Source organism: Microcaecilia unicolor, chromosome 2 (assembly GCF_901765095.1).
Source record: "Microcaecilia unicolor chromosome 2, aMicUni1.1, whole genome shotgun sequence".
In the NCBI taxonomy this organism is placed as follows: Eukaryota; Metazoa; Chordata; class Amphibia; order Gymnophiona; family Siphonopidae; genus Microcaecilia; species Microcaecilia unicolor.
This window is the reverse complement of record NC_044032.1, coordinates 289,143,192-289,208,091: the sequence shown is the minus strand read 5'-3', so window position 1 is coordinate 289,208,091 and position 64,900 is coordinate 289,143,192. Positions and strand designations below refer to the sequence as shown.

General features: G+C 44.3%; 1 protein-coding gene across 1 annotated transcript; it reads right to left on the bottom strand.

The window, feature by feature from the left end:
• Positions 1-31,129: 31,129 nt before the first annotated feature.
• Positions 31,130-62,859, bottom strand: PLP2 (proteolipid protein 2). The gene is made up of 5 exons (XM_030194255.1): positions 62,535-62,859; positions 34,170-34,325; positions 33,750-33,845; positions 32,311-32,401; positions 31,130-32,108 (listed from the first exon to the last, which is right to left on the bottom strand). Exons 1-5 carry the CDS (start codon positions 62,631-62,633, stop codon positions 32,089-32,091), a joined length of 462 nt encoding a protein of 153 aa, XP_030050115.1. The 5' UTR covers positions 62,634-62,859; the 3' UTR covers positions 31,130-32,088.
• Between the last annotated feature and the right edge of the window lie 2,041 nt (positions 62,860-64,900).

Sequence of the window (64,900 nt, the reverse complement as noted above, 5' to 3'; positions counted from 1 at the left end):
AGCTTCCCAGGGTTCTGTACTTTCACCAGCTCTTTTTAATATATTCCTCTCACCTTTACTCACAATAATTCAAGATAACGGATGCAAACCTTTTTGTTATGCAGATGACATTCAAGTCGTCTGCAGAATTTCCAGCCTGGCTTCAGTCTCTCAGCTTAATTCTTATTTGTCTCTGGTATCTCGATGGCTTAAGGCCAGTCTTCTCTTCTTGAACGAAGCGAAATGTGAATCTTTTCTTTTTCAGTATTTCCATGATTTGCACATTTCTCGCCCATCATTAGGTGATCTTTCTCTTCCCTTTAAAAGCACTGTCAAAATTCTGGGTCTTATTTTAACTCTGATCTTTCAAGCCTCAAATTGATGTAGTTCTTCGGTCTTCATTCTTTGCCCTTTCCTCTTTTTTTTAACCCTGTTTTTATTGTATGTATTTTATGTATATCGTTTATCATTTTTAGATTTTCCATCTTTATAAACTTTATGCCTGTTTGTTTAGGCCACAGTGCTATATCAAGTTTTATGAAAATAAATAAATATTCTTTGAGACATTTTATAAACTGAAGGACTGAATATATTATTTACATCATCAATGTTCTTGTCCCAGATTGTATGTAGGCATGACTTCAAGAAATCTTAAGACAAGAATAACCAAACATAATTTGAAAAAAAAAAAATAAAGAGCAATGAACTTTCAGTCCTACATTTTCAAAAGCTTGCAGTGTTTTGTGATAGATATGGAAAAGGGAAGGTGATCGTTTAAAAAGACTACAGCAAAGAGAGTCCTGTTGGATTAATAGACGCAACACTTTAAAGCCTTATGGACTCAATGATCATACTGAGTGGAATATATTTCTTTGATTTTGTTTTTCTGTTTGACTCTGTTTTTATTTTTAATCCAGGATATCATATGAGAGTAAAGGGGTTCTGTGGTAATTTTTATTGAGGAATCCCTGTGAGTGGCATTAGTAAAACATTGTTACATATTTAATGTGCATGCGCCGGCGTTTGTTAGAGCAGCACAATGACATAAAACAGTTTACAATGAACCTAATATAGTGAAGGGGTTCTGTGGTAATTTCTAAACACTGCTATATATTCAATGTGCATGCGCCGGTGTTTATTAGAGAGAGCAGCGCCATGACAGGTTGCAGTTCATTGAGAACTGAGTGCACTTTGTAATGAAAGTAAGACATGAATTATATAAAGATTTACCACAATTCAGTTAGGGATCCTTTTACCAAATGGCGATAAGAGGGGCCCTGCAGTGGTGTCGGCACATGGGTTTGCCAGACGCCAAGTCCCCCTTTTTACCACCACCAGTAAAAAACGTTTTCTCTTTTAAGGAAGAAAATGGCCATGTGATAAGTTAAACACTTGCTGCGTGACCATTTCCTGGGGGAGCCCTTACCACCTCCTGTTTAAGAGGCAGTAGGGGCTCCAGTGGTAGCCCAGCAGCAACTGGGCAGTACGCAGCATTGCCTGATTATCACCAGGCACACTCCCAGCACTAGAATAATAAAAAATATTTTTCTAGTGCAGGAATTGGCATGTGGCAGGAGTCTGAACTATCGCCAGGCTCCCTTAGGAACCCAGAGGTAGGGCTGAATCACCACACGCCAAGCTGGCACTACTCCTATGACCCTTTTGTAAAGGGGCCCTTTAGTGTATATTTTTTGTTGCAGATTCGAATAATTGTTGTCATTTAGCCCACACAGTAAGAGACTACATATGAAGCCAAGATTAATGGTGAAATGGGTCCCACTGGGTGTTGTGCTGACTCTAACATAAATTTTTCTGCAATGATGAAATATTGTTATTTCAATGATCGAAAATCAATAAGTAGTCGCAAAAATCTGTGTAAGGTAACCAACTAATAACTAGAACATCCAGAAAAGGTTCCTTATAAATTATAACTTAATATTTTTTGTGGACCATCAGAATAGCAGGTGAAACCAATATCACGAGTGTGAGGCAGAATACTCATACACCTCCCTGCTATAGCGGATCTATGGATATGAGAGCAACTCCTTTGAATTCTGACTGGTAGAAGCGGAAGCAGGAAAAAAAGATTTAGAAGTGTAACTTCTAGCCTAACGCATGTAAGAAAGTACTTGCCTACTTCAGTTTTATGTATAAGAGAAGAATTGAAAATTTATTGAGATATATTGAAAACGTTTGTTGAGAAAAAGTGGAATATTTGAAAATAAAGAGTTGAACTTTTTATGATAGTATAAAATGGACTGATGAGGATTTTAAATGAGGTGTATGAGTGTTCTGCCTCACACTCGTGATATTGGTTTCACCCGCTATTCTGATGGTCCTCAAAAAATATTAAGTTATAATTTATAAGGAATCTTTTTTGGATGTTCTAGTCAGTGGCGTACCCCGGGGGGGGGTGGGGGCCCCGGGTGCACGCCGCTGGGGAGGTGCCGCACACCTGTCGGCTCTTCATTTTCATGCTCCCTTTGCCCTGGAACAGGTTACTTCCTGTTTCGGGGCAGAGGGAGCATGAAAACGAAGAGCCAGCAGGCGCGCGGCACCCCCCCCCCCCCCAGCGGCGTGAACCCGAGGGGGTTCTTTCGCCGGGGGATTGGGGGGGTTCGCTGGTGGGGGGGCGTCGCGCTGTTCCGGGGGGCGCTGCACCCGGGGGGCGGGACGCATCGGCGATCCGCCCCGGATGTCAGCCCCCCTAGGAACGCCACTGATTCTAGTTATTTGAATGATAACAGCACTCTGCACTTTGCTTCATTTTTGAAATGTATTTAAAAATTAGTTCAAAATCAGGTTTTTTAGACCCATGATTGAGATTGGAATCGCAATAGACACAGCTAATGTTATTTATTTGTGTGGTCTCTGAGGTCTTTTTCCTCCGATTTAAATTTTAAAAATATAAAGATATTAATATGTATTATGGATGAGTTTCATGCTTGTATGGGCATATACCTATGAATTAATTAACACACATACGATTAATATACATGCTTTAAAAGTTTTTTGCAAAAATGTACACCTAAATGAATGGGTAAAACAAACCCAAAAAAATGCTTGAAAATTGGGAAAAATTCATGTTAAACAAAGACAAACAAAATCTTTTTGGCTATGCGCATCTCATTATGTACATCTCTTCATAACACAATAGCAAACCCACTCAGACCCCCAACACAACAATGCTGCTAAGAGCTCCTGGAAATCTACATGACCCCTACCACCACCCTGGTTCACCCATCCACCAACAATCAGCTCCATGCCACCTTAGGCTCTGTCCACACATGCAGGTAAAAATGTGAATCACTGCTACCAGGCACCAGTTTGACAGAGATAGGCAAGACAACAAGAGAACAGCAGCTTTCTTCCTGCCAGAAGGGAGGAAGAAGTGAGTCAAGGACGCCTAGACCCTGAGGAGATTTGAGTGAGGAGCGGCCTTGCTACAGATAGCCCAAACTTGGATTGTTAACTTCAGGGAGATGGGCAGAGATGAAAAAAGAAGCGAAAAGTAAGTATATATACACATCAACCTCCAGGCAAATATGGCAAAAATTATTAAAAAAAAAAAAAAAAAGTATAAATACTTCAGGATAAGAAAAGCACTGCCATCCATCAGGGACCAGTTATTACCTTCAGAATCAGGCCTGTGTGAAGATCCAACTGTCTGTACGGCAAGGACCCCCTCAACTGAATCATATGGCCGCACATTAGCAGATATTTTAGGACTGAAAAAGGAATTTATACTGATCCTATAGCAGCAGCAGCAGCATGGAGTGTAGGTGCCCAACCCCTGAATGAGACGGCATGTATCTTTCCTACCTTTGCAATGACTCTAACTAGAATCTTAAAAACTATTAAAAAATATATATATATATATATATATATATATATATAATAACTAGGGCTGCACATCAATTAAAAATGTTATTGCTCAATTAGGTCTCACAAAAGAGCAATCTAGGATATCTAATAATGAAAAATTGAAAATATAGCAATACAAGATATCCTCAGATAATCCTGAAATGTGTTTATTCATTAGGAGGAAAAACCTCAAATTCAAAGGGAAACACTCCTTCGTTAGATGACTAACGTAAGGGAGGACCCTTAAATCATCATAAGTGAAAAACCTCCTACTTTTAATAAACGGCAACTGCTCAGTATTTTCAAAAAAATATATTCATAAATATGAACTGTTTCTACTTTTTGTTAAACAACGGATCACTTATCTTTTTTATCTTTTGAAATTTGCAGTCATGAGAAATACCATCCACTGTCCGACTTTGGCCCAAGTTTCACATTCTGCCTCAGGGTCCGTGGTATCCACCCATGTGCAGCCACCCATGTGCAGCGACCCTCCTCTCTCCTTACCCCCCCTCTCCAGCCACCCATGTCCAGCGACCCTCCTCTCTCCCCTGCCCCCCTCTCCAGTCACCCATGTCCAGCAACCCTCCTCTCTCCCTGCCCCCCCTCCAGCCACCCAGGTTGTCAAAAGAATTCTTTGGTGCGGGCAGGACAGACCCCAGATTTTTGCCTGCCCGCTGCAGGCGCTGACCCTCCCCCGCTGCCGGATTGCTATTCAATATGGCCGCCGAGACTGCCCCTGGAAATCTCAGTGGCCATTTTGAACAGTGATCCGGCAGCGGGGGAGGGTCAGTGCCAGCAGCAGGCAGGCAAGAATCTGGGGATCTGTCCTGCCCACGCCGAAGAATTCTTTTGACAACCTGGGTGGCTGGAGGGGGGGCAGGGGGAGAGGAGGGTCGCTGGACATGGGTGACTGGAGAGGGGGGCAGGGGAGAGGGGAGGGTCGCTGGACATGGGTGGCTGGAGAGGGAGCAAGGAGAGAGGAGGATCGCTGGACATGGGTGGCTGGAGGGAGGGCAGGGGAGAAAGGAGGGTGGCTGGACATGGGTGGCTGGAGGGGGGCAGGGGACGACCCTGAAATTCAGAGGGAGAGAGGGAGGGGACGACCCTGAAACTTGGAGGGAGGGGATGACCCCGGAACTGGGAGGGAGGGACGAATGACCCCGGAACTGAGGAGGGAGGGAGGGGGGCCCCTGGCACACACTCTCATTCTCACACACACACACTCTCTCTCACAGACACACTTGCACCCAGTCTCACTCTCTCACACACACACTCGCACATTCACTCTCACACACACTCTCTCAAACATACATACTCCGCAGAAAACCTTGCTAGCGCCCGTTTCATTGGAGGGTCACTGGACATGGGTGGCTGGAGGGGGGCAGGGGAAAGAGGAGAGTCGCTGGACATGGGTGGCTGGAGGGGGGCAGGGAAGAGAGGAGGGTCGCTGGACATGGGTGGCAGGGGAGAGAGGAGGGTGGGTGGACATGGGTGGCAGGAGGGGGGCAGGGGAGAGAGGAGAGTCGGTGGACATGGGTGATTGGAGGGGGGCAGGGGAGAGTGGAGGGTCGCTGTACAGCGCTGCTTACATTTAGTGTAGCAGTAGGTGTTGCGGTTATGATCAGCTGACATGACGTGACGCATGCGCAGAACAGCAGGGCTTCGGAGCCTAGCAGACCAACTGTGAAGAAAGCCATGGACACAGGCAGCCAGACTCATAGAACGTTGGAGGTGAGAATTATTATATAGGATAAGATGTTGGGAATTGATAAGGAAGCATTTTTAACAAGTACACAATTTGGGGATTCAATATCATTTTTATATTGTCATGTCTACCCTACCACGTAAGATATAATGGAGACCATTTAGCACACATATCCTTCAGATGTTTTAAAATAAATGTAGAGTTACATACAAAAGTATCTTGAACAGTAGATTTAAAAGTTAAACCAAGGTATTTAATAACTTCCCTGCACCAGCAAAGAGGAATATTTGGGAAATTTAAACTTTGATATAAAAGGGGCATTTTAGATATGATGTCTAAATCCAATTATGGATGTTTTGCTGAAAACGTCCAAGAATCAAGTGGGGAACATAGCAATTTTTGAAGCAGAAAAACATCTATCTTTATTTCCTAGATGTTTGTAGATGTTTTGTGCTGACTGCATTTTTCTTTTCTGACCACTTTCGGGGAAAAAAAAAGTTCAAGGGAAAAGCGCACAAAAATAAGCCATTGGGACATATGGACGGCCAACATTCTTAGTAGACTGGCCACGCAGACATCCCAGCAGATCTGTGGGGCACCCTAGGGGGCATGCAGTAGACTTCACATAAAAGGTCCCAAGTACACATCTCACTGTCACCCCCTTATATTGTATGGGGAGCCCTCCAAAACTCACCAAAAACCTACTGTATCCAACTTTCCACCACAATTGTACCAGTTAGGGTTAGATATGGGCCTGGGTCCCCTTCCCTACAGGGCACTGCACCAACCACTAGGCTACTGCAGGGACCTGCTTCCTGCTCTAATAGGACTGGCCATAACATCTGAGGCTGTCATAGAGCCTGGATTGTACTGTTTCTTTTACATCTTTGGGGGGTGGGAGGGGGTCAGTGACCACTGGGGTAGTAAGGGGGGATCATGTCTTAATCTCTTCATTGGTCATTTGGGGCACCTTTTTGTGACTTAGTCATTGTTAAAACAGGTGTAGCCCAAACATCTAGATTTTAACCCTGGACTCTTTTGCTTTATTCCATTATGGCAGAAAAACGTCAAAGTTCTGGGAACACCAAATCCCACACATGACATGCTCTCTAGTGATTTTGACGCACTGTAGATGAACTGCATAGAAAAACGCCTTAAAAATTTGTTTTGAAAATACCAATTTGGATGTTTTGACAAAAAAAAATCCATCTGCCACTTTGTGCCACTTTTTGGATGTTTTTCTGTTTCAGAAATGAGCCCCTTAATGGTGAAAGTTCAGTCTTATTCCAGTTTATAGTATACAGAAGCATAGCCAGGTTGAGGGCAGAGGGGGAGGGGATGAGAGAGGACTGCTGCTGGTGCTGGCGCTTAATTTAGATGAGACAGATCGCATTAAAAATAGGCACCGGCACTGTCGGAAGTCCATTTGGGGAAGCAGCCACTCCACTGGTGACCCACCTAACTACGCTTCTGATAGTTTACCCTGAAAAAGATCAAATGAGTCAATGAAATTGAAAACTGCCAGTATAGATTGTTCCAGAGAAGATATATATAGTAGTATATAATTTGCATATGCAAATAATTTAATATTTAATATTTAATATTCCTCTATTAAGAGAGGTTCTAATGCCAAAATAAACGATAACGGGGAGCGTGGGCAACCTTGTGTAGTTCCTCTAGTGGTATTGAAGGGTATGGAAAGAGTAGAAATAACATGAACCCGAGTAGTAGGTTGGAACAGAAAATTTTGACCAGTTTTATTAAGTAATCCCCTAGTTGGAACCAATGCATAACAGAAAATAAGAATTTCCTTTCCAGGGAAACTATACAAGCTAATTCCCTTAGATGCTGAACCCTCTGCAAAACATGACAGAAAAGCCTAATATTCTCTAAAGACAATCTGTATCCAACAAATCCAGTTTATGAAGCATGAATGAGTTTGGTTATTACTTTTGAAAGAAGGTCTGCCAATATTTTAGCGTCATATTTTACAGTCATGGCTTAATAGCGAAAGCGAAATAGGTCTGTAATTCTTAATAAGCAGGGGATCTCGGCCATGTTTGGGAAGTACAGTGATTATTGCCTCAGTAAAAGACCCACTGCATCATTTATTTTCAACAAAGAAATTATATAACCTTAGTAATTTGGCAGAAATAGGTAAGCCGTCTCCACCAGGTGCTGTCCTAGTTTTTTTAATGAGGCACTGGCTTTATTAATCTCAGATAATGTAATTGGTTTATTTAAAGACATGCTATCAGTAGATGGTAAAGTAGGTTTCATAAGCTTATTAAGAAAAGTATTAATCTGTTCTTTAGTAGAAGCCTTTCTTGATTTATATAAACCAGCATAATACTGTGAAAAGAGAGAGGACATTTCAACTGGTTTTGTTAAAAGCAGTTCACCATTTTTAATAGCATGTATGTGATTATCTCTTTTTGATTTATTTTGCCAGATAGTTAGCAAGGGTTCTACCTGTCTTGTTCATTCCAGCATAATATAGTGCTTGTTCTGATAATAGAAATAAACCCACATAATTACTCAATAAATGATTCAGTTGGAATTTCAGTTTTTGGATATCTACCCATATATCATGAGAATGAGAGTTACTATGATATTGTAACTCAAGAGACTTTATAACAGATTCAAACTGAGAAATTTCCTTCTTTTTTTTGACAAACAGAAAATTTCAATATTTCCCCTCTTAAGGTAAGCCTTAAAGGAATCCCATATTATTACAAAATCCATACCATCCATCTCATTTATATTGAAAAATTCTTCAGTCTATGCTTTTAGATTGTTACAAAAGGATTCATCCTGTGAAAGAGTGGTATTAAATCTCCAAGATTTAGATTCCACAGATGTTGAATGGACATCAAAATATGCCAAAATACAAGGATGGTCAGACAGAATCAATTATTCAATCAGTGGTTCAAGTGTTGCTTTAAATTTAGAGAAAAATATATAATCCAGTCTTCAAAAAGAATTATGAGGTGCAGAGTGAATGTGAAATCCATATCCAAAGAACAACATACACCAAGAATCCAGAAGATTCCACTCTTGTAAAAGGTGTTTCAAAGTTATGGTGGCTTTTAATGGTCTAGCTGGTCACTTGGATTTGTTTTTTCCTCCACTTTGTGCTGTTTTCTGCTAGCTCTTGCAGAGCATTTTCTGTCTAAATGAATGTCCAGGGAAGATTCATGTCACTGCCCATAAAAATTTAGTCAACACTAGTTAATGCTATTTATAGTGATATCATATTAACAAAATTGTGGATCATCCAGATTTGGAGCATAGATATTAATAAAAGCACACTTTTTCATATTCATCTGAAGTAGAATTATCCATCTTCCATCATCAACAATAATATGGGAAAGAACAGAATATTGAAATTTTTTTGCCAGGAGGATATCTACTCTATTCTTTTTCTCCTTTGAAGGAGAGAAAAAGCAGTCTTTGACCCAATCTTTTTGAAGCTTTTTTTTGATTCACTAGATAAGTGTGTTTCCTGTAGCAAAACTATTTAAAATAAACCAGATTTTTTTTAAACGTTTGATGGGATGATTGATCCCTTTTATATTAAGTGAAAAGACTTTAAGTGCTGAAGATATACATCAGGATAGAGATTCAAGATGGCTGCTGTCTGTATCGGACGCTTCTGAGTTCCAGACCTGACAATGCTGAAAAGAAGGAGCCGCCTGCCCTCCTCTGCCCCTGCTCGGCAGAGTCTTTCCTCTAATCAACTTATTATTCGAAATTGCATTCAGAGAGCCCAGGTTCCTATGACATTGGGAGGAAGCTCGCTTGCTTCCCGTGGGGTGGATGGAGTGGAGACCTCCCGGAGAACTTAGGGCTGGAGCTATTGCTCAGCCCCGATGAAAGAGCACTCCCCCCCAAACCATCTGGAGCTAGTACACTCCTGCAGGGAACCCTTAGCCTGCTACGGAATGCAGCAGACAAAGAAGAAAAGGAGGAGATTGAATCTACAGGGGCTACTGGGCCCATAGAGGTTCGGGGCAGCCAGAGAGAGCAGAAAACATCAAAAACCTTGCTAGAACAGAGGGAGCTAAATGAAGGAACACAGGAGCAGTCTTCATTATCTATAGGAACAGAGGTACAACAATTTAATTTTCCTGTTTGTGAAAAAACAACTGAAGTGACGCTGGACTCTCTGTGGTCTTTGTGGATTTGTGGAAATCCCTAACCACAAATAAAACAACCAGTGCATCTTTTCTAGCAAAAAAGGTGCCGGTACTCAAATGCTAGGCCACCCTTCAAGGGTGGGATGATCACTGAGGGATCCACCCCACAATAGCCAGCCCCCCTGCAACCAGTCACAGAACCTATGACAAGGCAGAATTGGTGTGTAGAGCCTGAGCGCTTTCATTAAAACTTGGAGTCCTTGGGTCAATTTTAGCAGACAATGGAAAAGGTGCAGGTACTTAGTACCCCCACAAAAAAAGCCCTGAAAACAACTTTCTCAAGAAATGGTTAGATTAGACCAACAGGCAAAAGAAACAAATAATAGGGTGGAAGATTTAAAGAACCAGCATAAAGAATTTGAAAAGGAAATTAAGAGATTACATGAACATCAAGAGATAATGAGTAAAGATTTAACAGTACTTAGAAGGAGAGCAGAGTTCCTAGAAAATGTGACAAGAAGTAACAATATTAGGTTTCTAAATGTTCCTAAACAATTTAGAATATCACCAAGGGATATGCTTCGAAAATACATTAAAGAGATATTAGGGGTAACTGAAGTAGTAATACCCTCATTTACACAAATATACTATTTACCTTCAAAAAATCAAGTATCTCAGGATAGACCGGCTCTGGATGTCTCGGAGTTATTGGAAACTACAAATAATGAATAGCACCTTCCACATTGATAGCAATTGTTGCTCTAACACCAGGCAAGAACTGGCTAATGAGACTATTTTTTTAAAATAGAGAAAAAAAGTTTCCTTGGATTAAAAGTTCGACTCTTCCCAAATGTTACAAAAGAGACCCAAAAACGAAGACAGAGATTTCTTTTGATGAGACCAGGTGTACTTCAATTGGGAGGTACCCCTGAAGTACCCCTGTAAATGCATTATAAAATATCAGACAAATAAATTTGTCTTCTTTGAACCCTCACAGCTTTCTACCTTTCTGGCAGCGAAAGGGATTAATGAGAGGTGAAGATATATAGCTCTTGAAGAAATAAGAGGATACCAAGAAGAAGCTAAGATACAGCTAAATCCTTAAGATATTTTATCCTATTTATTACGTATATCCTAGCTGTACATCATGAATCTGTATTGAGGACTTTAGAATAAGTTGGTAACATTAATGATATATGTTAAATTTCTTTCTTCTATGTAAGATAATTGTAGCCAATTTCTTTCTGTGCAAGTATTTATTACTTGTTGTATAATTTAAAAATTATAATAAATAAATGAAGACATGCATCAGTGTTGTATAAGAGAAATGGAGAACCTCAATCCATCCCTTGTATCAGAAGCAGTACATTAATATCCGATGAGTGCACATATTTGTCTGTGAACATGTTAATAATGGTAACGAACATTACAAGTGAGAGACAAACAACTCTCATCAAAATACCGTCACAATGAGAAAATTGAGTGTCAGGGAGAAGGGATGAATATAAAAGTGTGTCCATCCAGGCACTTACAAACAAATCACAACAATCATAATACCAGCTGATTGGAAGCGCATATATAGGCATTGCAAAAATATAATAATATCAGGTAGTCGCAATTTGAAGTGCTTTCTAAGGGGTCTTTTTACCAAGCTGCGGGAAAAAGAGCCCTGTGGTAGCGGTGAGGGCCATTTTTCCCACACACCAGGGCCCTTCCCGCAGAGGCTAAAACTCACAGTAACAACTTTTTCAGGTAAATCATAAGCAGAAAGCCTGCGAGGGAATCCGTGGGACCGTTAGATCACGAAGGAGCAAAAGGGGTGCTCAGGGAGGACAAGGCCATAGCGGAGAAACTGAATGAATTCTTTGCTTCTATCTTTACGGAAGAAGATGTAAGAGATCTGCTTCTACCGGAAATGGTTTTTAAGGGTGATGAAGCGGAGGAATTGAAAGAAATATCAGTGAACCTTGAAGATGTACTGAGCCAAATTGACAAATTAAAGAGTAGTAAATCACCTGGACCGGATGGCATACATCCAAGAGTACTCAAAGAACTCAAGCAAGAAATTGCTGATCTGCTGTTAGTAATATGTAACCTGTTGTTAAAATCATCCATAGTACCTGAAGATTGGAGGGTGGCCAATGTGATGCCGATTTTTAAAATGGGTTCTAGGGGTGATCCTGGAAATTATAGACCAGTAAGCCAGACACTGGTGCCGGGCAAAATAGTGGAAACTATTATAAAGAATAAAATTGTAGAGCACGTAGACAAACATGGTTTAATAGGACAGAGTCAGCATGGGTTCAGCCGAGAGAAGTGTTGTCTCACCAACTTGCTTCATTTCTTTGAAGGTGTGAATAAACATGTGGATAAAGGTGAGCTGGTTGGTGAAGTGTATCTAGATTTTCAGAAAGCTTTTCAAAAAGTTCCTCATGAGAGACTCCTGAGAAAAATAAAGAGTCATGGGATAGGAGGCAAGGTTCTGGTATGGATTAGGAATTGGTTATTAGACAGAAAACAGATGGTAGGGTTAAATGGTCATTTCTCTCAATGGAGAAGAGTGAACAGTGGAGTTCTGAAGGGATCTGTGCTGGAAAAGGTACTATTTAACATATTTATAAATGATATGGAAATCGGAACGACGAGTGAGGTGATCAAATTTGCAGATGATACAAACTATTCAAGGTTGTTAAAATACATGTAGACTGTGAAATAATGCAGGAAGACCTTCGGAAATTGGAAGACTGGGCGTCCAAATGGCAGATGAAATTTAATGTGACAAATGCAAGGTGATGCATATTGGAAGATTAATCCAATCATAGTTACCTGATGCTAGGGTCCACCTTGGGGGTCAGCGCTCAAGAAAAAGATCTGGGTGTCATTATAGATAATACACTGAAATCTTCTACTCAGTGTGCGGTGGTGGCCAAAAAAGCAAACAGGATGCTAGGAATTATTAGGAAAGGGATGGTAAATAAGATCACAATACTATAATGCCTTTTATATCACTCCATGGTGTGTCCGCATCTTGATTATTACGTTCAGTTCTGGTCACCATATCTCAAAAAAGATATAGCGGAATTAGAAAAGGTTTAAAGAAGAGCGACTAAAATGATAAAGGGGATGAAACTCCTTTGTATGAGGAAAGGCTAAAGAGGTTAGGGCTCTTCAGCTTGGAAAAGAGTCAGATGAGGGGAAATACGGTTGGCAGGGGCGTAGCTACGGGTGGGCCTGGCTGGGCCCAGGCCCACCCAATTTCAGCCCAGGCCCGCCCAGCGCCAGCTCCCATTGCCAGCCACTTCTGCTTTTCCTGTTGAGCAGCAGGGCCGGCGCTACAAAAAGAAGAAGCACTAATGCTAAGGACAAAAAATGTTTAAAAAAAAAGCGCGGCACTGGCAGGCACTGTCTAGGCAGCCTTGAGGCATTGGCTGCTGGCTCGCAGGCTCCTCCCGTCTCTTACGTTACTGCCCCTGCATCGCTCCAGGGGCAGTGACGTAGGAGACAGGAGGAGCCTGCGAGCCAGCAGCCAATGCCTCAAGGCTGCCTAGACAGTGCCTGCTGGTGCCGCGCTTTTTTTTTTTTTTTTTACATTTTTCATCCTTAGCGTTAGCACTTCTTCTTTTTGTAGCGCCGGCCCTGCTGCTCAACAGGAAAAGTTGCAGTGGCCGGCAATGGGAGCTGGGGCTGGCGCTGGCATGCAGGGCGGGCCTCGAGGAAAAGAGAAAAGAGGGAAAACATGGAAGGATGGGGAGAAAGAGGGAAAACAGATGGAAGGATGGGGAGAAAAGGAGGAAAACAGATGGAAGGATGGCATAGAAAGGGAAAACAGATGGAAGGATGGCAGAGAATGAAGGAAAACATGGAAGGATGGGGAGAAAGAGGGAAAACAGATGGAAGGATGGGGAGAAAAGAGGGAAAACAGATGGAAGGATGGCAGAGAATGAGGGAAAACATGGAAGGATGGGGAGAAAAGAGGGAAAACAGATGGAAGGATGACAGAGAAAGAGGGAAAACAGTGGAAGGATGGGGAGAGAAAGAGGGAAAACGGATGATGGGAGAGAGACTCTGGATGGAAGGATGGGGAGAGAAAGAGGGGAGATGGATGAAAGGATGCAGAGAAAAAGGGGAGAGACTGGAAGGATGTGGAGAGAGAAAGGACACCGAACAGAAAAGGGTACAGAGATACAGAGACACTGGTTAGAAAGAGGGAGAGAGAGACATTAGATGGAAGGATCAAGAGAGAGGGTAGATGGATGGAAGGATGGGGAGAGAAAGAGGGAAGACGCTGGATGGAAGGGTAGGGAGAAAGAGGTGACACTGGACGGAAGTATGGCAGAAAGAAAGAGGGGAGACTACTGGAAGGAATGGGGAAAGAGAGGGGAGACTGGAAGGATGGGGAGAGAAAAGAGGAGAGCTTGCTGGATGGAAAAGGGGAGTAGTGAAAGACTGAAGAATAAGAGGAAGGGGCATGGGGAGAACAAGTACATAAGTACATAAGTAATGCCATACTGGGAAAAGACCAAGGGTCCATCGAGCCCAGCATCCTGTCCACGACAGCGGCTAATCCAGGCCAAGGGCACCTGGCAAGCTTCCCAAACGTACAAACATTCTATACATGTTATTCCTGGAATTGTGGATTTTTCCCCAAGTCCATTTAGTAGCGGTTTATGGACTTGTCCTTTAGGAACCGTCCAACCCCTTTTTAAAACTCTGCTAATCTAACCGCCTTCACCACTTTCCTCCGGCAACAAATTCCAGAGTTTAATTACACGTTGGATGAAGAAAAATTTTCTCCGATTTGTTTTAAATTTACTACACTGTAGTTTCATCGCATGCCCCCTAGTCCTAGTATTTTTGGAAAGCGTGAACAGACGCTTCACATCCACCTGTTCCACTCCACTCATTATTTTATATACCTCTATCATGTCTCCCCTCAGCTGTCTCTTCTCCAAGCTGTATAGCCCTAGCCTCCTTAGTCTTTCTTCATAGGGAAGTCGTCCCATCCCCGCTATCATTTTAGTCGCCCTTCGCTGCACCTTTTCCAATTCTACTATATCTTTCTTGAGATGCAGCGACCAGAATTGAACACAATACTCAAGGTGCGGTCGCACCATGGAGCGATACAACGGCATTATAACATCCTCACACCTGTTTTCCATACCTTTCCTAATAATACCCAACATTCTATTCGCTTTCTTAGCCGTAGCAGCACACTGAGCAGAAGGTTTCAGTGTGTTTTCGACGACGACACCCAGATCCCTTTCTTGGTCCGTAACTCCTAACGTGGAACCTTGCATGATGTAGCTATAATTCGGGTTCTTTTTTCCCACATGCATCACCTTGCACTTGCTCACATTAAACATCATCTGCCATTTAGCCGCCCAGTCTCCCAGTCTCGTAAGGTCCTCTTGTAATTTTTCACAATCCTGTCGCGATTAACGACTTTGAATAACTTTGTGTCATCAGCAAATTTAATTACCTCGCTAGTTACTCCCATCTCTAAATCATTTATAAATATATTAAAAAGCAGCGGCCCTAGCACGGAGCCCTGAGGAACCCCACTAACTACCCTTCTCCATTGTAAATACTGCCCATTTAACCCCACTCTCTGTTTCCTATCCTTCAACCAGTTTTTAATCCACAATAGGACATTTCCTCCTATCCCATGACCCTCCAATTTCCTCTGTAGCCTTTCATGAGGTACCTTGTCAAACGCCTTTGAAAATCCAGATACACAATATCAAACCGACTCCCCTTTGTCCACATGTTTGTTCACTCCTTCAAAGAACTGAAGTAAATTGGTCAGGGCAAGATTTCCCCACACAAAAGCCATGCTGACTTGGTCTCAGTAATCCATGTCCTCGGATGTGCTCTGTAATTTTGTTTTAATAATAGCCTCTACCATTTTACCCAGGCACCGACGTCAGACTCACCGGTCTATAATTTCCCGGATCTCCCCTGGAGCCTTTTTAAAAAATGGGCGTTACATTGGCCACCCTCCAATCTTCAGGTACCACGCTCGATTTTAAGGATAAGTTGCATATCACTAGCAGTAGCTCCGCAAGCTCGTTTTTCAGTTCTATCAGTACTCTAGGATGAATACCATCCGGTCCAGGAGATTTGCTACTCTTCAGTTTGCCGAACTGCCCCATTACGTCCTCCAGGTTTACCGTGAAGTCAGTAAGTGAGAAAAAGATGAAAAGCCATAAGTAGATGAAGGAAATTAAAGAATGGATAGTAAGAATGAATTAAATCAGGACAGAGAGAGAGAGAGGCAGAAAAATATTGAAGAAAGCAAAGAAAAGGAGAGAAAAATGACAAATGGCCAGGAAAACCTGGCAGAAGAGTTAAGCGAATACGAAGGAAAGCAGAATCTAGAGACTGGGAGCGACACAATGAGAAAAAGTAAATGGCCATACAAGAAAGGTAAAGAAAATAATTTTATTTTTAATTTAGGATAAAGTAATATAGTACCTGTGTTAATGAAGTTTCAGAGACCAATACTTCCTTCCTTAGGTCAGGCGAGGATACCGTAACAACATTATACTGACCTGAGGCAGGAGGTTTTGGCCTCTGAAAGCTCACTGAAAAGGGTGTTAGGCTATTAAATAAATTTTCTGAAATCTGATGCACTGAAAAGCAGCACTTTACCCTGTGTGACAAATGCATCTGATTAGCGTGACTAAATTTTGCTGGGGGAGGGGGGTAGAGAGAAAATTTTGTGCCCACCCACTTTGGGTTCAGGCCCATCCAAAATTGGCAGTCTGGCTACGTCACTACGGTTGAGGTCTTCAAAATCCTGAGTGGTGTACAATGAGTAGAAGCAAATACATTTTTTACTCATTCCAAAAGTACAAAGACTAGGGGACACTCAAGGAAGTTACATGGAAATACTTTTAAAACAAGTAGGAGGAAATATTTTTTCACTCAACAAATAGTTAAGCTCTGGAACTCTTTGCCAGAGGAGGTGGTAATAGCGGTTAGCGTATCTGGGTTTAAATAAGGATTGGACAAATTTCTGGAGGAAAAGTCCATAGTCTGCTATTGAGACAGACATGGGAAGCAACTGCTTGCCCTGGGATTTGTAGTATGAAGTGTTGCCACAATTTGGATTTCTGCCAGGTACTTGTGACCTGGCTTGGCCACGGTTTGGAAAGCAGCATACTGGGCTAGATGGACCATTAGTCTGATCCAGTATGGCCACTCTTATTCTTTTTACCGCAGTGGGTAAAAAGCCCCTTCAAAAACTGGCCATGTGGTAAGATTACTCTTACTGCAGGGCCATGCGGGGGGGGGGGGGGGGGGAAGCACTTGGGTGGCAGGGCTCCCGCTGTAATCTGGCGGTGCACGCTGCCCGATTACTGCTGGGTTAGTGTCATGCTATAAAATAAAAATATTTTTCCAGTGAGCCCAAAATGGCGCACACTTGAGGTGGAACTACCGCTGGCTGCCGCATTGGGCTGGCAGTAGTTCCGGGTTAGCATTCAGTGAGCGCCACTTTGTAAAAGGGCCCCTAAGTTTCCAAATACTGTTCAAGGAGTTTGGGATCAGAATATGATTTGGTAGAATTCAATTGAGTCACTTTCATGATTGCTGGTGCAAAAAGACCATATTTAGCATTGATGGCTTTAAGGCGTTGCTGCAAATGTAAAAAAGGCTTCTGTTTATCTACAGTTGGTTTGCCAAAATCTGCCATGATAGATACATGGTTATCATTGCATAATATTTGATGTTGGGCTTTTGTAACATGTAAGATTTATTGTACTTGAGGAAAATGTAATAATTTTGCAACTGTTGGGCATGGCAATTTCTGTTTAGGAGACACACGCGCAGGTACCCTGTGGGCCTGTTCAAATTCAAGCCTGCAGCACTGATGTCAATGGGCAGAATAAGGCACTACAAAACCCATAACTGCTTTAGGATGTAAGTTCAAAACCAGGACCGTCCCAAAATCTCCATCCTGGAAATGGGTAACTTGGCATTTCTGTGTATGCTTCGAATGCCAAGTTACCCAGTTTCAGGAGGAGATTTTATGTCAGTCCTGGATTTCTGATAACCTATCTTCATGCTTTATGGGACCTGAACTGCTGATTTCATGGGTAGAATCAGGGACTACAAATAGCACACTCAATTGGGATGTAAGTTCAAAAACAGAACTGGCCAAAAAGTCTCCCTCCTGGTGCTGGGTAATAACTTGGCAGATCTGTGGACTGAGAACCAGAGAAGCTGAGCAAGTCATTTGCATTCTCACTGCCTCTGGCACAAAACCAGAGATGCTAAGGGTGAACAGCCCTAAAGAGTGAGATTTAAGAACAATGTGTCTGAGATATAAATTTCACAGTTCTACACAAAGGAAGGAATAAGCAAAAGAGAAAGATATTTAGCTTGTCTTTGATGCTTTTGAAAGCAGACAGTGGAGGCAGTATCAGGATAGTTTGAAAGAAGTTTGCCCATGTACCTTAACTGCTGGGTAAATTCCTCAGGCTGACCCTTTTCAGACTCTCTCTCATGCTGTTGTTTGCTGTTCATGTGCTCACAGAGTCAAATGCCGCGTTCCCCACAACCCACCCAGCTCTGCCCACCATCACATAAAGTTCTCTTGCATTTGGGCTGCCAGTTCTTTTTCTCCAGATTCCCCCTCCCCAATTACTCCTACACAAGGAGGTTTAATAGACAGGAGACACGTGATCTCAAAAACGTTGAAACCAATTAGGTTAGTCTCCCCTTCCCCACGCAGCCGTCATCCCCATACCCTCAAAACAAAGCAAGTAATCCTATGAGCTGCTGCATCCAATTTGTCGTTCTTTATTGCTGGTTGCATTTTTATTAATCTCACTATATTTTCAAACATGCCGGCTTGTGCAGTATACAGATCTGTACATCTGTATACTGCTGACTGGAATTTTGGAAGATAGAAACAAGGAAATAATACAAGTTTGGATGTACTCTGTAGAAGTTGTTGTTTACTTTTGCAATGTGATGGATGCCTGCTGTGGTGTGTGCATGTGATAATCTTTGAATAACTGCCTATACTAATGGCTATGGATTTCTGAACATGTGGTATCATTAAAGGACAAACTTTTAAATGCCCAGTTGGTTATAAATGCTAATCTCAACTTTGCTAATCTCAACATATTTTCAAATGTAAGCCACATTGAACCTGAGTTTGCTTGGGATAATGTGTGATATAAATGTTTAAAAAAAAATCCTTCCACCTTTTAAGACATTGCCTACCTGCTGGATTTGATGGCACAAGGAAAGTAAGCTTGGTCTACTACTACTACTACTACTACTACTACTACTACTACTTATCATTTCTAAGGTCTAGAGAAGACTAACTCAAAATAACCTGTTCCTTAGCAGGGCCCTAGTATTACCATATTGAAAATGTGACCATACCACACCTCTGTAGTTATGCTCCACTAATAAATTAAAAGATTACTGGATTTCTTGAAAGGATTATATAAATTTAGGATGCATGACTAGGGACATAAACATACACTTATTTATTCAGTATCACGATTCTTCATGTACAGCCACAAAACAACCTTTTGGGGTGGATAGTGTTCACAATGAGCTCCTTTTATTATCGACCAGATAGAGATAAATTTTGTTCTGGCACAGTATAAGTCATCACAAGAACAAAATATAAGAAAACCAATGGGCTGCATTAGGGGCTTATAGCCCATTTATGTTTAAACAAAAAAGATCTGCATGAAACAAAATATTTATTTTTATTTTGACTTATAAAACCACTTGCCCCTGAAACATGTTCAACACAGAATAATCTATTTGTGCATCTAAAAGGTAAACTTCTACAAAACAGATAAAGATGTGATTCCATGTGCCCCAATGAAAGGAGAGTTCAATTTTACTTCCATTTGATTTCAATATATTCCATCATCTTTATAACACCAGGTGTCTCAAGGCAGATTACAACAACAGTTAAGATGAACCCATGAGGAAACAGAATATCCTCACTGAAATTTGGCCATCTACATAGTAACATAGTAGATGTTGGCAGAAAAAGACCTGCATGGTCCATCTAGTCTGTCCAACAAGATAAACTCATATGTGCTACTTCTTGTGTATACCTTACCTTGATTTGTACCTGTCCTTTTCAGGGCACAGACCGTGTTGTCTGCCCAGAACTATCCCCGCCTCCCAACCACCAGCCCCGCTTCCCACCACCGGTTCTGGTACAGACCGTATAAGTCTGCCCAGCACTATCCCCGCCTCCCACCACCGGCTCTGGCACAGACCATATAAGTCTGCCCAGCACTATCCCCGCCTCCCACCACCGGCTCTGCCACCCAATCTCGGCTAAGCTCCTTAGGATCCATTCCTTCTGAACAGGATTCCTTTATGTTTATCCCACGCATGCTTGAATTCTGCTACAGTTTTCATCTCCACCACCTCCCGCGGGAGGGCATTCCAAGTATCTACCACTGTCTCCGTGAAAAAATACTTCCTGACATTTTTCTTGAGTCTGCCCCCCTTCAATCTCATATCATGTCCTCTAGTTCTACCTGTATTGTATTGTATAGTGTATTTATTTAGTTCATTTTTAGCGTAGAAAAATGAGCACAAAATACAGAGTTTAAAATTGCTGTTTCTACCAACTATAATAATTTTTAAACTGTTTTAGTGATATTCAGTTGTTATTTCATGATATTTATATCTACATATGGGAAGCTTTCAAATAAAAAGCTGTCCCATAACTGAAAAAAAAAAAAAATCTTTTGTCCTCCACTTTTTAAGGCATTGCCTATCCAACTGAAACAGCTTTAGACTTGTTACAGATGAACCAACAATAAAGAATGACAACGTGGATGCAGCAGCTCATAGGTTTGCTTGCTTTATTTTGAGTGTACTAGAGATGATGGCTGCGTGGGAGTGGAAACAGAAATTAACCAAATAGGCTTCCTTGCTTACAGTGGACTAGATAGGCTCACTTCCACTCCTGTCTATTAAACCTCCTTGCTCCTACACCTTCATTAACAACCCTCACCCAAACCCTCAGTCTCTCTCACAGCACTTGCAGGTAGCCCTGCCTACCTGTGACTAGATCTGCCTCACTGGCTGGATCCTACCAAGCGGGTTTGATTGAGAACAGGAGACAGCCTGATGTCAAAATGTTGAAGCCAATTAGGTTAACCTCTGTTTCCTCTCCCCCACACAGCTGTCTTTCTACTACACTCAAACTAAAGCAAACAAACCTATGAGCTGCTGCATCTATGTTGTCGTTCTTTATTGTTGGTAGCATTTTCATTGAATCTCACTTATATTTTCAAACATGCCTGCTTGTGCAGCATATGGATGTACACAGAGGAAGTATAATAACGGAATAACATTTTATAGATACAGTGGTAATGGGACACTAAAACAGACATCATGTTATAAGAATCAGGTGCTCAACATTCAGAGTTTCCATCTATTTATTTATTTACTTATTTATGACATTTATATCCCACATTAAACATGAATTAGGTTGAAACCTGAGAGCATTTAAAATTGTTCTTTTTCTCAGATAAGGGATGCAAAAGGAGGATTGCAGCATACGTCAGAGGGAGTGAATGAAGTCTTTAGGCAGTTCTACGAGACGCTGAATGGCATTTATGTTTTCCAAATGGTGATGAATAGCTTGGGATGTCCTTGTTGTAAGACCAGAATAAATCATTTCTTAGCTTATTGTTTAAAATTAACCAAGGAGGAACAAATCTGGTGGAGGGGAAATGAGTCAGCTTGAGTTCAGCAAATGAAATCAAAGCCTTAAAACTATTAGCTGCTTGATATTAAGCTGAAGTTAACCAATTTGACGTCAAGCTTCCTAATATGATTTGATAACAGCATTTTCTCAGTTATTACCCAAATGTGAGCACAATTATAATGTTAATAAGTTTTGGATGTTACTGAATTCTATTGTCTCACTGTATTTCCAGTTTTGGCACAGTGTAAGTATTCGGCGCCAGATGAGCAGGGACTTCAGGCGGAATGGTACCTAGCAGGTCAATCACTTCCCAAAATTGCGGAGAACCATCAAGACAGCCTCAAGGGGGCTATAACAGAGGACGAGGTGAGCTGGGGTATTCGGGATAGCCCTTTATTTAAGGCGCCCGGGGGAGATGGGCTGTCTGCTGAATTTTACAAACTTCTTGCACATGAAATAGCACCCTGCCTTACGGTGGTGTTTAATCGGTTTGTTCAGATGGGAGCCCTACCAGAATCACTGCGGAGGGCCCAAATAGTGGTTTTGTTAAAACCAGGCCGAGACCCCTTGAGTGCAGGCTCGTATAGGCCTATTTCTCTATTGCCTTTTGAGACAAAATTATTTGCAAAAATTCTGGCAAACAGATTAGCGAAAATTCTGCCACAGGTGGTGGAAGAGTCACAGGTGGGCTTTGTCTGGGGCAGAACAGTAGTACGCAACATGAGGCAAGTTCTGGGGGCCTTAGAGAAAATACATCATCACGTGACCTCAGCTTTAATAGTCAGCTTCGACGCCGAAAAGGCTTTTGATCATGTCAAATGGGATTTTATGTTTGCCATCTTGCGGGCATATGGTATGGAAGGGTTCTTCCATGATGCAATAAAAGCTCTATACCACGGAGCGACAGCTGAGGTTTGGGTGAATGGATGGGCCTCGGCCCCATTTGAGATAACCCGCGGAACTAGGCAGGGTTGCCCCCTCTCACCACTTCTCTTCATATTGGTGTTGGATCCCCTTATTAGGGACATCAAATGGACGGGGGAGGTGAGAGGAGTGCAGATAGGGGAAGATTCTTTCAAGATCTCGGCCTTTGCAGATGACCTGCTAGTAGTTCTAGAGGACCCCCAGGTTTCGATACCTTCTCTGATGGAACTTTTTGCGGAGTTTGGGGATTTTTCTGGATTTCGGCTTAACCTAGAGAAATCAGAGGTTATGACCCTTAATATGAGGGAGGACCAGTGGATGAGATTAAAATGTCCATTTAGAAGAGCGGGAACGGACTTTAAATACTTAGGAATCCAACTCACTAAAGACCCTAGACAACTTGGAGAGGCTAATGTTGCACACTTGCTAACTAGCACAAAAGAGACTCTTGGGAGATGGGAAGGATTACCATTGTCTTTAATGGGACGCATCGCGTTGTTTAATATGGTGCTGTTCCCTAAATGGTTATATTTTCTGCAAACAATACCGATTTACCTTAAGCAAAGGGATGTAAGTGCGCTACATAGTATGCTTTCTAAGTTCTTCTGGGCTAAGAAGAGACCTCAGATTAAGTTTGAGTATCTTATGGGACACGGGAGAGATGGGGGGTTTGGAGTCCCTGATATTAAACTTTACAACATAGCTTGCCTACTACGTCATTTAGGGGATTGGTACCAGCAGACAGAGACATACACTCCGGTAGCCATGGAAAAGGCATTGTGTAGGCCACGGCACAATTTCTATATGCTACATGCGAGGGGGAAAGAAGTGGAAGCACATGCTAGATCTAGTGTCTTGATAGGACCATTGAGGGCGCTGTGGAGGGATCTGGCGAAGATTTGGGCCATTGATAGTGGGTGTAGTAAACTTCTCCCCCTGCAAGGAAATGACGCCTTCCGTCCGGGCACTGAAAATCCCGGATTGAGGGAATGGGGAGAGAAGGGGATTGTATTTTTACATCAGGTGCTGGAGCCCTCTGGAGCAATCAAATCCATGGAGGACCTTGGTCTAAATCCTACAGATTGGAGCTCCAGATTTGCATACGAACAGGTGCGACACTATGTGGCATCTTTGCCTAAGAGGGCGCTGGGTGTTGATGTGGCCACCAAGCTGGAAGATCTTTTGGAGGTACCGTCGGGGGACCCTGTCTCCATCTCCATGTTATACAAGCGATTGATAGCTACCCGTCCACAGAGAGATTTAGGAAAGGTGGCTGCTAGGTGGGCAGAAGACACACAGACGGAGGTCTCATCCCGGGATCTTCTGAGGGGGTTGAGAGGGGTGGGGAAATGGACAAGGAGTGTAGAACTTCGGGAATGTCAGTCTAGAGTAATTTACAGAGCATACACATCACAGTCTCGCCTATACCGGATGGGGTATTTAGAATAGGCCCAGTGTAGGCGATGTGGGGCGAACCAAAGTAATTTTTACCATGCCTTTTGGCAATGCCCAGCAATCGAGGCTTTTTGGAGAAGGATAACAAGGTTTTTGGAAAGAATTGGAGGCTCCCGGGTTAGACGTTTGCCAAAATGTATTTTGCTGGGATGCCAAATTCCGGTGGAGGGGGGTACAGCTTACCAAAACGCACTTGTCCACAAGGCCTATGTGGTCGGTATGAAATGTATTCTGGTGAATTGGACACTGGATCGGGCCCCCTCTTTCTGGCAATGGCATAATCGATTGCATGCCTTACTTTTGCTGGAACTTCAGGATGCTCTGCTTAATTTCAAAACACAAAAACACTTTTATTTAACTTGGACAGATTATATTAATGTGATGTCTCCCAAAGCACGAAGTTACATTCTTAATAAACTCTGCGCATTAAAGGGTCCTACTTCAGCAACTTGTGTCACTTAATTAAGAACGAGGTTACTAATTCGGTGGGTTTTTAGGTCACTCAGGCAGAATGGGAAAGGGAGGGGGAGGGGAGTTATATTTAGTTCAACGCACTCGTACTAGTACTTGTTAAGAGAACTACCTTGTGGGGGTAGGAGAGAGGGCTATCAGAACACAGGCTCGCCTGCTTGAGCCCCAGGAGGTATAGAGTATCCACGGTGAAGCTCCAGCCTACATGTCCGACTTAATAGACCTACCACCCAGGAACGCTAAAAGATCATCTCGAACTTTTCTTAACCTCCACTTCCCCAACTGCAAAGGCATAAAATACAAGACGCTGCACGCATCAACCTTTTCTTATTTAAGCACGAAATTCTGGAATATACTACCACGCAACTTGAAAACAATCCACGAACTTACCAACTTCCGCAAACTATTGAAGACTCATCTCTTCGATAAAACTTACTGCAAGGAGCAATACACATGAAGTCCACACTCACTATTCCAGAAATACACCAATACATTCTTTTCTGAACTCTAATCCCCCGTAATCTCATCACACTTAAACCTTCACTCACAGAAAATGTTATACCGAATGTTCTTTTGCTAAGGTTTTATGACCCTAACGATTTCCAGTTGTCTCTTTCCATTGTTCTTTTCCTTGACCTTTTCCCTACGACACCTTGACTTTGTCTCGCTTAACTTCTCACAATGGAATCCATAACTGATTGTAACAAACTGCATTTCCACGATTTACAATGTATTGTAAGCCACACTGAACCCGCAAATAGGTGGGAAAATGTGGGATACAAATGCAATAAATAAATAAATAAAAAATAGAGGAGAGCATGGGATCGTTAGCTCTAGTTTGAAGTTTATGACAGTGTGTTAAACATACCACTTGGGGACTGCAAGCCCATTGCTGAATATACAGAACACGATTTTCGTAGCAGTGGATGGAGTGTGGTCTCTAATATATTTCTGATAAGATGTTATTACTTCATTGGTTGTTCCTCTTTTATCATTACGGTGTAGTTGGGGGGGGAGGGTTTGGGGGGGAGTTAGGAGATTTATCAAACAATGTTAAAACTTGATGACGGATAATGCTGTATCGTTGATACTGTGTCAGCTGTTCAGGGCTTGAAGTGTCTCACAAGTCTTGTATATTCTGGTTGTCATCAATAAAAATGTTGAATCATAAAATTGTTCTTTTTCCTGTGCCTAGATCAAGCTGGTTTGTGTGAACTTGCTCCTTTTATTTTGTGGAATGCAGAAAAATGCACTTAATATTGTTTATTACTACTATTTAAAAGAGAGATATTAAATAAAGAGAGCAGAGCTACCTTCATGCAGAAGTCTAGTCAGTCTAAATGTGCCAACATTTTCCAGTTCTGTGATATATATTTATTTCGCCTTCAAGTCTATTTGGTTGTAAAAAGTATGTTTTTTTTGGTGGTGGTGGTGGGGGGGGGTGTTAATCTTTTTCTCCCAGCTGTGTGTTTGTATATAGATGAGTCCCAGGAATAATAATGGCTAGGAGAAAGCAACAGTAGAACTGTTGAAGCTGAATGGCATTTATGTTTTCCAAATGGTGATGAATAGCTTGGGATGTCCTTGTTGTAAGACCAGAATAAATCATTTCTTAGCTTATTGTTTAAAATTAACCAAGGAGGAACAAATCTGGTGGAGGGGAAATGAGTCAGCTTGAGTTCAGCAAATGAAATCAAAGCCTTAAAACTATTAGCTGCTTGATATTAAGCTGAAGTTAACCAATTTGACGTCAAGCTTCCTAATATGATTTGATAACAGCATTTTCTCAGTTATTACCCAAATGTGAGCACAATTATAATGTTAATAAGTTTTGGATGTTACTGAATTCTATTGTCTCACTGTATTTCCAGTTTTGGCACAGTGTAAGTCATCACAAGGACAAAATATAAGAAAACCAATGGACTGCATTAAGGGGCTTTATAGCCCATTTAGTTATCTTTAAACAAATGAGTGGTCTGCATGAAAGAAAATATTTATTTTTATTATTTTTTTCACTTATGAAAACCACTTGTCCCTGAAATATGCTCAAAACAGAATAATCTATTTGTACAAAAAAGATGAGGTGATTCTATGTGCCCCAATGAAAGGAGAGTTTAATTTTACTTTCAGTCTTTACAACACCAGGCTTCCCAAGGCAGAACAGGTAAGATGAACCTAACAGTAAATGGGATATCCTCACTGAAATTTGGCCATATATTACTGTATTGTATAGAACAGTGTAGAAAAATGAGCATAACCTTTATTAGTGCTGTTTCCACAAGCTACACTAATTTTTAAGCTGTTTTAGTGATATTCAGTTTTGATTTCATGATATTTATATGTGAAGCTTTCAAATAAATTAAAAAGCTGTCAAGAAAAAAACCCATCTTTTGTCCTCCACATTTTAAAGCACTGCCTATCCAACTGGAAAAGCTTTTGACTTTTTACAGATAGACCACGCATAGGCAGTCTGTTATTTCTAATAATCTTTTGCTATTGTTTTCAATAGCGTTTGCTATTGTTTTGGGTGAACCAGTGTGATGGCAATATCTACTGGCCTCAACCCATATAATGGGCTAGATAGCCTCGTACCGTCCCCTGTTCTCAATCTAACCTCCTTGGATCCTACCATGGGAGCTGATGCAATAAAGTGCACTCAGGCTTTGCACAGCGTTAGTGCTGTTGTATAGGTGAAAGATGCAGAAATGGGTTTTGTGCAAAAGCTAATCCTGTTTAAACCTTTAGTGCACAGTTTATTTAAACTAATGGTAATAACGCTAATTCACAATTCAGCACAGATGCAGTCAGATGGATGGGGAGGGGGTCCACTAGACCACTAGGGAGATGTCTGGAATAATGCACTAACAGAAGGGAGATATTTTACTCTTCAATGCAGCAAATGTCTACATATTACCATGGCAGTGTGCAGTTTTTTGTTACTTTAAATTTTTTTTTATTAAAGTTATTGTGTAAAGGTCCAAAATGATAAAGCTACCACAGACATGGAAATATACAAACTCCCCTCACTCCGAAACTCCTCCCATTACCCCCCACCCCAATACATCAAATGATGAACCACATATAGCACCCAACAGTGGTTCTTCTGTGGGCACTAATTTCTGTAAAAGAGAGAAAGAAGCACCCCTCCCCCACCCCAAATGTCAGAAGTCCACAGTCTCAAATATGAGAAAGGAGAGATAGCTGAATCCATTCCTCATGCTGAGGATCAAAACAGTCTCGATGGCGATCAGTCAATTGCTCCAAGTCCTGAACCACATGAAGGCAAATTTTCCAGTCATTCAATGTGGGACCAGTGGGTTGCTTCCATTGTGCAGCTATTTCACATTTCGCCGCTGCCTAACAAATCTTTTTAACTCGGTTTTGCCATTTGCAACCCTTGCATTTGCTAAGCCCAAAAAACAAAACATAGGTTCACAGGGGAAAGGGGTACCCAGAACCTCCAATATCATCTTTGTTATGTCCCTCCAGAATGGTTGTAAAAGGCACAAGTCCACTATATATGGTCTCCCAATTCGCTTGACACCTCCAGCAAAAGTCAGTGGCAGCTGCTGAAAATATTGCTTTCAATCTATCTGGTGTATAATACCACCATGTAATTATTTTGTATGCATTTACTTTGATCAACACACATAAAGCTTTTTTAACTTCATGAAAAACCCTTTTCCATGTGCTCATGTTAAATTCTTCACCCAAATCTCTTTCCCAATTTAACATAAATTTGTACTTCTGAAATTCTCTCCCAGTTAAAAATCTATATAAAATAAATATAGGACCCTTTAATTTACCCAAAGCCACCCACAAATTTTCAAGTTGTTCTTATAGCTTCAGGGTCCACTCACAACCAATTTTGAGAAATAATAGAAAGTGTTTGACCTGTAAATATGCAGAAAAAATCCCTTGAAGGTAGGTGATGCATCTCTTTTAAATCTGCATATGAATAAATTTCTCCCACATCTAGGAGCTGCCCAAAAGCGTTACCAATTCCAATGTAGAGACCCTCTCTAGCCCTCCATAATGCTTGCGAACCTTTATCCAGAGCCCCAGTAAATGTTCACCAAAGGCTTAGTAATTCGAGTATGTAGAAGCTGCCTTCCAGTAATAATCCAAAGCAGACGTTTCAAAGGAAAATCTGGAAAATGAGCCTGATCCAAAGCTACTCCTGCTTTGGGGCTAATTTCACACTCTAATAACTGACAGAGCTGCACTGCCCAATAATATTGTACTAAATCGGGGACTGCCCCCCCCCCCCATTTCCACTCTCTGCCACATAAATTCTTTCTTAGCCTACTGAGTGTTCCCCTCCCCCCCCCCCAAATACATCTATTAATATCCTGCTGCAGACCAAGGTCAACTGAGGAACAAAAACAGCAACCTGGGCAAGGTGTTCATTTTTATAACAGCAATGTGGCCTCACCAAGAAAGGCACAAGCCCTTCCATCTGCCCAGATCTATTGTAAAATTCCCTCATAGTTTGACAGTGTGCAGTGTTTTTTTTTCAGAGATCACACGCTTTTTAAGCCAGCGGTCATTTGCATACTACTTGCTTCTTGCATTGGAGAACTACCATTTTACGTTATGCTTGTTTTAGAGGCATGCGTTGACAGCGCACAGCTTACTAACACAAGCGTACCGCATCGACCCCACAGTCTGCACTGAAAGGGGGAAGAATTGGAGAGTTATGGAGGGATAAACCTGAAACATATCCAGATATTTCAACCATCCTCCTGGCATCAAGCTGTAGAATCCTGAAAGCAATCCTAAACTTTCAGGTCCTAGGCCCATGCCTAGTTTGCCAATGCCTTAATCTAGCCCTGCCTTGTGTACCTAAGCGTAGGAAGAGTAAGAGTGCTGTGGTGAGCATGTGAAAGAGAGAAAGTTAATGCACAATCCCCTCCAACTTACATGGTAACCACAACTCAAAAGTTCCCTGCAGTGGGATTTGTAGAGAAGACATGGGGTGGCTGTTCCAGCAGATATACAAACACAGTGCATGGGAAAGGTAACTGGGCCTGGCAGGGGCTGTCCCCATATGCTTTATGGTGAAGACTACTGACCATTTTAGTAGGCACCCTCAGGGCCAACTCCAACCTAGTTATCTTTCTAAAGGTGTGGTTTCCAGAACTGTACACAGTACTCTAAATTAGGTCTCAAAAGAAACTTATACAGAGGCACTATACCTGTTGGCCAGTCCTCTCTCTAGGTACCCAAGCATCTTTCTGGCTTTTATCTTTGTCTTTTCTATGTGTTTTTGGCCACCTTTAGATCATCCCTGAGTCCTGCTCTTCTTTTTGTGCCCTTCTTTCCTCTTGAAGTCTGTTTCCCCAGAGACCCCTCAGAATGTCAGTGTTCAGTGTCTCCCCCACCTCAGTGGCTACAGCCTACCTGCCTCCCCACCAACGTATCCCAATGGTCCCTCTCCCACTTCTGGGGATCCATTTCAGGGGTGGATTATACAAAAAGAAATCAGCCTGGAGAGGAGGGAGGGGGCCGTAAGAGTGCAGAAGAATGAAGAGTCTTTCTCCCTCCCCCAATGTCTTCCTTCCTTCTCACCCTACTGCAAAGCCAATAGTTGAAAGGTCTTTGCACAACAGGCTCCTGTGCCCACGCTACTGGCCAGTCTTTCTACCACATCGCTCTTACGAGATTTCACCTTTTACCACAACTCCAAACATGTCTTGTCAGCTATACACTCCTCCTCCATTGCTGGTTAATTATCTAAACCAATCTTTTCTTTCTGTTAATGAATGGGATCAGTGCTTATAATATGTATATTTTGGAAGAAAGGTGGGAGAGGGGGAATGTGATAGAGACATTTAATACCTCCATGGCATAAGTGCACAGGAGGAGTCTCCTTCAATTAAATGAGGAGGCACAGGATGAAGGTAAAAGGGAACAGACTCGGGAGTAACCTAAGGAAATATTTCTTCATGGAAAAGATGGTGGAGTATAACAGCTCCCCCCCCCCCCCCCCAGAAACAAAGACTGTTTCTGAATTCAAGAATGTGTAGGACAAGCACATTGGATCTCTAAGGGAGAGGAAGGAAGAGTAGATGAAATGGATGGGCAGACTAGATAGAGGGCAGATAAAGACCATATTGCCTGTTTCCATGACAGCCTGGAGGAGCAAAACCCAAATCCTTCCCTCTGCACATCCCCACACTGAGTTGGGGGGTGGGGGGACAGAATGGTGGAAGGACTCCTAGGAACTGTGGAGAGCAGGTTTCTGTCATTTCCTGCTGTGGTCAGAAACAGCGACAGGGAGGACGCTTCTGCCCCATTCCTTATCACATATTAACACCCCCTGGCTGGGGCTCTATAGGTATACTTCTTCTCTCCTCTCTGTATTTTTATACATCATGACAATCCAATGCAGGGCAACCATGGCAGGATTAATGCATGTGCAAACTAGGCACATGCCTAGGACCTAAATGTTATGGTAATTCAAGGGCTCCCTAGATAGATTTTTGCCCTGGTAAGTCAGCTGCTGGCAGAAAGCAGAATTGGGGGGAGGGGAAAAGAATCCACCCTTGAGCTGTCTATTCTCCATAACCTTTGTGCATTGTCTTCTAGCTGACAGAAGCTGTCAGTGAGCTGCACTTCTTACCTACTGTTTTCTCCTCTGTGGTCAGAAGTTTTAAAATGTATATGGATTTCAACGGGGGTAGGGCAAAATGAATTTTTGCCTAGAGTTCACCAAAGCGTTAATTCTGCTCTTTCCCAAAACTAAGACAGTGTCTTAGTTTTGGAAAATATGGTAGGAGCAGGATCCTTGTGATATGCACTTGCAGGTCTTCTGTTTAAAATTCAAGTTGGTGTGTGCATGGTACTCCAGCCCCTCTTCCAATAATCATGCAGGGCAGCAGTATTTGAGCTTTTATTAAAAGAAGCAAAAGATTCCAAATACAGACCAGAATCTGAGCCCTTGGAACAAGGGCTGAAACTGGTTATAGCACCGTATTTGGCACCATGTCACTGTATTCCCCTCCCTCCCTCGTACAACAACACAAACAAATTCAAGTCTGCACAGGTGGTGGAGACCAAAACAGTAACAGAATGAAGAAAGCGGGAGATAAGCACAGTAGATCCCTAGTTGCCGAATTACACCTGGAATGAAATGGAGCTGACCGGCTGGGCCTTTCCATCCTGATCTGTTGCTAGTTACCCTAAGCTATGTTTCTATGAAGAATCCCTCACACCAAGAGCAGATGAAAGTATTTCCACTTTTAACTTATGAGCCTTCCACTTGTGGCAAGTGAAAAAAACAACTGTGCTCTGGCAGTATAAACACAACTGAGGAACCACCTCCTAGGACCCTCTGTACCTCACACACACACACACACACATACATACATGCACACCGTTACATGCACCCTCCTTGTCCTATGTCGCTCTCTCATTTGTCCTCATGCATGTTTCTCTAGCTCTGCTCTGGAGTACAGACATCCTTTTCAACCTTCTTGCTCCGGAGTTTAGTTCATTCTGGCACACACCGCTGAGGCTTTTCCTCCTAACATGCGCATGTTCAGGTCCTGTGTCCTCCTTGCTCCAGAGGACAGTCCTGTCTGGGCACTGAATTATTACCCTGTGAACGGGAGCAAGAGTCCTGTGTGCAATTGGGTGGTTTTCTCAGTGAAGATGAGTGGGGTATAGCGCGGAAAGGGAGGGAGCCAGCATTGTACAGCAACAGAGCAATTTGTCACTGCCTGGTGTTGGATCCCCCATTATGTACAGAGCTTGTAGCAGGAGAAGTTTATGCCTCATGTTCCCATCAACTCCTGCATTCCAGCGGGTTCTGGTTTTCCTCAGGCACTCGTCACTTACACGCCATCAGAAGGCTCTGAAAGGGAACACAGTGTCATCAGAACAGGACAAGAGGAATAATTTTCCTCTCCCTTTGGACTTATCTACTTTGGTACTGCCACCATCTCTTGCATCCCACCTCCTCCCTCTGACCAATGCTGGTTGCATTGTCCTTTCATTTCTTGCATTTGTACGACCCTCCCCACAATTTCTACCCCACTGTCCTGAATTCTGCCTACCGGTAGCAGCCTGGGTATGTCTCGACCTGAGAGATGGAATGATGGTGTAAGCATCGTAAGCAAAGAGGATTCCTGCCAGTATCCCGAAAACCTATACAGGGAACAAAACAAAATACTGTGACTACAGAACTCTTCTGTCAAACATCCTGTCAAAACTGAGAGCCAGAGAGGCACATACACCAAGCACAGAGGATCTCTGAGAAACAGGAGTGAAGGAATAGCCTTCTGATTAAAGCAGTGAGCTACAAGGCAGGGTTCAAATCCTGCTGATACTCCTTGTAACCCTGGACAAATCACTTAAAAATGAACTTAAATTCTGTTGAACAGGGAAGCACCTATGGTACCTGAATGGTACAGCTTAGGAAATAGTTTAATAAAAAAGCTGTTTTATTGTATAGTTTAGTAGGTCAGTTTATAATTTAGATTCTGTTGTATCCAGATTATGTATAAAATGTACTAGCCGTTAAGCCCGTTAAAACGGGCGAGATTTGTGTTTTGCAAAATGCAATAATTCTCACCTCCATCCATCCATGTGCAGCAAACCTCCTCTCTCCCCTGCCCTCCCCTCCCCCGATCCATGTCCAGCAACCCTGCTCTCTCCCCTCCCTCCCCCCCCCCCCGTCCACCAACCCTGCCCTCCCCCCATGTCCAGCAACCTACCCTCCTCGCCGCCACTCCCTCCCCCCTCCGTGCCGGGCCCCCTGCGCTACTACTACTACTATTTAGCATTTCTAAGGCGCTGACCTGACAGCGCCTCTCACCTCCGTGTGAAAGCGCTGCAGGCAGCAGCAGATCGCTCTGCTGCTGCCTGCAGCACTTCCACACGGAGGTGAGAGGCGCTGTCAGGTCAGTGCAGGGGGCCCGATCCGGAGGGGGGCGGGACCGGCGGCGGGGATGGGGGGAGGGTGGAGGTTGGTGCGCGCTATGTTTGTTTCCAGGCTCCAGCGGCAGCATCCGACAGTCCAACTCCGTTTCCCTCTCTGTTCCGCCCTCTGACATCATCACGTCTTGACGCGAGGGCGGGACAGAGAGGGAAGTCTCTACTGCGCATTTGCAGGTGAGTCGGTCACTTGCCATTTACATGTTTGATTTCTTTTTTTCTCTGCAGTCACAGGGAAATACAAACATGGCAATGAATAAGAGTCCTCTAGTTTGCTCATTAATACCTCCTGTTTGGCTTTATTTATTTATTAATAACAGGAGGTATTAATGAGCAAACTAGAGGACTCTTATCCATTGCCATGTTTGTATTTCCCTGTGACTGCAGAGACAACCCCTGCGATTCAGATCTTTCACACGCACACCCCTACACTGTCTAAATGGAGGCCATTGCATGGTGTATCAGATTGGGAATGCCTGATACCAGGATTGGACTCACTACTTCCCTCTGGCTACAAGCACTAATCCCATCCTGGTCCCCTCCTCCAATTAATACTCACCCCTCCAGCAATGCCAGCACCATCATAGTTCCTGATTACCACTATCAATGAGGTGATAAGGAAGAGCACAGATCCAATAGCTGCTCTAATGAAGTCCTAAGACAAGGAGATAAGGGAAAATGTATTAGCCTGAGAACAGTGTTATTACATACATGCAAGCGACACATTCATTTCCCCAAATTAAGATTGGCAGCTCGCCTGACAAGACTAATACAGGCCTGGTTTTGCTCTGTTGCATGCAAGGCGCTGTCATTCTGACTTTCCCACTAATTTCCCTTATCAGAACTACAACGCCATCCGTGCAAAACGCTAAATAAAACCAGGACTGGATCAGCCTAGTTGGTTGGCTTTAGGCAAGTTGGCAACCCAACCCCCAATACAAGCAACAAAGCCCCTACGCACAGCCCAATGAGTACTTACTGTCCAGGGCCAGTGAATGAAACTTAGGTCCTTGTGAAACTGACGCATGTAGACGACGAAAATGATGATGGCGAAGACCATTTCACAGATGGCCACCGTGAGGTACCCAGGATAACGGGAGGCGGCATAACAGATCAGGACAATTATACAGAGGACCTAGGAGGAAGAAGGGAGGGAGGTTAATGTATTTGTGTATATCATTTCCTGCACGTTTGTACGTCTGTACCCACAGCTCCCACTTTCCACACCGGCTTCATGGAAATCAAATCTGCAAACATATTTTTTTTTCTTTGGGAGGGTGTGGGGGAGGGGATAGTTACTGATATTAAAAATGTGAAGGTGATTGAACTAGAGGAGGGGGCATGGGAGAGGATGGAACAGGCCGCAGCGGGGGTATCATCTCATGTGCCATTTAAAGAGAATGCCATTAAAGTCCTATTTAGGTGGTATATGACACCAGAGCGTTTACAGCGTATTTACCCTACCTTATCTGGGCTGTGTTGGAGAGGATGTGGAGTGAAGGGAACCATGGGACACATTTGGTGGCATTGTAAGAAAATAAAGGCTTTCTGGAAAGCGGTCCATAGTAGGCTGCAGCTGTGGCTGGGGGTACAGATCTCATGGCAGCCCACTATCTACTTATTCTCTGCTAAAGCAGCAGGCCTCTTAGCTAATCAACAAATATTGCTGCGCTATGCCACAGGTGCAGCTCGAATTGTTATAGCAGCCTGTTGGAAACAGACTACGACTCCACCTTTAACTCGGTGGATTCGAAAGCTGAGATATGTGTGTGAGATGGAGCGGCTTATTGCACAGCGGAGCAATCGCACCAATAAATGGCACCTGATTTGGGACTCTTTTCTCCTTCATACATAATGTATGAATCAACTGTTGATTCATAAAACCAGTCCGGGTTGGGCGAGGGAGGGGTAAGGGGAGGGGGGGAGTGGAGTTTGTTTGTCTTATACTATAAAAATTCTATAAAAAATTTGAAGTTCTGAAGGATATCAGTATTACTTCATTCATGTTCTGATGCGGAGGCAACACGTACCATATGCTAAAGTGTTGTGGTTTTGGTATTGTTAGGAGAAACTTGACTTGTAAAACCATACCTCTGTCATTATACAATGTTCTAAGTGGTACTGTTGCCACGGGTTGTACTGTTGAAAGAATGTACCATTTACTAATAAAGACTTCATATAAATTTAAAAAAAAAATGTGAAGGTGATTTGTTGCTTTGTTACTACAATTTTCAACTTCTAATACTGTGGTCAGAGTCTTTGTCCTTGCTGGTACATTCAATCTGTTGTGATATTAAGCTTCACTTTAGTTTTTGGTATGTTCTGTAATTATTGTGCTCTGCATACCAATGTCGACTGTCTAAAACTTTTGTTCCATTTACCATGTTTTGATAAAGAGACCTCTTCAAAATTAAGAAGAAAGAAAGAAAAAAAACCCAGAAAAATCTAAGTCACAGCTCCCAAATTCTGTTTCCACAGACAGTGGCTGTGACTGAACCTTGGGGGGGGCATTGCCGGCTGAGTTGTGTTACATGGTCAACGTAACAGAACAGGATATGTGTAAGCCTGCTGCTTTCTCCACAAGTGGGCAGGTCCTCAGGCACAGAGCAGAGCAGCAGAGAGCACATCTGGCAGACAGCAGCATGCTATAAATCCCAGGTGTGGGTAGTGGTTGACAAAGCACCCTGTGTTGGCGGGAGTTTGTAAGGAGCAGACTTGAGTTATCCCTCCATTATCATAGCAACGGCAATAAACACAGCAAGCACTGAGACAGCTCTTAAAGGAGCAAAAGGACCTAGCAGGGGCAGCTTGAAGAAGCCCTGCTGAGGAAGGGGTTCAGGGGTTTTTCAGCACTGGCCTTCTAGGCTTGTAATGAGGCCTGGTTTTTCAAAGTAACCATACTAACCCCCCTCCCCCCCGGTTTACTAAGCCGCACTAGAAGCTGCTGTGCACTAATGCCAACACAGCCCATTCACTTTGAATCAGGGGCGTAGCCAGACTTTGGTGGGAAGGGGGGTCCAGAGCCCAAGGTGAGGGGGCACATTTTAGCCACCCCCACCACCATTTTTGACCTCCCCACCACCACCAACACCTTTGACCCCCCCCCCCCCCCAGTGCCAACCCTTTCAACTCCCTGCTGTCGCCAACCCTCCCCCACCGCCGTCGGGTACCTTTGCTTGCAGGGGGTCCCCAACCCCCACCAGCTGAAGTCCTCTTCTCCGGCGCAGCCGCATTGTTGATCTGCAAGGGCAGGCTTCTGTTTCTGTGAGTCTGACGTCAGACTCACAGAAACAGAAGCCTGCCCTTGCAGATCAGCAACGCAGCCGCGCCGAAGAGGACTTCGGCTGGCGGGGGTTGGGGACCCCCGCCAGCAAAGGTACCCGACGGCGGCGGGGGAGGGTTTGCGGTGGGAGGGGGTGTTGAAGGGGTTAGCGGCGGGGGGCCAGGGCCAAATCTACAGGGGCCCATGCCCCGTGGCCCCATGTAGCTACGCCCCTAATTTGACTATATCGGCATTGCCGCGCGGCTAAGTAAACAGGGGAGTAAGTAAATTGGCTTTGGTCCTAGACCAAAATACATCTAATGAATATCATTGTGGATCGGCCAAAAAATAGACCTGCCTCTAGTTCAGCTCCGCACCACTGTTGCATGAAGAAGGCTCCTATGTGTGGATGCAGAATATATGCTTGAATTTAACACTGTGACAATGCACAGTCAGGGGTCAGTATTTTTTTTTAATATTAGAGTTCCAGGCAACGTAATTTAGCTCAAATAATTTTTGCTGAGTATAATCAGTGTTGGAAGTTTTTTTTGTTTTGTTTTATACAGCTTTGGGTTTTTTGCCCGGTTCTTGGGGCCTGGATTGGCCGCTGTCGGAGACAGAGTGCTGGGCTTGATGGACCTTTGGTCTTTTCCCAGCGTGGCAGTGCTTATATACTTATGTAATATAAATTACATTCTTTTTTTCCTGGGACAACTGTCCGACTAGTGTTTAGAGCAGGGGCTCCCAACTCAATATTCGGGACACACCTAGCCAGTCAGGTTTTCAGGATACCCACAATGAATATGCAGGAGATGGAAGGTAGTGCATGCAAATCTATCGCCTGCATATACATTGTTGGGTATCCTGATAACCTGACTGGCTAGGTGTGTCCCGAATACTGTGTTGAGAACCCCTGGTCCCTCTTTCCTTATCAGAGTTTTCAGGGGGCCCTTTCTTTTAGTTGCCTTGGAGGGTGCCACCTCATCCCTTGCTTCAGGCAGCAGACTGCCATGAGCTGCCCTGGGTGGAGGGGGGAGGAAATAGTGCTGCCTGTGGATGGCCTCCAGGAAAGAAAGTGCTGTCTGTTTGGAGTGGGGGGGGAGATATTTTTTCTTCCCATGTGGAATGGTATGGGGAGTTGCTGGTAAGGTAGGAGAAAAAGGGAGGGTGCTGGTGTCAGGCCTAGGGAAGGGGGAGAGTTAAGTGCACTCTCCCCTGCCCTGTTAATTCATGTGAATGTGAGAGGGGGTATAATGAGAGAAATTTCTCATGGTGCTGGCTCATTTATCTTCAATGTTTTGATATAGTGGCTTCATAGTCAGCATTTTAGTCTGGGGTGTGTGTGGTATTTGCTGGGGTATTTTTTAATAACCACAATCAATATATATAAGATGTAGGTAGCAAATGAATATGCTAATGTGCCACACCACACCCTTTGCCCCCCCCCCAAATGAAACCGTCAAAACTACATCCATGCTGTCTGTAGCCTAAAAAAACCCCAGAAGAATTTTCTTATTAGACAGCCAATACTGGCAGCTAGGATAGGCAACTTTTAAACACGGTGCAGGAATTTGGGGAGTATGCTCTAAGAAGCAGTTCTCGGTGTTAGGGGAGCAAGCAAGTAGAAGCCAGTGCCCTCTCATTAGGGGACCTACATCTGTTGGTATTCCACAATGGTAGAGCTGGGGAGCAGTGGAAAGGGTCTGCAGTAATGCCGAGTGACCCAGTTCAAACAAGGCAGCTTTTAGTTTATACTATCTGTTGAACTTTCCATAATGTGCTCTGGTATTTCTAGAGCCTGCATCTATCATTTGATATCAGTGCAGCTGCAGGTCCCATAATAAAGCAGGTTGGAACTGAGAGATATCCTGGTCTAAAACTTGCCTCCCTGAACAAAGTCACTTGGCACCTCTTGGCCTTCAGCACGGCTCCCCTTGGCTTTCCCCCTACCACCAGTGGGTGGCTTAAAGCCCTCTCCCACTATATCCAGCATGTCCTCTTCCACTGTGTACTCCTCTCTCCAAGGTCTCTTTCTGTACCTCCCCTCCAAGATATCAGATACTTTTCTCCCTCACCCCTGAGGTGTTCTCCAGTTCCCGTTCTCTCTCTCTCCCCCAGGTGTTCTGTGGGCTTAACTTCCCTAACCCCTCCAAGGTAGCACCAGCAAGTAGTGGGCATGTGTTAAAATAAAGATTCCGTTTCTGGCACCAGGGCCTTGAGCATCTGCACATACTGAAAGCCCGCCCAATATGACCCCCTCCAAACTTCCTGTTTCAGAGGGGGGAGGACTCGTCAGTCCTTGAACATACAGGATGTTCAAGGCCCCACGCCAGCAGCAATAGATTCACTGTTTCCCCAGGCAGTCACCTAGTCATTGGGCCAGCCCTATTGACCTCTGCCAGGATCTAGTCTCCAACCCATGAGCAGTGTGGCCAGAGTGAGTGTAGCTAGGCAAATGCATGAGCTCTTACAAAATAAAAATACCCCTACATGCATGGTCTCTCACCTTCTGTCACTGTCCAGATTCAAGCTGCATGCTTGTCATTTTAGTCTACTTAACTAGCAGAAGTAAAAGGGCAACAGAAGCAAGCTGTAGGCAAGATTTTATTGCAGTAACTTAATATGTTTGTGCTTAGCTTTCAAGAGCAGGTCTTCTCATTCATTAGGAAGGTGCAAAAAGAACTGGAGGTGGGGAGGCGTAGGCATATGAATACACAAATAAATCAGTTTCCAGTACAGTGGTGGTTTTCACAGCTGCAAAGAGCTGCAGAGTAAAAGGATGAGGGGGGGGGAAGGGGTGATGTGTCTTCAAAGAAAGCTCAGAGGAATAAGCAGTGGAAATTACAGAAAGGATGACGAAGGGTCTAGTATACTGAAGGGATTTTCCCAGATTAGGGGTGTATAGACAAAATAGTACAGAGGGCCTTCTGTCTGGCAGTGGGTGAAGAAAGCACCCCAAAGTGCTGAGGTTTGGGGGGAGGGGTCGAAGATGCAGAAACCTTGCTTTACAGTCATGCGCTGACACATAGCACATGGCTTCCTAATACAAGAGTAAAGTCAAAGTTTTGCTTCCCAAAGCAGTAACCAAATAGTATGCAAATAGGCCTTGTGCAAAACTGGGGCAATTTTATAAAGGGTGCTAAAAATTTGGTACCCTTAATGTGCGTTAAGAAAGTACCAAAATTCCATTACAGAATAGAACCCAAAAGTTAGCATTTGGGTGTCTATATTTAAAATACAAGGGCAAACGTTTATTGAGTTGTACGACTGACTCGACGTAGTCCTGTGTTTCAGCGCTAGAAGCATCAAATCGGTTGTATAACTCAATAAACGTTTGCCCTTGTATTGGAATTTAGATTGGTCTTCCCCCATTCTTTTTTGCTCTTCTGGCATTTGGGTGTCAATATTCAGGCACCAACATTTACACCATGTAAAAGACAGGTGTGAACTTTAGCGCCTCCATGTTGGCACTGAGGTGCGCAACTTACAGTATTCTATAAGGTTGGAGGCTAAGTGCATGACCCGCCCATGCCATGTCCACATGCACTGACACAGCGAGGATGACAAATGATGATAAACAAAGTATCAAGGTGTAAAAGCACACTTTAATTGACTGGCAAGATCAAGACTCAACACGAATCATGTTTCAGCCATGAGGCCTTCCTCAGGAGTCTCTGTGAAACCGTCGCAGTACCGCTGAGAAATAGCGCCGCTGCATTAAACACACATACTGGTTCAGACACTAACACTGCTCACAAAATGCATCCAACTCGTCAACGAGTGTGTGATACTGTTGTTCCAGTTGCTGGCGTCCTAATTTTGTTTGTTTTTATATGTGGAGAACGCAGCTTTAGTGTCTGAACCGGCGTGTGTGTTTAATGCAGTTGTGCTATTTCTCGGCGGTACCGCAGCAGCTTCACAGAAGGGAATGGGACTTGATATACTGCTTTCTGTGGTTACAATCAAAGCAGTTTACATATTATATACAAGTACTTACTTTGTACCTGGGGCAATGGAAGGTTAAGTGACTTGCCCAGAGTCACAAGGAGCTGCAGTGGGAATCGAACCCAATTCCCCAGGATCAAAGTCCGCTGCACTAAACACTAGGCTACTCCTGCACTCCTGAGGAAGGCTTCACAGCCGAAACATGATTTGTGTTCAGTCTTGGTTCTGCTAGTCAATTAAAGTTTGCTTTTACACCTTTGTTTATCATCATTCGTCACCTTCGATGGGTCTGGCATTCTTTGATTTTGTGGGCGATTGTTCTTTGTCTTCCTGTCCACATACACCCCGTTTACAGTTACATGCGAAAGCACTTAGGGGTCCTTTTACTAAGCAGCGATAGGGCTAATGCGCAGGTAGCGCACACCAAATCAGCACTACTGTAGGTGTAGCGCGGGCGCCATGCGGTAGTTTCGTAGTTGGTGTGTGCTGTTTCCCGCGGTACAAACATTTTTCTATTTCTATCATGGGGGCTTCCCAGCAGTATCGGCAGTGCGGACCACATGGCATGCGGTGCATGACTGCCACGCGAGTAGCACATGAGCCCTTACCGCTAGGTCAATGGATGGCGATAAGGGATCAGAAGCCCATTCAATTCCCACGGTCTTCTTCGCATTCCAGTGCATACTAATCAGTAGCACTGCTTCCTCAAAGGAGCCCAAAATATGTGCACTAACACTGGATGACAGGCTACTCAATCAGCACCTATATCAGCACCCAGAATTGCATATGCACACATCTGTGCATGTGCTGGAAGTTTATTCGCTGTGTAAAACTCTCATTTTGTGTCTTCCACATTTCCTCCCAAAACTAGATTTTCAGTCATTGCATATTCCTCGGATAACATCTTCATAGGTGGTATATCAAATAAAGCTGGGTCTGTTTCTTCTCTTTACTGTGACTATTAAAGACCCACAACTTTTTTCTGGATTTCTTAAATAGCGTGGGTTAAAAAAAAAAGCTGAGGAGGTGTTCTGAACCATGGAGAAATGCATGCGTGCCGTGGTCTGAGCACAAAAACCTGTATCGGCACCTGAGTTACACAGGCTGCAACACTATTCACACAAGTCACTCCTGAGTACTACTACTACTTATCATTTCTATAGCGCTACTAGACGTACGCAGCACTGTACACTTGAACATGAAGAGACAGTCCCTGCTCGACAGAGCTTACAATCTAATTAGGACAGACAAACAGGACAAACAAGAGATAAGGGAATATTAAAGTGAGGATGATAAAATAAGGGCTCTGAACAAGTGAATAAGGGTTAGGAGTTAAAAGCAGCATCAAAAAGGCGAGCTTTTAGCTTAGATTTGAAGACGGCCAGAGATGAGTACTGGCTCAGGATGTCTATTCCAGGCATATGGTGCAGCAAGATAAAAGGAACGGAGTCTGGAGTTAGCAGTGGAGGAGAAGGGTGCAGATAAAAGAGATTTACCCAGTGAACGGAGTTCCCGGGGAGGAATGTAGGAAGAGATGAGAGTGGAGAGGTACTGAGGAGCTGCAGAGTGAATGCACTTATAGGTCAATAAGAGGAGTTTGAACTGTATGCGGAAACAGATTGGAAGCCAGTGAAGTGACTTGAGGAGAGGGCTAATATGAGCATAACGACCCTGGCAGAATATTAGTTGTGCAGCAGAATTTTGAACAGATTGAAGAGGAGAGAGATGGCTAAGTGGGAGACCTGTGAGAAGCAAGTTACAATAGTCTAAGCGAGAGGTGATAAGAGTGTGGATGAGGGTTCTGGTAGTGTGCTCAGAAAGGAAAGGGCGAATTTTGCTGATATTATAGAGAAAGAAACGACAGGTTTTAGCAGTCTGTTGAATATGTGCAGAGAAGGAGAGGGAGGAGTCGAAGATGACCCCAAGGTTATGAGCTGATGAGACAGGAAGGATGAGAGTGTTATCCGCAGAAATAGAGAATGGGGGAGGAGGAGAGGTTGGTTTAGGGGGAAAGATAAGAAGCTCAGTCTTGGTCCCATGGACAGAAAAAAGGCAAAACTTTTAAAAATTCAATATGTAAGTTCCGAATAGTATTCCAGCACATGCAACTCAGGTGCCGATCAGATTTATGTGCTCAGTCCTGCACGTGCATGCATTTCTCCAGAATTCAGCACTTTGCTCTTTGTTCAGCACTCCTCCCTCAGCTCTGAATTTTTGTGGGTTTTTTACCCACGCTCTTTAGGAAACCCAGAAAAAAAGTTGTGGGTCTCTAAAAGTCACCGTAAAGAGAAGAAACAGAGAGGACACCCTCTCTAATATCAACTGCAGAAGAACCAGCTAAAGCCCTGACATTGAGTTCAGCGGTTACATCTTCTGTACACTTCTCAGCATCTGTGCTGAACAGCAACCAGTTTCATTAGCATGGATTTAAATGTGCTGTGCCCTGGTGTCTGCACAAGGCTTTGCACACGATTAGCTGATGTGCAATATTCATTTTTGTATTGTGCACTGGTTAGCTTGGCTTTTGCACATAAAACCTAGTGCCCTTGCTACATCTGGTTAAATGCCCTAAGCCCTAGAGCAGAACAGATCGAGGAGGCGGAGAGCAGTCCTGAGAAAGGACCTCCACACCAAGGAGTGGAAGGGTGCCCTAATGGTTAGTGCAGTGGGTTGTGGACCTGTGTAACTGGGTTCAATTCCCTCTACAGCTCTGTGTGACTCACTTAGCCCTCTGTTGCCCCAGGTGCAATATAATACTAGATTGTGAGCCCATTAGGGACAGTATCGGTACCTGAAACAGAAATTTGCCTAGGTCTAGGTGGTATATAAATACTAAAAATAAATAAATATGCAGAGAGAAGGCTACCATACCTGAGGGAAGGGGAGTAGCCTGAGCCTAAGTGTTTCCTTGGGATGGGAAACTGTGTGCTCAACTCAGCCTCCAAGAGTTAATTATATGTATAAGGAAGACTGCCAAGGTAGGAGATAACCCTGAAGTATATCCAGAGAGTACCTGATTTTGGTGTACGCCCAAGATGGTGTTAGGAGTCACGGTGTTTGGGCCTGGCTTGGAACTATCAAGAGTATTTCCTCACTATACTGAAAGAGAGAGAGAGACTAATTAAAAAGACTAAGGGGCCAATGCACAAAAGTCCCAGTAAAAAAAAAAGTGTGCGTTTAGATCCTCAGTAAAAGCCATCAAGTTTGAAATGAAACTACAGTGTAGTAAATTTAAAACAAATCGGAGAACATTTTTCTTCACCCAACGTATAATTAAACTCTGGAATTCGTTGCCGGAGAAAGTGGTGAAGGTGGTTAGCTTAGCAGAGTTTAAAAAGAGGTTGGACAGTTTCCTAAAGGACAAGTCCATAAACCGCTACTAAATGGACTTGGGAAAAATCCACAATTCCAGGAATAACATGTATAGAATGTTTGTACGTTTGGGTAGCTTGCCAGGTGCCTTTGGCCTGGATTGGCCGCTGTCGTGGACAGGATGCTGGGCTCGATGGACCCTTGGTCTTTTCCCAGTATGGCATTACTTATGTACTTATGAAATAGCGAGTGATGCTCAAAGGAAATCTCATGCAAATGAGCTGCTGCAGCTCAGTAGGGAAAGTGCCTAGTCATGTGTAGACCAGTCACTCGCTAAGCGTCGATGCTATGTGCATGCCCAGAACTACATGTGTTGTGGACATGCCTGCACAGTGTTCCACAGCTACACATGGCTTTATTGTTTATATGTGCGTGTAGGAAAGCAGTGTGTAGCTTTTTTTCTAAACCGCGGGTGTGCCTCCACAACGTACTTCTTAGCCTTTTTCTTTTGTTCCAAGACAACTTCTTCACAGTACTGTTACACGCAAATACTATTAACGTATGACAGCAGATTGCTCCGCCAGAAGCCACCATCGTGCTATGACAGTTCCAGACCTCTTGAAAATTTTGATTAAAAGTAGGCACTCCTTCCTGTGCATCGCTCGGAATGCTCATTTTAATACTAATTAGCTCATTGTAATACATTTGCATACAATTCTCGTTGGCTGCTAGTGTGAACGATAAAAGCCACGCAGAACCCCTTTGTGTATTACTCGCTGACTACCGTGCACATTAAACTGACTACAACCAGTCAAAAATCAGACATTATAAGTACATAAGTATTGCCACACTGGGACAGACCAAAGGCCCATCAAGCCCAGCATCCTGTTTCCAACAGTGGCCAATCCAGGTCACAAATACCTGGCAAGATCCCAAAAAAGTTCAATACATTTTATGCTCTTTATCCCAGAAATAAGCAGTGGATTTTCCCCGTCATTTTAATAATGGTCTATGGACTTTTCGTTTAGGAAGCCGTCTAAACCTTTTTTAAAACCCCGCTAAGCTAACCCCCTTTACCACATTCTCTGGCAAAGAATTCCAGAGTTTAATTACACAGTGAGTCAAGAAAACTTTTTCTCAGATTTGTTTTAAATTTACTACTTTGTAGCTTCATTGCATGTCCCATAGTCCTAGTATTTTTGGAAACTGAACAAATGATTCACGTCTACCCGTTCCACTCCACTCATTATTTTATAGACCTCTATCATATCTCCCCTCAGCATCTTTTCCCCATACTGAAGAGCCCTTCAGTGGTAAGTTTTGTGCATTGGCCCCTAAGCCTGTGAAGTAACAGAGCTGACTACTGTCCCTTTCTGTACATAAAAGAAGTGTTTTTACTTATACCTGCAACCTGTGCGAGTGTGTCACATTTGTGCGAGGTCCTGCAGTCACAATAACCCTGAAACAACCACAAGGCTGTCTTCACTTAGGTCACCTAGAGGAAACCTACTACTGTACAAGAAAAAAAAGGGATGTGTCTTGTAACATACAACCCAGAGCTAAAAAAAAAAAAATACAGAAAGATTGTGAAAGACCTACAGCCACAGAATGAATCACTGGAAAAAAAAATACTCCCCACCCATCCAGTTTTAGCTTTCCAGCAAGCACCTAAGTTGAAACAAAAATTAGTAAGAAGCAGCCTTCAGACTGAAACTGAGAAAAATGAAGATGGCATGAAACCGTGCAAGATGCCATAATGCAAGCATTGCCAGCTCATATCACTGCAAGAGCTAAGGAGTAGGGCCTGTCCATTATGTGTCTCTGTGTAAATCTGGTATGCACCATGCAAATCATGATAATATCAGCACTCCACAGCTCCTAGTATGGGACACAGACAAAACAAGCTGTCATGTACATGCTAGTAAGGTTGGACAAAGGAATGCTCCTCATGCTTAGCAGCACTATCCCCACTTTTCCCTACTTCCTTCAAATACCTTCCCACCCCTCAAAACACTCTCCTGATTCTCCTTCCTTCCAGCATTCCTGCCTCTTCTCCTTCCCTCCGGGCACCCTCTCCCTGTGCCTCCACCTCCCTCTGGATGGCAGATGTTTCTTGAGCTGCCCTGGCTTCCTCTCAAACATGAGCTGCTGGGGAGGGGAAAGGGGAGCCAGCTGTGCCTAGACACTACTTTCTGTCTCACTGTACCGGTTCTCCTTTTGAAGCCAAAAGATAGGAGTCGAGTCTCTCGGGATTGAGAACCCCATTTGCACTCCCCCACCTACTTTGGCAGTATAAAGTTTTAGTTTCAGAAGCTGTACACAAAATTTTGAATGTAAGGCTTAATGCATTCAACAGGCAGATTGACCCTTGCCAGAAGGAACTACCACTGGAGCAAAATGCTTCTCAGAGGGCTTAAAGTACAAGTTTGAAACTTGTGAGCAGTAGCACGAAATCACCATGACCACAGTCAAAGCAAAAAACGCTCTATATAAAAGGGATCCCATTTATCCACCTCTATTAACACATATATAAGGCTTCTGGTTTTTGATTACAACTAGGAAAACCCCAATGAATGGGTTTTTAAGGTTATAACTGAAAAATAAAAAAAAATCCTCTTTGCTGCTGCCTCAGCTTCGTCCCTGAGTTTGCTTTGCCTAGCATAAGATGATTTATCTCCACCACCACCACCGCCACTTTCTCCTAAGGCCAGCACAGTCAAATACAGCATCTCCTCCCTCGGCATCCACTTGGCTGGTCCCACCTCAGATGACATCATCAAGAAGCATCAGAGCAGGGCCAGCTGAGGGGCACCAGAACATCTTTTTGGTTGGTTGGAAGGAAACCAATCTCTGGCCCTAGGAACCTAACAAACCAATCTCTGGCCCCTCCCCCAAGTTCTCTAGTTGGTGACACTGAATTGGACAAAGTATTGGTTGAGCCATGGCCCCAGTGGTCCACCCTATTCCACTGTCTATGCCACAGACGAAGACAGACGAAAGAGATGCTGTGTTTAGAGGAGGAAGTGGTGATGAAGGCATCCAACAACTTAGGACTCACCAACCCCTTCACTGAGACAAGACTAGGGTCTCTGACTTCTAGCTGTGGGGTGGAGTTAGAGCTCTTTCATTTATACCTGACTAAATAATCTTTGGATTCTAGGTCAAAGCTTCCTGGTCCTACAGGAGTTTCACTGTCAAAGGTGGTCTCACTTCCTGTTGGAGAAGAGGGGAGGTTTACTTTCCTTACTGCATGACACCAGTCAGGGGCAAATCCTGTGGCCAATTAGAGGGTCTATCCCCAGCACAGCTCAGGTCCGACTGCACCTGGGCATATACTCTACACTAGCACCCTCCTCTCACCGACTGGGTCCCAACCGCCTCTGGGCGAGACTCCCACTCTCAAGATATCCCCGGTGATTTCTAGAACACTGGGGCCACACTCCCAGTGGTACCACAGTTCCTAGAAAGCATTCACAGACCCAACAAGCAAATCACCAGGATTCTTAGTCAGTCCAGACAAGCAGAGTCAATAAACTAAAAAAGGTTTATTGTCATAAAAAAATATTGAACAGTGAACCATAAAAACAGATGGAACAAAAACTGGCAAATAACAGGTAACTGAATAAGGATCAATTATAAAAAAAACTATCTAAACATTTTATCACTACCTGGATAGTGCCTGGGGACACAGGGTCTCAGTAAACAGGTCTTTCTCTCTCTACTTCCAAACTGAGACTGGGGGAAAAAAACAGTAAATCCTGGCTGAATTTTAGCTCCTGGGCCAATCAGAGCCCAGAACAACATTTTTTAAAAGTAGCTGGCCACATCACTGCAGATTACTTCCTCTCTGTGTTAAACTAAAGAAGGAACAGTCATTTCTCTGTAACAGCTTTAAACATTAAACATGCAGCACCTGCTGGCCATCTAGAGAAATACACTTCATGAAATATTCTTATAATTAATCTTTTTCAGAGACGGGAAGGTGGTAGAACTAGAGGACATAAATTAAGGTTGAAGGGGGGCAGACTCAGGACTAATGTCAGGAAGTATTTTTTCACGGAGAGGGTGGTGGATATGTGGAATGCCCGCCTGCGGGAGGTGGTGGAGATGAAAATGGTAATGGAATTCAAACATGCGTGGGATAAACACAAAGGAATCCTGTTTAGAAGGAATGGTTCCGCGGAATCTTAGCGGAGACTTACAGCGCTGCGTAACCCTAGTAGCGCTCTAGAAATGTTAAGTAGTAGTAGTAGATTGAGTGGCGACGCCGGAAATTGGGAAGCAAAATGGGAGCTGGGCAGACCTACGGTCTATGCCCTGAGTGTGACTAAATAGAAAGGGATGGGCTGGAGTGTAAATTTTAAGGGGCTTCGACGTTAGCTTCAGAACTTAGTACGAGAACAGTGCTGGGCAGACTTCTACCTGTGCCCTGAGAAAGGCAAGGACAAATCAAACTCGAGCATACAAATAAAGTATCACATACCATGTAAATGAGTTTATCTTGTTGGGCAGACTGGATGGACTGTACAGGTCTTTATCTATTACTAATTCACATGCTGGAAAACACTATTTCGCCACAGTTTCTTTGAATAAATTTAGTACAGGATCAGGCCAAGGAGAAACTCAATGTGGTAGTATCTCCAAACAGCCTGAAAGCTATCAGCTTTCTTGGAGTCCTCTAAGAACATTTGTTAGTCACCTTCTCATGAAAAGTGGATGAAATTATGATACTAAAGTCCTACTTTTGTAAGAGAAAATAGGTTTCTGGGGATAAAGAACATATTTGTTTCCAGATATACACAGAGCTACTCAAGTTTGGAAGATAAGTTTTCTTCTTAGGCCTCAGATATTGGTCCTTGGAGCTCTTTTATCCATTTAAATAGCTGGTTTCCTACAAGGAGACCAGATTTACTTTGTTTAATCCCATTTCATTGGAGAATTTTCTTATTGGGAAAAGTGCAGATGGTTAATACAGTACAGTTTTCTGCTGTTACTTTAGGGTGGGGGGGTTGTTGGAGTAATGATAAAATGTTATATTCCTTTGTGTTTTGTAATTTTGTTTCCACTGTGGATTTAGCAGTATGTAATTATTATCTTATATGTTCATCTACATTTCCTTATCAGTTCACTTGTGTAAATTCTTATGAAAATTGCAATAAAATATATGTTGCCAGTTTTCAAATTTAGCTTAGCATGACTTGACTCATTCGTGGAAGGCCTGTCAAAAATGACAGAGAAAATTGTGAAAGCGCTGCTGCAAATTAGTTTGCCCCTGTGCCTGCTCGAGTCCGCATACATTGCAGAAACATGACAAAAACTACCCAAGCACACTATTTAAATTAGGCAATAGGTTTAGGTGTCATATCGAAGAATTCTGTTTAAATTTTAGTATTTTCTCTTTTATTTGTCTAGCTTGTTGCAAACTGCTCTGAATGAAAGGACGGTATTTAATTATTTTTATGAATACCTGTTTATATATATATATATATATATATATATATATATATATATATATAGTGGGATTTTGCTTCTGTCATCTTATGTGTACCTATTCTATCTGTGACTTGGTCACTAAATTCCCTTTCAGTAATGGTGGTTGAAGACACTTCACACATGTCAAGGGTGAGGTAATTTCCATTAGGTTTAGCACCCCCAATCATTTTGGAAAGTCGGCTCCCATGGTCACAGGTTCTGCTGGCAGTGAGTGGTACTGGGAGGAGATATTCTAATGCCATTGTCTGAGAGGGAGGCACCAATGGTGATGCAACAGTAGGTAGAATCCCTTGGAAAGGAGAGAATCGAGTCCTTCCTTTATCCCTTTCTTTGGCCATGCTTAGACTCTGGGGGAGTTCCTGGGCTCCAGACAGTAGATTCTTAGGGAAAGGAGGTCCACTTCGTAGGAGTCCGAGAAGGCATGGGAACCCCCGAGGTTGAAGAACCTCAAGGAGCCTATGGAGGAGAAGTCTGCTGAAGAAAGTGAGGCTGGTAGCTGGCCACTAGCCCAAAGGGATACAAAATCTAAGAAGGCAAGGACCATGTGGTTTATGTGTCTGAAGAAGATAGGGGTCTACAGAGGGAGAAGAGCAGCTTTTGTGTTTTCTGTATTTGCCTTGCCGGAGTCTGGACTACATTAGAGAAACCAACTTGCATCTGTACTTGTTCTGAAGGCATCTGTCAGCAGAAGTCTCTTCCTTTTGAGCAGCCAATCAGATTGACCTTTGCCATTTTGCCAGTGACAGTCCAGACTGTGACTTGGGATGTGAGGGAAGAGGAAGGGCCTTGGAAGTTCTTTCCTGCCACCCAACACAACCGCAGAGGTAAGAACGAGGAGTACCTGCTCCTATCTTCCCTGGAACCCACCCACAAGTATCCCAGGGCTACATATTTAATTAACCACAACAATATGAAACAATGGGAAGACAAAACCATCAATAACACATCAGTAGTACAGCATTAAAACAAGAGTACAAGCTATAATAACCAAAGAATATCAGCAGAGCTAACTACAAATAAAAGCTTGAGAAAAGCAACAAGTATGTTAACAAATGAACTAAACCACACATATAAAAAAGAAACACAGAAAAAAAAAGGCAGACATAGACCCTATGGCCTATCCATGCCATCTACCACCCCATCCTCTCCCTTAGAGATCCTATGTACTTGTCCCAAGCTTTCTTGAATTCAGATAGTCTTCCTCTCCACTACCTCCATCATAAGGCCATTCCTTGTATACACCGGAGTAGCCAAGTGGTTAGTACAGTGGACTTTGATCCTGGGGAACTGAGTTTGATTCCCACTGCAACTCCTTGTGACTCTGGGCAAGTCACTTAATCCTCCATTACTCCTAGTACAAAATAAGTACCTGAATATATGTAAACCGCTTTGAATATAGTTGCAAAAACCTCAGAAAGGCGGTATATCAAGTCCCCTTTCCCTTTCATTGAAGAAGTAATTCCTTAGGTTACTCCTGAGCCTGTCTCCTTTTACTTTAAAAACCTACTATTAGGCCTAGCATAGCCAAGTTTTCAATCATCTCTTCAAGGTTAAAGAATCTCAAGTAGTTAAAGAGTTGCACAGACTAGGGGAAAAGCTAGGAAGGACTCATCAATCCTAATCTATTTCGTTATAGAGAGGGAGGGTAGGGGCAGAAAGCACATTCACACCATTTCTGAGGTTCTTGGGGGAGGGGTGTAACTAGACAATCTAAACAGGCAGGCCATTTATAGTGCAAAAGCAAAATTCTGAATTGATCCCATTGTCAAGGAAAGGAGGAGAAAGGGTTCAACCTTTATTGAAGAATGATCCTATTCGGCCAAGTTTCGGCAGTGCCCTACATCAAGGGTCAACAAAATCTTCAATATGAGCTCATTAGAACATGAGTCCATACAAAGTGTTCAATGTGAACTCAATTGGACATAAAGCCATACACAGTTTCCTTAAAAGTTGAAACAAGCTGCCATGTTCTGCTGCAAATGACAGAGCAGGGTCATCCTTCAATAAAAGTTTTACGTGAACCCTTGGTTTTCTCCTCATTTCCTGGATCATCATCACTGTTCCTTGGACTTTTGGTTGATTTTGCGGACATTTCAATGGCATTCTTTCAGGACTGGGGTGCAGAAACCAAAACCAAGTCAGGTCAAGGTCACCTCACTAACAGGATAGAAAGGGAGACTTCAGAACTACTTAGAGAGACTAAGACATTCAAAACAACATAAGCAGGGGTACCATTGCCCCTCTTACCATCTAGTCTAACCTGTTGCCATATGTCGCTCTGTTTTTCTATCGTTTTGTGTTACAGTTTCAGATATTAGAACTTTTATTAGCTCAGAGGTCATGCTCCCAGGCCCTTGCATTCTTCCCTTGCTCAGTCAGTCTTGGGATAGGTTTCTCACAGCTATAAAAAAAAAAAAAAATCTTGTGTTAAGTTTAGATGTGAGGAGTGGCTGGGGGCTACTTGGAAGAGAGACTCCAGGGGTGAAAGGGGAAGCTGAGCACAAAGGATAGCGTATGGGTTTGTGACTGCACATCTGAGGAGGTAGGGTTCATGGGTAGAGCTTTTAAAAGTTGCTGTACAGTAGGTGGCAACAATTCTATAAATTGGCAGCTCGTTTTAAGCACTACACAGGAACATACTTATGAGCTGATGCTTAGAACTCGCATGGTAAAGCCAAACAGCACAGAAAACTAGTTCACCAATGCTCAAAGGGAACAGTATTCAAATTATATGCGCGCTGTAAAAGCAAAAGTAAGGGGGAGGGGACGTGCTTGGTACATTAACAGAAGAGTTTCACAGTGAGCTCAGCTCTTCTGCGCATGCACCAGGCAAACCCGAAAGTGAAGCACACATTAGTGCCTGTTTTCTGCGCCTTTAAATATTAGCTCATATATATGTGCAGGAAACAGGCAACCAATGTGTGCTTTCACTTTCAGGTTTGCTCTAACTCGCACACATTCGTCTCTCACTACCAATGCTTAGAGGCTTGCAAGTGCTTCTTTCTGGTTTCAAACTGTATAAAAACTGACAGATTTTAAAGAAAGAATCATTAGAAATCCTCTCTTCAAACATACCAGTGCCTTAGGTTTTCAGCGGTAAAGGTGGCCTTGTTTTGTGGGCTGTTCCAGTGCCGCAAAGAGAGGGGGGGGCAAAATTCCCCGGGCCCGGCGCCAGAGTCAGGCCGCCGGCGCTGCAGTCCGCGGTCTCACCTGCCTGCCTCCACAGCTCCAGGCCCCCTTCATTCAAAGCGGCAGTCGCAGATCGTGTCTCTTCTGGCCTTCCCTCCCTGTGTCCCGCCCTCGCGGAAACTGGAAGTTACATCAGACGAGGGCGGGCCACAGGGAGGGAAGGCCAGAAGAGACGCGATCTGTAACTGCCGCTTTGAATGAAGGGGGCCCGGAGCCGTGGAGGCAGGCAGGTGAGACCGCGGACTGCAGCGGCTGGGGGAGCAACGGGGGGGGGGGGGGGTGGAGGCGGGGCAGCGGAGGCAGGGCGGCCTTGCCCCGGCCTAGTCTCTCAGTGGCCCTGGACTGTTCTCTGAGCATTGGGAGGAAATAAGAACCAATATCATTACCATCTTTTGACTACATTTAAGAACATAAGAATAGCCATACTGGGTCAGACCAATGGTCCATCTAGCCCAGTATCCTCTTTCCAACAGTGGCCAATCCAGGTCACAAGTCCTGACAGAAAACCAAATAGCAGCAACATTCCATGCTACCAATCCCAGAGTAAGCAGTGGTTTCTCATGACAATCTCAATAACAGACAATGGACTTTGACTCTAGGAACTTGTCCAAACATTTTTTAAACCCAGCTATGCTAACCGCTGTTGCCACATCCTCTGGCAAAGAGTTCCAGAGCTTAACTATTCATTTGAGTGAAAAAATATTTCCTCATATTTATTTTGAGAGCATTTCCATGTAACTTCATTGAGTATCCCCTACTCTTTGTACTTTTTGAAAGAATTAAAAAAATTTTTTTTTTAAACCCTTCTACTCGTTCTACACTACTCAGAATTTTGTACACCTCAATCATCTCTTTTCCAAGCTGAAGAGCCCTAACCTCTTCAGCCTTTCCTCATATGAGAGGCGTTCCATCACTTTTATCATTTTGGTCATTCTTGTATGAACCTTTACTAATTCCGCTATATCTATTTTGAGATATGGCAATCAGAACTCAACGCAATACTCAAGGTAAGGTCACACCATGGAGCGATAGAGAGGCATTATAGTCAATAGCGTACTGAGGTTGGCTGCTACCCAGGATGGATGCTACCCTCCCAATGCATCACCACCCCTGAAACACCACCCCCTCCCCCCCCCCCAAAAGTGCATCATCCTCACCATCTGGGGGTGCACTGAGAAGTCACGCAGCTGTCGGCTCCGCCGGTCCCCTGCTCCAGAACAGGAAGTAACGTCAGAGGGGGCAAAGAACCGACAGAGCCAACAGCTACACTACTGCTCTGTGCCCCCCCTTGCTGCCTGCACCCAGGGCAGACCACCCCCATCACTCCACCTTTGGTACGCTAGAGATTATAGTTTTCTCAGACTTATTTACAATCCTTTTCCTAATCAATCCTAGCATCCTGTTTGCTTTTTTGGCTGCCAACGCACATGGATCAGATTTCAGCGTATTGTCTACAATGACATCTAGACCTTTTCTAGCATCAGGTAACTATGATTTGGATTATTCTTCCCATTGTGCATCACTTCGCATTTGTCCACATTAAATTTCATCTGCCATTTGAATGCCCAGTCTTCCAATTTCATAAGGTCTTCCTGCAAGTTTTCACAGTCTGCATGCATTTTAATAACCTTGAATAGTTTTGTGTCATCTGCAAATGTAATCAATTCACTTGTCGTTCCGATTTCCAGATCATTTATAAATATGTTAAATAGCACTAGTCCCAATACAGATCCTTGCAGCACTCCACCATTCACCCTCCTCCATTGAGAGAAATACCCATTTACCCTACCCTCTGTTTTCTGTCCAATAACCAATTCCTAATCCACAACAGAACATTGCTTCCTATCCCAAGACTCTCTAATTTTCTCAGAAGTCTCTCATGAGGAACTCTGTCAAAAGCTTTCTGGAAATCTAGATACACTACATCAACTTGCTCACCTTTATCCACATGTTTATTCACGCCTTCAAAGAAGTGAAGCAAATGGCTGAGGCAAGACTTCCCTTGGTTGAAACCATATTGACCATACAGATAGAAATGAAAGCCCTTCTGCCCTTTGTAGAATTCCTAACAGTCCTTGCCTCCCACAACAAAAGGGCATGCAGTCTATTTCTCCAATATAAAAAAAGGGGGGGGGGGCTATTCCTGCATCTGTCAGGCTTTTCCAAAAGCAGGAACTAGGATCGTGACCCCTTGGGCCACTGCCGAGGAGCGGCAGTGGTAGGCAAAACCACCCCACACAGGGATAAGGCAGAACTCTGACAGGGCCAGCTAGACTTCACCTGCACTTGACCACCGTTCCTCAGGAGTTGAGCCCCTGGGTGCAGGTGGCCGGCAGGACTTGCTGGACAGGGCCGGAACTAGATACCAGCAGGATACACTCAGGGACTAGAGCACACAGGGAGGCTAGGCAGAATACTAGACTAGGACTCTCAGACAGACAAGGGACAGAACTGAAAGCTGCACGCAGCCACTGAAACAGGGAACAAACACTGGTAGAACTCAGGAAGAACAGGCAGAAGCCAGCTCAGAAGCTGACCGCCAGAAATAAGGTGAGTCTGAGAGGGGTCACGACCACAGACGTGACAGCATCCAATGCTTAAGTATGCACTTCTTCCCCAATGCATAGGCTTTACTCAGTAATAAAAGTGAATTTTTGTCTGAGATTCCATATGCCTCCCATTTATTCAGCAAGACTCCTTTCCAGGAAAAAAATTACACGGTGACCAAAAAGAATCCCTAAATAACAATGAAGCAACCTCCAAAATGCTTGAATACCACCACCATATCGCCAAAAAGCATGAAAAAAAAGGTATTTCTCCCCCGCTGGCATTTGGCGCATTGACCAATAGGCACCCAACCTGCTCTAGCAGCCTGATGTTGTGATATATATATATATATATATATATCTAATATAATAAAACGCACCGTGAACGTTCTGAAGACAACGTACTGAAGTCACTCAAACACTTCCTGAAGGGTTCGTGGATTCGTGGTGTGAAGCCACCCAGCCATCTCTGCCCCGCCCTCGCGTCAAACGTCATGACGTCGAGAGCGGGAAAAAAAAACGGATCGCGAGGGCGGAAAAAAAAACAAACAAACTGATCGCACCCACGCACGGTGCGTTTTAGTGTATTCGATTTACCTCCGTGGTGGCGGTTCCGGCAGCGCAGCGTCAGGGAAGGAGGCGGCGCTCCCGACGTCTCTAGCCTTCCCTTTGCTGTATTCCGCCTTCTTCTGACGTCAAGGATGACGTCAGAAGAAGGCAGAACAAAGCGAAGGGAAGGCTAGACGTCGGGAGCGACGCCTCCTTCCCTGACGCTGCGCTGCCGGAACCGCCACCAGGGAGGTAAATTTAAAAAGAAAAAAAAAAAAAGGGATGCTGGGGGGAGAGAAGAGGGTGGGCAGTAAAGTTGAACAATGGGAGCAGGAGGGCAGGGGAGAAACGACAGCATGGATGCGATGGGGGGGGCATGGATGCGAAGGGGGGGGGGGGAAGAAGAGGGCGGGCCAGGCTGGGACATGGGAGAGAGAGGAGCATGGATGCGAGGGGGGGTCATGGAAGGAAGAGAGGGGAATTGCTGGAAAAGGAAGAATGGAGGGGGCAGGGGACAGAGGAGCATGGATGGGCATGGATTGGGAGGGCAGGCCTCAGGGAGATAGGGAAATTGCTGGAAAGGGATGAATGGAGGGGGCAGGGGACAGAGGAGCATGGATGGGCATGGATTGGGAGGGCAGGCCTCAGGGAGATAGGGAAATTGCTGGAAAGGGATGAATGGAGGGGGCAGGGGACAGAGGAGCATGGATGGGCATGGATTGGGAGGGCAGGGCTCAGGGAGAGAGGGGAATTGCTGGAAAGGGATGAATGGAGGGGGCAGGGGACAGAGGAGCATGGATGGGCATGGATTGGGAGGGCAGGGCTCAGGGAGAGAGGGGAATTGCTGGATAGGGATGAATGGAGGGGACAGATGGGCATGGATGGATATGGATTGCAGGGCAGGGCTCAGGGAGAGAGGGGAATTGCTGAATAGGGATGAATGGAGGGGGCAGGTGACAGAGGAGCATGGATGGGCATGGATTGGGAGGGCAGGGCTCAGGGAGAGAGGGGAATTGCTGGAAAGGGATGAATGGAGGGGGCAGGGGACAGAGGAGCATGGATGGGCATGGATTGGGAGGGCAGGGCTCAGGGAGAGAGGGGAATTGCTGGATAGGGTTGAATGGAGGGGACATATGGGCATGGATGGATATGGATTGCAGGGCAGGGCTCAGGGAGAGAGGGGAATTGCTGAATAGGGAAGAATGGAGGGGGCAGGTGACAGAGGAGCATGGATGGGCATGGATTGGGAGGGCAGGGCTCAGGGAGAGAGGGGAATTGCTGGATAGGGATGAATGGAGGGGACAGATGGGCATGGATGGATATGGATTGCAGGGCGGGGCTCAGGGAGAGAGGGGAATTGCAGGAAAAGGATAAATGGAGGAGGCAGGGGACAGATGGGCATGGATTGGGAAGGCAGGGCTCACACTCTCTCTCTCATATACAATGTCTTTCTGACTCTCACTCTCACACACTCTGTCTCACACTGTATCACATTCACTCTCTATGTGCCACACAGTCACTCACACACTCGCTTGGTCTCATACACTCACTCTCACAGAGAATCTGTGTCTCACACACACTCTCTCTCTCGCACACACACACACTCTCTCACACTGTGTCTCACATACACACTTGCACACACTCTCTCACAAACACACTCACACCCAGACTCACTCTCTCTCTCACACACACACACACTCACACTTTCACTCTGTCTCTCACACAGTCACTCTCACATACACTCTCCCAAACATACACACTCCGAGGAAAACCTTGCTAGCGCCCGTTTCATTTGTGTCAGAAACGGGCCTTTTTTACTAGTATATATATATATATATATATATATATATGCTCTGTGGTGTATTCGATATCCACTCTCCCGAAGCTCAGCATTTCTAACCTGCTTTGGTATAGCTTTGATCAGTTTTTGAAAATCCACCCCCTGCAGGTTGTACCCTAGATCCCTACTCCAAGCCTCCTTAATACTCTTGCAGGCAGATGATCAAAAGCAAACGCCGGTGCTAGAGGCTGTTAGTGCCATACTAGTGCCAGCGTTTGCTACCGCCCCATGATCAGAGCCCTTGAGCGCGTGAAACAACGCGCTCGAGGGCTCTTAGTGCAAGTAGCATGCCAATGCATGCTAAACAGGGCTCTTAGCGCAAGTAGCTTACAAATGCATGCTAATCAGTGCTTAACGCATTCATCCCCAATGATCAGCCACCAGTGCGCCAAAGATTGGGTCGCTGGCTGCGACAAACCCTACGCCAGCTCCGAGCTGGCGTTAGGGTTTGGAGATCATTGGGGAGGAATGGTGAGCCCTGTCCAGCATGCATTTGCATGCTGGCAGGCCCCCATTCCTCCCTACAGCAAACCTGCAAGCGAGGGCAGTTGAGGACATCCAAAATTTGGACGGTTCTGTGACGGGCAGTTGAGGACGTCCAAAATTTGGACGTTTCTATGAGAAAGACGTCTTTCTCATAGAAACATCCAATTTTGGATGTCCTTAACTGCCCATTGCAGAAACGTCCAAAATTTGGACGTCCTCAACTGCCCCGTCGCTATACCTCCGACACCCCCTTGAAATTTGGCCGGCCCTTTAACAGGGCAGTTGAGGATGTCCATCTTCCAATTTAAAGATGGGCGTCCTTCTCTTTTCATTGGTCTCCAGCCCAGACCTGTCAAACAAGTGCGGGAGGATTTTAAGCACAATTCTCCCACACTTCTACCCCATCATCAGAGATAATTGCGCTGCTTAAATTTGCATGCATTATCTCTGATCATAGGTTTAATAGTGCCCCGTGCTGTTCCAGCGCAATTTTAGAGTGCTGTTTGGAACAGCGCGGGGCTTTTGATCATCTGCCTGTCGGGAAGGGAGAAGAGAAACCAAAGCTCTATGTAGGACTGATACAGAAACGTGGCCAAAAGCATCTCCCTACAAAAAATCTCAGATTTTCTGACCTAGCCTCGTTTGCACAACTCCGTTTTCTAGACTAGTATAATAGTGGTGCAATTGCCAATAAGCAAAATAGTCTGTGCGTATTAATGAAAGCCTCTGCTGTAAATCCTGAAAATAATTTAAAAAACACCTTCCTCATTGAGAAAATGCTCAATCAAAACAATGCCCATATTCGCCCATCTCTTAAACGGTCCAAATTCCAGCCCTGGTGGAAAATCAGTGTTACCCCTACACGACAATAAACCACTAACATTCGAATTCTGATTCCAACTCTTCAAAAGAGCCCACCAGACACCCCTCAGAGGCTGCAGCAATACACTCCCACAACAAGAGCAAGGCAAGCTCTGTGTCTGGGCATGCAAAAGAAAATTCAAATGCCAAGGTGTAAACAATTCCCTTTCCCATTGCATGGGAGTAAACTGCTCAGCACCAAACAACCAATCCTAGAACCCTTTTTAAAAATCGGCATCACATTGGCCACCCTCCACTCTTCAGGTACTACGGACGACTTTAACGACAGGTTACAGATTACTAACACCAGATCAGCAATTTCATGTTCGAGTTCTTTCTGTATCCTTGGATGCATGCCATCTGGACCAGGTGATTTACTACTCTTTGTCAATTTGGCTCAGTACGTCTTCCAAGTTCACTGAGATTTCTCTCAGTTCCTCTGCATCATCATCCTTGAAAACCAATGTATGCGCCAAAGATTAGTGCAAATATCAAAATACATGCAGACTACACATATTTTGATATTTGTTAAATAAATATGGTACAATTAACCTCCAGAGTTCTTTTTTAATGGTCGGCCTACAGCCCTTCCCTACTTTTTTGGCATTGCCGTTCTGCTCCACAAGGAATTTTACCTTCCTGTTGTGGTGTGTTGGTGATCCAATTTTTGGCGCCAGCTTATAATATTGCCTTTTATGTGTTCAAAAGGGGGCACAGCTTCCCATCCACTTCAGCACATGGTTCAAGCTACTGCCATCACCCCCAATGCCCCTCCACCTGTACTCCACACAAGCACGCATTACTTTGGCAACAAATATAAAAAGTGTCACGCCAATAAAGTTAGCAGAATCTTGCTCTGACCTCTGCTCTTCTCCTCATCACCAAGCCTCAGCATCATATGCCTTGACAATCTTCCTACACAGGTATACCATGCCCTCTCACTGACCATATTTGTGTTCCTGCAGAACTCGTCCTTGCCCCGACATCAGTATTGTATTGTTGAATTTCTTAAAGCATCTTGTCTGACTTGACTAGACTGTAAACTGTAGAGCAGAAACCATTTCTGCTGTGTCCAAACTGCTGTATCAAGTAGCACTATGAAAATGATAGTGAGGGGAGGTAAGATTTAATTCTTTCAGCCATTAATCCTTTCTGCCAAATAGTTATCCTACACCCTATCCTTTAAGAGCCCCTTCCTCTATTTGTGTGTGTGTGTAACTTTACTTCTGTGTCTCTCCTTTCCTGGGCCCCGGTGCTCAAAGCTTACCATTCTTGCAATGTTTGATTTAGACTGGTTGTAGCCAGTCCAATGTGTAGTTATGCAGCATCTAACACACAAAGAGGCTCTGTGTTGCTTTTACCATTCACGGTTGCAGCTACTAATAATCCTATGCAAATGTATCACAACAAGCTCATTAGTATTAAAATGAGCATTCTGTGCAATGCACAGAAAAAAGCACCTACCTTTAATGTTCAAAATTTTCGGGCAGGTCTGGAGCTGTCGTTGCATGAGGGTGACTTCTCGGTGGAGCAGTTTGCTTGTATTTGCACGTGTGTGGGAAACCTGCCATGTGCATGTTTATAAGTGTATGTGTCCCGCCCGTAACAGTGGTATTAAAAAAAAGTTATCGCAGAACAAAAACTATGATGTCAGAGGATGCACGCATATGACATCCATCTATGGTGCATGTATAAAGGTTTGCTTTACAGCAGAAGAGTTCCACAAAGGCTGTCGTGATTGTTTTCTCACTATAAGTAAAACAAACTGCAACAGAAGCCCATTCTTTACAAGTGTATGCATCATGTGCATTTTTTCTTCCACGTGTACTTTGTGGTCACGTTCCGCTGCAACAAGAGACATGGACGGAGGTTCCTGTGACACAATGGTCACCTTTTTTTTTCCTGGCCATGCACAGAACATCAACACTTACTGCGAGACTGTTCTGCGCATGTGCTAGGTGCTTTCCCTACCAAGCTGCTTTGGAGTATTGACTGCTTTTGAGCACTGACCGCTGTTTCAAAATCGGTAAGTTCAACTGTGGCTATAAACGGTGCCTTTTGCGCATTTGTCGCCGGTGTGAGACGACAGAAAACAGATCATATCAGTGCATCAAGGCATGAGTTCCTGAAGAGCACAATCAGAACTGAATCTGGGAGGGCAAGAGGACTCAAGGACTGCAGGGTAGGACTAAGGTGTACTACTGGCAAAGCTGAGAGTGGGGTGTGGAGTGAACAGTCGCAGTCCTAGTACTGGAACAGGATAAAGAGCTTCACAGTAGGAGTCAGACTGAGGTGCACTGGCAAGCTTGAGGACAGAAGTTTGTCATCTTACCATGCTGTCATACTCCTGTGACAGGAGCAGTCACAATAAAGTAAAAACTGTTGCAAACACAGGATGAGGGAGAGGGAGGCAGAAAAGACCACAAAAGTAGTCACCGAAATGGAGTAAGGCATGTGTGTGATAAGAAATAGGAAGCCTGGGCAACGAGGGTAGGAAAATAAGAAGAGGGGACAGGATGCAAGAAATATGCTTCCTAGGGAGAGAGGAAAGCACTGTGGTAACACCCCTGCATAACAGGATGCAGCAAGATTAGCAGCAATCACAACATGCTCCCCAGCCTGGTACTGACTACATTATTGCACTCCATGGCTATATTGGCAGCCTTTCAGAGAGAAAAGCTTTTCAAATTTATTGGTCTTCTTGCATTCTCTGTCCTTCGACTTCCAAAAACAGTAGTCCTCATCCCCAATCCCCGTTGAGGCACTGCCTAAGAGGGGCACCGCCTCACGTGGCATTCTGATGCAATCCGAGACTACTACTTTATGGGGCACCTATGTCTACACACAGTTTAAAAAAAATGAATGGATTAATGAAAAGAAACAAAGACCTGTCAAAAGAATTTTTGGCGCGGATAGGACACTAGGGTTCCCATTTTCAAAGACTTACAAAGTTACATTTAAATACAATAGTTATTAACAAAGCAGGACGGGGACACACCTACACACAAAGTGCGGTCAAAAAACTTCTACCCTTCAGAAAGAAAGCTATGATTTCTCCTTTCTCTAAATATTTCCCGTTTTCTGTATCCTCCCCTCTTCCCCGGCTGGCATCTCCCCTTCAACCCTCCCTGAGCACAACTACTACTACTACGTATCGTTTCTATAGCGCTACTAGACGTACGCAGCGCTGTACACTTGAACATGAGGAGACAGTCCCTGCTCGACAGAGCTTACAATCTAATTAGCACAACTGATCGATCACCCGTAAACCGCCTCTCTCCCATCACAAATCTTCTCCAGCTCCCCCCCCCCAGCATTTCCCTTCCCTTCCTTTGTACCACAGGAACCAGCTCTATGAGTGCCAATGGATACTAAGCACCCCCAATATTGGTTCTTCAATTTGTCCAGAGGGTGAAAATGTGTACTGTGTTTGCTGTTTGGCATCCCCAGTTCATAAGATCCAACTCTGTGGGTGCTCAAGCACCCCTAATAGTGAGCACATGCCCTCCTCACTTAATTTGTACAAGTATGGATAATTCAATGCCTTGCGCTCCTTTCGCGCATCTCCTCTGTGCCCCACCCCACCCCCGCGCCCCCTGGCTGAGGCCAAGCCAATGACAGTAGGCAGCAGCAGCTCGTGGACAGCCAGCACGCGCCCCGCTCCCAGTCCGCGCTATAGAACCGCCCTCTCCGGAGTGCGGTGCGGGAAAGGGGTGTGGCTTTGGACTAGTGGGAGATGAAGGGGCCGCTGCAGGGGGTCTCGGCAACCCGAACGTTCCGACATGGCCACTGCCCCGATCCGGCGAGTTCCACACATGAGACGCACAGACACACACACAAATAAAAGCGGCTGTCTCTTACTATCTCCACCAGCAGGATCGTCCCTTTCTTGGTCCTCACATAGGTCTGAAAGCTCTCCAAAAAGCCGGGGCTCTGTGTTCTCGCTGCCGACTCGGACATGCTGGCGTCGTGCTAAACTGGCGCAAGGCTCGGAGTAGTGGCGGAGACTGACAGTCGTCCTCCTCCTGGCTGTCAGCGTGACGAGAAGGGCTGTGCCGCGCTACGGGCTGGTGGGGCGGGTGCCACGCCTCTGTATAAGCTGCTATCCCTTAAAGGAGCGAATTGTGGGGACTCTCCGAAAGGGAGAAATAAGAGACAGCCAGCAGCGATCGGCCTCTTAAGACTTTTTGACACATGGTAAAGTTAAGGATTAAAGCTGAGGCAGCGCGTGGAAATTTGGTGCATGTTCCTTTTCTCTGGAGGCTGCCTGCCAAACGTTTTGCATGGGGAAAAGTTACAATGGCTGTCATTATTGGGAGCTGAAATTACCCAGTTGCAGCCTGCACGTACCCACGGGCTCACCATATTTGGGAAAAATCTGGATTTTATCCAAAAGCTTTGTACTGCGTTTGGCACATAACTTTTTGTGCAGGGAGTCGTACTACTCACTTCACTAACAAGGAAAAAAAAAAAAGAGAATTGCAGCTCTATATATGCAATGTGCTAAAACTACGGTAGGACTGGAATAGTCTCTTCACGCTGACCCGTGTAAAGTGCCATTGGATCTGAGGTCTGGTTTCCAGCAGAGTTTCCACAGTCTCCCTGAGTCTATCAATAGAAAGTCTGACAGCCTAGGAGTGCTTTTAGAAAAGAGCAAAAGTAAGGGGGGGGGGGAGATAAATACAAAACAAGAAACAGTACCCGGGAAGGGAGAAGAGAGGAAGCGACAGAGACGGACATAAGAGGGAAGGAGAGAAGGACAACGACGTTGGAAAGAGAGAAAGCAAGGAAAGGGAGGAAAACGCAGAGATAGGAAAAGACGGGGGGGGGGGGGGGGGGGGTTGAGAGGAGATAGATACACAGGAACCAACTTTTCAAAATTATTAGGGGTGCTAGGCGCAACAGAAATAACCTCCCCATGGACACAGTCAAGGAGTTTGTTAATATTAGGGTGCTCAAGCACCCACAGAACTGGCTCCTAAGGACAGAGAAAGAGAAACTGCAAAGAGATGGAAGATAAGTTGCAGGGGCTAGATGAGAGAAGTTAGGCACTGGTGTTTCCTAGGACATGCATTGGCATGTAGGTGATAATTCACTTTTCCTGCCGGCAGATGTATGTTGGTGCCTACATGATGATTTTTGGCACTGTCAGGTAGAGCTTGGTGAATTACCCTCCTTCTGAATGTCAGGTATTCAGCCCTCCCCCCCACACACACACACACACTTGTTCTTGCTCTTCTCAGACACACAAAACTCCCTGTTCACTCCTGTAGTAGGGTGTGTTCAGCACAGACAGGCCAACTGGCAGGAAGCAGCCCTGGGCTGGTGGCATTGTGCCAAAGGGTGACTCATGTACCCTGCTTTCCTGTGAGATGCTTCCCTGGCACACCCCACCAGGTCTCCACAGCAACAGCGATGTCTCAGACATCCTCTTGTAAAGTGGCCCCGTCCGCCTGTTGTGTCTGTTGGCAGAATAGGTCCTAGATGTGGTTCAAAGGCTGCTCCCCCACCTACTGTTTACCACCAGTTTCTCAACCATGACCTGAACTTCAGTGAGTGCCAATTCTCAGCCCTCCCCCTTCTGCAGTGGCAGCTTCTCTGTGGAGATGGTGTGTACCTGCATTTATCTCTCTTTCATTAATCATTAACCATAGGTCCTGCTGAAATGAGTGAGGTTTCTGAGTGCAGGGATGGTGCCAATGGCTGACAGAGCAGAAAGGGTGCAGGGTTCTGTGTTCATAAGTGATTATTCTCTGTTATAAAGATGGCTTATTAATTTATAATGAAATGCATTCAAAATGATTTACATTCAATTATCAAACATGGTAAAAGTAGGAGTGAAGCACAATGCTGGACAGACTTCTAAGGTCTGAGTACCGTAAATGGCAAAAAAAAACAAACAAACAGATCAGCTTCAAGGTTGGAGTGGGCTTCGTTGGCAACTCCAGTAGTTGGGAATTAGGACTGGTGCTGGGAAAACTTCTATGGTCTGTGCCCCAAAATTGGCAGGGAGAGAGAGAGAGAGAGATTAAGGGACTCATTCAAAGCACTTAAACTTACGTTACACATATACCAGTGTTTAATCATGAAGAAGTGGAATCTGCAGAGTGCCAAATTCATCTCTGGGTACCTTGTTGGGCAGACTGGATGGACAGTGCAGGACTTCATCTGCCAACATTTACTATGTAACTATGGGGCTCATTTTCAAAACAGAAAAACGTCCAAAA

Excerpts from the sequence above, each read along its gene's own strand:
- PLP2 (XM_030194255.1), bottom strand. The coding sequence starts at position 62,633 with ATGTCCGAGTCGGCAGCGAGAACACAGAGCCCCGGCTTTTTGGAGAGC. Across the intron at positions 33,846-34,169 it reads TCATTCACTGGCCCTGGACA|GACTTCATTAGAGCAGCTAT; the intron begins GTAAGTACTCAT and ends TCCTTGTCTTAG. Across the intron at positions 32,402-33,749 it reads GTGCTGGCATTGCTGGAGGG|GTTTTCGGGATACTGGCAGG; the intron begins GTGAGTATTAAT and ends TTCCCTGTATAG.